General features: G+C 42.0%; 1 protein-coding gene across 2 annotated transcripts; it reads right to left on the minus strand.

Moving 5' to 3' along the window:
• Positions 1-28590: 28590 nt before the first annotated feature.
• LOC120516133 (nuclear receptor subfamily 1 group D member 2-like) lies at positions 28591-49348 on the minus strand. Of its 2 annotated transcripts, XM_039737593.1 has the most exons (8): positions 48894-49347; positions 42605-42817; positions 42317-42405; positions 40847-40991; positions 40016-40680; positions 35735-35920; positions 33345-33555; positions 28591-31441 (listed from the first exon to the last, which is right to left on the minus strand). In XM_039737593.1, exons 1-8 carry the CDS (start codon positions 48910-48912, stop codon positions 31245-31247), a joined length of 1725 nt encoding a protein of 574 aa, XP_039593527.1. In that variant the 5' UTR covers positions 48913-49347; the 3' UTR covers positions 28591-31244. The 2 variants fall into 2 exon arrangements, with proteins under 2 accessions (XP_039593527.1, XP_039593528.1); XM_039737594.1 differs by lacking the exon at positions 33345-33555 and having other exon boundaries at positions 31334-31441; positions 48894-49348.
• Positions 49349-72089: the final 22741 nt, after the last annotated feature.

Raw genomic sequence — 72089 nt, forward strand, 5'->3', positions numbered from 1 at the left:
TTAGCCATTATGGATGCAATGAGAAAGGAGGCAAAATGACCCGTTTTATTGGCTAACTGAAAAGATTACAATATACAAGCTTTTTGATAATGTCTTGCCTGAAGAAGGGGCCTGAGCTGCCTCGAAAGATTGCATATTGGAATCTTTTTAGTTAGCCAATAAAACGGGTCATTTTGCTTCCCTTCTCATTGCAGTACTCACTCAAAATGACTTCTGACATCAGTAATGCATACTTTATCACCCGGCATGAATTTGGAAAACATGGCTGATGTTCAATACAGAAATAAATTTAGCTGTAATTTACGACACTCAATTTAACTATTTTGCTTCATGGGGTGTAATGTGAAAATCCATCCATTCACTCCTCCTTCTTGTCCACAAGTAAAGCAAGGATTGTAGGGCAACCAGTGGAGTCCATGAGAAAGAGTGGTGGGAATTCAAATTCCTAGTAAGTATTACATCTCATAAATCAATTCATTTGTTTCTTTTTTTATTTACAGAAATGATAAAATGCAGGCATGGTCTACAGACAACTGCCAGATACCTCTGGTCACACGTAACAGTAACCATGTTGCTGCAATGCCCCCTAACTTTTGCTGTTATGGTCATTTTCACCTAAGCATTGACACTCCCATGTTGAAGTGAAAATGCCCACTTTTCACTGAAATAAATTCATTTGCAGTCATAGACCATCATGGAAAACAATAAAACCAGCATCCACTGGATCAAGAGGTTGCACGGCTTATGATGGCAGAGAAAAATCCAGAAACCAGCAGGAGTTGAAACACAAGGTGGGCATGCCACCACTGAGGCATCGAGTCTGCCTGGGACAAAATAAAAAGACAACCATAATTTAGGCATCTACAGGAGGTAGGGCAGCTCAATATCTACTAGCAATGCCAACTCCATGAGTGCTTCGTGGATTCAAGATCGCCCAGTGGTGCTTTGCTATATCATGCTGTCTGTGACTCTGTTGTATTTGTTCCATGTCTGTTTTCTGATATTGTGCTACTGTCACAAGTCTGTGGTAGACATGCAGGTGACAGTCTCACATTTCAGTGTGTAATCAACCTGAACTTGAAAACAAAAAGTAATATGTCTAGAAAGAATTAATAGCACCACCAATATACGCTCTCTGTTCTCCGCTTTCATCTCCCTTCTTAACCCTCCTCCTCCCCCAACCTTATCGTCTGCTGATGACTTTGCCAACTTGTTTCAGGATAAGGTGGCTGCCATCCAAAGTCAGTTCTCACCCTCACTACCATCTACAGTGTTATGCCTCCTCCCAAGCATCACCCAACATTCTCCATATTCTCTCCACTCAATGCCACTGATGTTTCCGATCTCCTCTCCAATCACCCTACAATGTTTCTACTTGACCCTGTCCCCTCACATCTCATTCAGACTATCTCCGCCTCACTCATTCCTGCATTTACACATATCATTAAAACCTCACTCAGCTCAGGCACATTTCCTATCATCGTCAAACATGCTCTGATAACCCCACTTATCAAAAAACAGCATTCGATCCATCCCAAGTTAACAATTATCCTTTCCTTTCTTTCCAAAACACTTGAGCATGCTGTATCTAACCAGGTCTCTTCCTTCCTTGTACAGAATAGATTGCGTGATACCAACCAATCCAGCTTTAAGAGGAACCACTCGACTGAGACGGCTCTACTGACTGTGGTCGACCTGACACAATTTGCTAGAGCTTCCAACATATCATCGGTCCTGATCCTTCTAGACCTCTGCTTTCTTCGACATGGTAAACCATGATATCCTTCTTGCCACCCCCACTGACCTTGGCATCATTGGGGCTGCTCTCGAGTGGTTTCAGTCGTATATATCTAGATCCTACAGTGTGTCATGGAGAGGAGAGTTTTCAAAAGCACAACAGACATACACAGGTGTACCCCAAGGATGGGTGCTGAATCCTCTACTTTACTTTCTCTGTACACCACCTCACTGGGCTCCATCATCCAATCTCATAGGTTTTCTTATCATTGCTATGCTGATGATACACAGATGTGCATGTTGTTCCCTCCTAAGGACAACACGGTATCAGCTAGAGACTCTGCATGTCTTACTGTTATCTTAACCTGGCAAAAACTGAGCTGCTTGTGATATCAGTCAACCAGTCTGTTCAACTCCCCAACTCTGTACATCTTGGCTCACTGTCAATAACACCTACAAAGTCAGTACGTAACCTTGTGATGGTGACTGATGAGCAGCTGTCTTATTTTGACCACGTTTCTACTGTTTCTCGTTCATGAATGTTCACGCTGTATAACATCTGCAAAATCAAACCTTATCTGACAGAGTATTCAGCACAACTTCTGTTCCAGGCTTTGGTCTTGTCACATCTGGACTACTGCAACTCACTTCTGGCAGGAGTACAGTGATCCCTCGCTATATCGCGCTTCGACTTTCGCGGCTTCACTCCATCGTGGATTTTAATGTAAGCATATCTAAATATATATCTGGAACGCAACCCCCGCGATCGAGGAGGGATTATTGTACACACATGTGCTATCAAGCTGCTGCAGATAGTCCAGAATACAATGGCCCACCTTGTATTTAACCAGCTGAAACAGGCACTTGTCACTCCTCTCTTCAGGTCACTACATTGGCTCCCTGCAGCAGCACACATTCATTTCAGATCCCTGATGCTTTCCTACAGAGTAGCTGATGGATCAGTACCTGAGTATATTTAGACAATGGTGAGGTGCTAATCCCCTCCTCATCCACTCAGGTCTGCCAGGGAACAGCAGCTGGTGATGCCGTCTCTGCGTGTTATCAGATCTCAATCCAGACTCTTTGTGTGTAGTTCCAAGTTGGTGGAACGAGCTGCCCACCTCCATCCATACTGCTAATTCCCTCGATGTATTTAAGAAGCACGTGAAGATGTGGCGGAATACTCCCTTTTAGTAAACTGCTTCCCAGGACATGGATAGAGAACACAAACGGTCTTCTGAGGTGCACCTCTTCACAAAGGGCATCAGTGGATTGGGGAAAAACAAACCCACCACCATCCCTAATTCTGGTGGCCATGCACAGTCCTTCTCCTCTACAAACGTCCAGTTGATAAAGGGGTTTAGGTGCGGCGAAAGATGAGGTCGGTTGAAAAATGGACAAATCAAAAAGTCCTGCCACATCCTTCTCTTCCAGCTTTAAGTGGGCTATGCCTGCAAGCCCCAACCTACAAATCCCATAATCCCCTCCAGATCTGTGCAAACCTGTTTAAAGACACAGGCAGGCTCCATATGCACAAACAATAATCTCAGTGACCAGTGTTCTTCTTAACATTTAACAATCACCAAGCAGGACATACCTATTAACAAATGAAACCCCCCTATGTGGCATCGCTGCCATGTTGACCTCTTGTAAGTCACTTTAGATAAAAGCATCTGGTGCCGACTGGTCTCCAAGACTTCCAAACCAACAATGTCTAGGTATTTCTTTAAATGATTTTTCAGCCAAAGTCCTTCAAGACAGAAAATGTTTGCATATAATCAAATCAACAAATGGCGACTGGCAACGGTCTACACAGCTTCACGCATACCGAAGCTGTCTGCCACAGTAAAACTACTTTTTGCACATTAACTTTTTTCCAAAAAAATTTTGAAATGTGAGCCACCTTGTTTTGGCATTTCCATAACATGACATTCCTAAACCTGTTTAATTCAGTTTAGGCTCATGGGGGTCAAGGCCTATACCAGCAGCATCGGTACAAAGCAGGAACCAACCCAAGACAGATCATCAGTCCATCACAGAAGAGTCCACAATCACACGCACTCACTGTCTACGCAGAAAGAAGGACATGGAGGCTCAACAGAGACCGGCCTGGGAGACACTGGAGCTATGAGGCAGCAGATCTGCTGTCTTTAGAATGTAGAAGAGAAACAATCATTAGAGAAACCTTGAGGGATCATGACAGGCCTTGCAAGCTCCACACAGACAAGGCAAGGCTCCAAGTAGCTCAGTGTCACGTCACTTACTGTATGTTCTTTAATGTGAGCAATGGAAGTGATGATGATGATGTGAGTTTACTTGAAGACCTCAGGATGGCTGTGGCTTACCCCATTTGTGTTTTCATCATTTAGAATGGTTGTCTTATTCCGTAAGGTTCACTGGTATGCCTTTTTCGTTTGTGACCCTCTGCTAATCGCAACTTTGGTCAAGAACAACCTGTTTGGGTTAACTGGTGGATGAAGCAATGCATCTGTGAACTTGAAATAATACTGAACAACTGCTGCAGGGCATACAGAGCCACATCAGAGACTGCAGTGAAGTTACAAGTGTGCCATAATCAAAAATAACGTCCTCCAGGGAACTGTAACAGGATCACAGGGACAAAAGGTGACGATCAAAAGGCAGTAGGCTTCATCTCAACGCAAATCACGTCAAGAATGCAATTAGTATCGGGAAGCAGCCGCTGAGCTACCAGTAAAACAGCGCGACAAGAATAATGATGAGCGCATGAATCTGAGCAACTGGGTCAAACAAGACAACACATTAGTAGCATTGTGATGGGAGCAAAGGGGCACATTGTCTGTCTATCTGTGGAAATAGCATTCAATTTATATAACTAAAAAAATAAAAAGCCTGGTCAACATCTCAAAGGTCATCTATTGCCGGGTGAAAGCGAATCATTTTGAAATGTTTTTAACTAGAAGTGACTTCAGCATTTGAAAATGAAGGCTAGGAAGGCAGAGCAGCCTTCACATTTCTAGTTGATGGAAGCAAAGCTGCCCTTCTGTGGGCTGCCACCCCGACCGTCCATGACTGGTGCCTGCCGTACACCTGATGGTGGCTCAAGTGACTCTGAACCAGATTAGGCAGGCTGGAGTACAGATGGTTGAGTTGAACCAAAGCTCACATTAACTCATTGATTGTGAATTTAAATTGGTCATCAGAAAGAGCTTAATGAATGCATCTCCTCATGCTTGGACTCTCCCAGGTGAAGGATTCCAAAATTGACCTAAATCAGTTGGTATGAACAGGCTGTAATTTAACCTTGAGATTTTTTTAAACAATTGACATCGTACAGGATATGTACGAGGGAAGTGTGACCGTGGTGAGGTCTGCGGTAGGAGTGACGGATGCATTCAAGTTGGATGTGGGATCACATCAGGGATCGGCTCTGAGCCCTTTCTTATTTGCAATGGTGATGGACAGGTTGACAGACGAGATTAGACAGGAGTCCCCGTGGACTATGATGTTTGCTGATGACATTGTGATCTGTAGCGATAGTAGGGAGCAGGTTGAGGAGACCCTGGAGAGGTGGAGATATGATCTAGACCAGGCATGTCAAACTCACTGCCATTGGTGGGCCGCTTCGACTGCCAAATGTGCGTCAGCGGGCCGCACTGTAACAAATACGATTATACAAAGTTACTGTAACTTTCTTTCCAATACTGAAAACTTTAAAAAAAATGTAACACTTAAAGTTTAAAGAAAAGCAATTTATTTCCATACACTCTCCGTACAACAGCGTACAATTAGAGTCTTAGCCTCTTAGATTATATTATTATATTATATTCATTATATTATATTCATTATATTATATTCATTGCTTATATAGGAGTCTTACAGTGTGAGATTTATTTCTTTTGTCCCAACACTTGGCATCTCTTGTTAGTAACCAGTTCATCAATATCAGGCTTGAAATTTTGTGCAGCTGCAACTTTTATGAGGGATGAAAGGTGCTTGACAGTAAGTCTTGAGTGATGTGGGGTTTTGTTAGCTTTCATTAACGAAAACAAATTGTCATAAAGGCAAGGGCTTCCAAACATAGACAGTACTCTCGATGCCAACTTGCGGATCTGCACATATGAGGGTGGCGGGTAAGCATACAAGCCTGGCACACCAACTTCTTTGTATTTTGCCTTCAGAACAGAATCTGACTGCAGTTCAATCAATTCCATTTGGATATTCTCAGGCGGATTCTCAACGTTGTAAGAGAAAAGCCAAAGTCCTGTTCATGTGAACTGAAATCACCAAAACGCTCACTGAATTCATTGCTCAGTAATTCAAGTTGGAAAACAAATACTCCAAAAATCTAATTTTACTTTACTAAGTTTACTTCAAAGTTAATATTGTAAAATAAGCCGATATGCAAAAAGCCCCCTGACCTACACTAATTATACAAACTCATAATCACAAAAATCTGTTAATAAACAACTCACCACATCCACTTCAGATCTTCAGCTGTAGTCTGCACTAACTGTTCGTTACAATACTAGCACAAAATTACATAAAACTAGAGCAAAAAAACGTGAAAATATGCGAGCTATTACTACTCGTGATGGTCAGTTGTGCCCAGTGGCCAGTCTCAGCAGCCCAGCCAGTAGTGTCGCCCAGTGGTCCGCAACCTGTTTGACACCAAGGACCGCTTTACTAGAAGTAAATTTTTCCAAGGACCGGTGGGTTGTTGGAGGTTGGTGATTATGGGAGGGTTCGTAGGGCAGTTTTATACACAATTTACATTACATTTCGATTATTATTAAATTATAATATAGTAATAGAAATTATACAGCTTACCATAATGCAGAATCAGTGAGAGCCCCGAGCTTGTTTTCCTGCAACAAGACGATCCCATCTGGGGAGGATGAAAGACGGTGACTCGCGAAGTGTGTTGCTTATCTTCAGTCTACTGTACTCCGTAATCTCGTTTTGGTTGCTGTCACTGCAGAAAACGTGCATCACAAAGATAGGATGTTGCAAATGGAAGCAGCTTCAATAGCTTCTTTCGCGTTAGTTTAATCTTCTCCTGTCTACAAGTTATGCTGACGAGAATTTTTCTCAGCATTTCCTTGCGATAATACACAATTCAGGGTGCGAATGATGCCCAAATCCAATGGCTGAAGCACTGCCGTGCAATTGGGTGGGAGGAATTCGACGTGAACATTATCTGAATGTGGAAGCATGTTGTGGTCAGCACTGTTATCCTTTTCTTCTTCTTCATATTGTGAGGTTTCTGAACTCTTATGGCATCCGGGATCACTACGCAAAGGGAACGACACGCTGAAGTGCGTCCAGAAGCGCTATTACCACGTGTGAGATTGTTTGTCCGGGTCCCAAGAGAGTTTAAAAACCTCATATACTCTTGAATGAGTGCCGCATTAATATGGATGTTTCTTGAACAAGCATCACTGCAACCACATAAAAATGGCTTTTTCGGCGTCTTTAAATGCAGCAGTTCGCATACGTTTGCAACCCGAGATTTTTCTTCTTTTTTGCATATAACAAGTATGCCGTTTCTATAGAAGGGTGATAATGAGTTAAATTCTAATGGAGGTTTTTCAAATGTTGACGAGCAATAAGGAAAAGGTATCACTTAAAACCACACGAAACAAAAACAGCAAAAAAAAAAACAGTATGAGGAAATTTCAAAGAAATAACTTTTTTTTTTTTTTTACAGTGTTTCTGTTTGGGGATCGTTGTGCAGATGTCCACAACTGAGCTGTGACCGCAGAACTAACTGCTCTGTGGATGATTCATTCAAGCATTTCACGGTCACTTCGTTGTAATGAAAGTATCTGCTGCTGAATGTTCTTCGTAGTAACGAGATTTCTGTGGACTCGTGTCATATGGGGAATACTTTGTTGTAACACTGTACTCTCTCACCGCGGTCTCCCCTCTCTCTCTGCGCCGCTGCAAAGCCCCGCCCACCTCACGTTCTGAATACTGTCCTCGTGACGGGGCCCGCGGCAGCCTTCTTGCTGTAGCCCTTCACTGAGTGAGTCTCCGTTGCTGACAGTTCTCTCGCGGACCGCAGCCTAGCACTTCAGTTGCGACTTCGCGGCTGCAACTATACCAGCAGATGACATTTCCGGTACCGTAATGCCATGGGAAAACGTGCTTTTGTCAGAAGGCTGAAGTAAGAAAAGTCAATAAGTAACGCCGAAGATGCAGAATGATTCAATCACAAACGGTAGTAATCATTTTGTACAAGTTTAGTGCTAACTAGGATCTGTCATGCGTCCCGGGGGCCACGTGTTTGACATGCCTGCTCTAGAGAGGAGAGGAATGAAGGTCAGTAGGAACAAGACAGAATACATGTGTGTGAATGAGAGGGAGGTCAGTGGAAAGGTGAGGATGAAAGGAGTAGAATTGGCGAAGGTGGATGAGTTTAAATACTTGAGATCAACAGTACAGAGTAATGGGGACTGTGGAAGAGAGGGAGGTGAAAAAGAGAGTGCAGGCAGGGTGGAATGGGTGGAGAAGAGTGTCAGGAGTAATTTGTGACAGACGGGTATCAGCAAGAGTGAAAGGGAAGGTCTACAGGACAGTAGAGAGACCAGTTATGTTATATGGGCTGGAGACGGTGGCACTGACCAGAAAGCAGGAGACAGAGCTGGAGGTGGCAGAGTTAAAGACGCTAAGATTTGCACTAGGTGTGACGTGGATGGACAGGATTAGAAATGACGACATTAGAGGGTCAACTCAGTTTGGAAGATTAGGAGACAAAGTTAGAGAGGCGAGATTGTGTTGGTTTGGACATGTGCAGAGGAGAGATGCTGGGGATATTGGGAGAAGGATGTTAAAGATACAACTGCCAGGGAAGAGGAAAAGAGGGAGGCCTAAGGTTAATGAATGTGGTGAGAGAGGACATGCAGGTGGTATCTGGCAAACCCTAACATGAGCAGCCGAAAGAGGAAGAAGAAGATATTACACAAAAAAACAGAAACATGTGGAACTGATGCCTACCTGGGAGGTCACCAAAGCTATATTCACAACACGACTGTCATTACTCAGTTCCGAGTTTTCACACAGATCAGATTTGCCTATCTTGATGGTTCACATTCATAAATGTCACTGTAATGTGAATGCATCTATCCTCGAAAAGGAACACATGCGCACATTGGTCTTTTTGTGTTTGAATCTTCAGCGTCACCAACAACAATAAAAGTCATATTTGTGAGACAACTCATGGTATTCAAACCAACAAAACGATTGTGCTAGTAGCTAATGTGTGCATCCCACCACTGTAGCTCTGCTCCACCCATGCGTATAGGCAAAAAAAAAACACATGAACTCTGATCTGGCCATTCTCATTCGTATCGTATGGCCACAAATCGGATGCGTATCTGATCTAGGACCACATATGACAAGGGTCGCAGATTTCTGTGTCCACATGACCCTGAAAACAACAGATTTATGTCACATTGAGGCAAAAAATCAGATTTGAGTCACTTCAAAGTGAACGCAGCCTGATACTTGACAAATGTCATCTCCATACTATCCTTTTGTTTTTAACTTTATAATCCTCTGGTCACAAACTGTTTCACTAAAATATAAACAAAAAGGTCTGTACCCGTATTTATCAAGTGTCTCAGAGTAGGAAAACGGCCCTAATTAGCTCAAAAATCTATAAGGAGGAGTAAAATCATTTAATCAATTTTCCTAATTTGGAAAGCTACCCTGAACCTCACCAGGATTTAAGAGAGCTTGTGAGCCATCCTGTCTCGCCAGGAGCCGCCAGAAGATGGTGTTTAGGCAGAGACTGCCATGCATATCCCAGTCGCTGTCTTGTAGTGTGACATCCCCCCGCAACTTCAATGCGCCCCTTTGTCTCAGGTTGTCAGGATGTGCTTGTGTGTGCTAACAAGCAATGATCGTTTACCCAGAAGGGCAATGCAGATACAGTCGGGTGAAGATGTACAGTAAGTGCACGTCATGGAAATGTTTGACTTTTTCAACATATTTGAACAGGCAAACATTCGATCTTTATGTAAACAGTACCACCGGTAAAGGTGATAAACCTAAATAAAAACACAAGGAATTACTTTCAATCATTTACTCAATAAAAAATATCAACAAATACAATGATCTATTGGGGAAACAGTAAACCCCCCCTTGGTTTCAGCGGCTGGTATTGCCCCCTTTAGCAGAAATGACTTCTTGTAAGCGTTTTACAGAACTGCCCACCAGTCTCTGTCATCCACTTTTGATTATTCCAACATGCACAATTCCTTCAATTGCAAGATGTTTGTGGGTTTTCTTGGATGTGCTACGCATTTCAAATTCCCCTCCACGTTCCAGTGAGACTTTACTGATCCAGTCCAAAGCCCTCCAAGACTCAGAAATCATAGTTGCCTCAATGACAGCAAGCTGTCCAGACCCCGAGGCAGCAAAGCACCCCCAAACCGTGACAAGTCCACCACCACGCTTCACGGTTGGTATGAGGTTCTTCTCCTGAAACGCTGCCAGACATGTCTGCTGTTACTTTGGCCAAACAACTCTATCTTCATTTTCATCTTCCCAGAGCACGTGGTACCAGATGGCCTGCTCTTTGTATAGATGTTCAATGCCAAGCTGTAGTCTTGCTTAGATGTGTGTTTTGGGCAGCCTCCTGGCACACCTCAATTACAGGTCAAGTTCGTGCAGTCTCCTTCTGAATATAGATGCTTACATAAACCAACTTTTGTAAGGGTTTCCTGCTGTAAATTATGGGGTGTCCTGTAGTCGTCTTTTAGTATCAAACAGTCTGCCGTTGATTTGAATTTGCTGGTCCGGATAGTCCTAGACACATGAGTAGAAATCTAAGCCACTTGTAGACGATTTTCCAGCAGTGGAATGATTGATTTCAAATAAGTTTTTATTTATTTTTTATCTTTTATTGAACTTATTAAAAGCATGTAACGTTCCATACAATCAAATCAAACTTAACAAAAGTAAATTCAATTCAACCCCCAGCCATGAGGTGATCCCTCATGGGATCAAAACCCTTGTCCAACTCGTAGGCCTCACAACCTTCTTTCTGAGCTATTTCAATCTCAACATGACGACATCGCACACGTCAATAGCTAAAGAGACCACCGGACCCTCGATGTCTGCAGTGTAAATCAGACACGTTCCACCTGTTACTCCCTACGGAGGTTCTCATCATTGATGCCTGATCTGGAACACCCAATTCTACTTTTATGGATTTCATGTACTGATAAATGTAGGAGTGGACTTTCTTTTTCCGTGTAATGGATTTTGTTCATTTAGATTGAGGATGAATGCACCATGTCAGTTTTATGTGTTAATTGTTTGAGCATATCACCTTTATCACCAGGCACTGTTTGCATGAAGATCAAATGTTTGCTGAAAAAGTCAATCATGTTAATGGGGGAATTTACTTTTTCACATAATCATAATACAGTGACGAGGAATAAGGAATTAGGGCATTTTGGACCTTGCAAACAGAACGGGGGCTTGTCTGTCTGATGTCTCATGTTTTATGTACCACGATAGAATGGGAATTTAAAAACAATGGCTGAGATTGCAGCTGAACTCGCTGTACCTGTGAATCGTTCACACAGCCACTGTGTAGCAGTACTACATGATTAAAGTGGTCTTACTTGAAGTTGATATAAAACAGATCATTGATACGGGTCTATCAGACCATTTCCTTCTACTTTTTAATATAGAAATAATGATAAAAAACACCCATGAGAAGCATATTGTTAAAAACACTTCTTTGACTCATCAGCAGCTTTAAAACTTACAAACATTCTAAGCAATCAGTCCGTTTATAGTGCCAGCTATAATAGCGAGGATAATGTAAATAATACGGTGGAAAGATTTAATTCTAAAGTGAGAGCTGCTGTTGACATAGTTGCACCTGAAAAGACAGTGAAAAAATCTTCTAGCATTGGTATACCATGGAAGACCCAAAGAGTGTCTGATTTAAAGAGAACATGCCGTAGAGCTGAGCGTCAATGGAGGAAGAGTAAACTTACTATCCACCACGAAATATTAAAAGTCAAAATAACAGAATACAATAACACTGTCCGTCTTGAGAGACGCTGCTATTTCTCCAAGATTATAAATAACAATGCTAGTAATCCTAGAGTCTTATTTTCAACAATTGATCGCCTACTAAACCCAGGTAGCTCAAAGGAATGCCTCCTAAGTGCTTCCAGTGAAACCTGTGAGGCTGTCGCTGTATTTTCAATCAAAAAATTAATAATATTAGAAATAACATAGTATATCTCCCAACACTAAGGATCCTCCTAAACCCCAGTACATCCTGTTATAAACAAATTAAACTCTTTCACTAGGATAGATTTACCTGATTTACAAAAAATCAATTAAAACCTCCACCTCGCCCTTGACCCGATACCAACAAGGTTTTTCAAAGAAGTATCAGGCGCTAATTGATAATGTTCTGACATAGTAAATTGTCATTAGATACGGGGTCTTCCCAGACTGTCTTAAGACTGCTGTAGTTAAACCCCTACTTAAGAAACATAATCTTGACCCTCAGCTCTTGAAAATTTTAGACCCATCTCTAACCTGCCCTTCTTAAGTAAAGTTCTAGAGAAGGCAGTCATTATGCAGTTAAATGACCACCTAAATAAACATGCTATTCTTGATAAATTTCAGTCGGTTTTAGAACAAATCACAGCACAGAAACTGCACTCGTTAAAGTAGTAAATGACTTTGGGTAAATGCAGACAGAGGCCATTTATCTGTTCTCATCCTCTTAGATCTGAGTGCTGCATTTGACACCATTGATCACAACATTCTTAGAAATCGCCTTAGTCAATGGGTGGGCCTCTCTGGCAGTGTCTTAAATTGGTTTGAATCCTACCTGACAGGGAGAAAATATTTTGTTAGTTGTGGAATTACAACTCAAGACACATGATATCCAATATGGTGTTCCACAAGGCTCTATCCTGGGTCCGCTGTTATTCTCAATCTACATGCTTCCGTTAGGTCAGATTATCTCAGGGCACAACGTGAGCTACCACAGCTATGCTGATGACACACAGCTGTACTTATCAATAGCACCTGATGACCCGATTCTATTGATTCACTAACACAATGTCTGACTAGTATCTCAGAATGGATGAATAGTAATTTTCTCAAGTTAAATAAAGAGAAAACTGAAATTTTAGTGATCAGCAATAATGGATACAATGAGGCTATTAGAAATAAACTGGATACATAAGGATTAAAAGTCAAGACGGAGGTAAAAAGCTTAGGGGTAATTGTTGACTGTAATCTGAATTTTAAATCACATATTAATCAGATCATTAGGACAGCATTTTTTCACTTAAGAAACATAAGTAAAGTTAGACCTCTTATATCACTGAAAGATGCTGAGAAATTAGTTCACGCGTTTGTTTTCAGTCGACTAGATTACTGTAACGCACTCCTCTCAGGAATACCCAAAAAAGACAAATCGCTTGCAACGAGTGCAGAATGCAGCTGCTAGAATCCTAACTAGGAAAAGAAAATCAGAACACATCACTCCAGTTTTGATGTCACTACACTGGTTACCTGTGTCATTCAGAATTGACTTTAAAATTCTGCTTATGGTTTATTAAGCCTTAAATAATCTCGCCCCATCTTATATATCGGAATGTCTGACACCTTATATTCCAAATCGTAACCTCAGATCCTCAAATGAGTGTCTCCTTAGAATTCCAAGAACAAAACTTAAAAGAAGTGGTGAGGCGGCCTTCTGCTGTTATGCACCTAAAATCTGGAATAGCCTGCCAATAGGAATTCGCCAGGCTGATACAGTAGAGCACTTTAAAACACTGCTGAAAACACATTACTTTAACATGGCCTTTTTATAACTTCACTTTAACTTTTCATTTTCTGTTAGGTAGAATGCCCAGAGGGGACTGGGCGGTCTCATGGTCTGGAATCCCTACAGATTTTATTTTGTTCTCCAGCCATCTGGAGTTTTTTGTTTTTTCTGTCCCCCCTGGCCATTGAACCTTACTCTTATTCTATGTTAATTAATGTTGACATTTTATTTTCTTACTGTGTCTTTTATTTTTCAATTCTTCATTATGTAAAGCACTTTGAGCTACTGTTTGTATGAAAATGTGCTATAGAAATAAATGTTGTTGTTACTTATATTCTGTGCTGAGTTCATCTTTCGTAGCGTTGTCCTGGTTAGATGGTCTGTGTAAATTGTCCCCTATTCATCACTATTCATTCTCCGTTTAATCTTCTGGACCTTTATGTGTGTTTCATATTACCATGTGTCTTATTTGTTTCATGTTCAGTGTGGGGGGCAAGGGAAGGTTTGTGTTCTATATTAGTTTTTTTTTTTTTTATTATAATCTGTCGGTCACTTTTGGGTTTGGGTGTGATGTGGGAGCTTTGGAGGGAGTGAAGTACTGTATATATTAATGAAGGAAATTCCACTGTAATTATGTTGTTGGACTTAAGTGCAGCATTTGACACCATTGACCATTCGATTTTACTGCACAGGCTAGAAAACGATGTTGGGCTTACAGGCCCCGTGCTCGCTTGGTTCAGTTCTTATTTATCAAATCGATTCCAATATGTACAGAAATGTGCTTACAGTACTCCATCATTATACACAGAAGTTCAATATGGTACCCGCAGGGCTCAGTACTGGGACCTTTACTGTTTTCACTTTACATGCTTCCACTGGGATCTCTCATTAGGAAGCATAATGTTAATTTTCACTCGTATGCAGATGACATCCAGTTATACCTTTCATTTAAATCAAATGAAGTTTCTCCAATGTTGTCTTTAATTAGTTGTGTTAGTGATTTAAAGGAATGGATGAATGAGAACTACTTGTCTTTAAACACAGATAAAACAGAGATGTTAATTGTTGGAGGGAATGACGCTGATCACAACAATATTTTGTCATCATTTAACTCAGTTGGAATCCCAATTAGTTTTACTGAATCAGCCCGCAATCTAGGAGTTATCTTTGATTCTAGCATGTCATTTAAAGCGCATATTACAAAGTCGTCCAAAACATGTTTCTTCAATCTTGAAAATGTTAGGAAATTAAGGCGCTTTCTAAATAAACAGGATTGTGAGAAATTAATTCATTCATTTCTAGTAGGATTGACTACTGCAATGTGGTGTTCACTGGATATTCAAACTGTTCTTTATACACCCTCCAGTTAATCAAAAATGCCGCTGCAAGAATTATTACAAGAACAAGAAAATATGAACACATAACTCCAGTTCTTAAATCCTTACACTGGCTGCTGGTTAAGTTCAGGGCAGATTTCAAAATCCTCCTTTTAACATATAAAGCATTAAATGGCCAAGGTCCGGCTTACTTGTCTGAACTTATCATGACTTACAAACCTGAGCGCACATTAAGATCTCAAGATGCCGGCCTGCTTAGGATTCCAAGGATTAATAAAATAACAGTGGAAGGTCGAGCTTTTAGTTACAGGGCCCCTAAACTGTGGAATGGTCTTCCTGCTTCCATAAGAGATGCCTCTTCAGTCTCAGCCTTTAAACCTGGCTGAAGACTCACTACTTTAGTTTAGCATACCCTGACTAGAGCTGCTGATTAACTGTACATACTGCATCTCTGTTGTTAGTCATTAGCACTAAAATGTAACATCCATCCATCCATCATCCATCCGTTTTCCAACCTGCTGAATCTGAACACAGGGTCACGGGGGTCTGCTGGAGCCAACCCCAGCCAACACAGGGCACAAGGCAGGAACCAATCCCGGGCAGGGTGCCAACCCAATGCAGAACAAACACACTCACACAACAAGCCAATTTAGAACCTGCATGTCTTTGGACTGTGGGAGGAAACCCACGCAGACACTCAGAGAACATGCAAACTCCACTCAGGGAGAACCTGGGAAGCGAACCCGGGTCTCCTAACTGCGAGGCAGCAGCGCTACCCACTGCACCACCGTGCCGCCCCATAAGTAACATGATTGTTATAGTTTGTTACTAACCCTCACCTATTCTGTTTCTCTTGTCGGTACTCAAATGTGGCACTTGGTGCCACGGCCCGCCTGCCAAGTTGTTTGCCTGCCTGTGGTAAAGTCATCTCTGATGGAGGATCGCAGGAATCGTGGGGAATAGGGGCCCTTTCATCGGTTTGGCTGGCCAAGCAATGTTTCAGCTGTGGAATTGCCAAATGGGGGAGGCAGCTTGATGGCTGAGGTCTCCAGGACTCTAAACAAATCCAAATCATATTATGGGATATCATCTACTGTTAAATTCTGCTCCATACTTGTAAAATTTTTATTTTTATACTGTATTGAGGATTTGTTCTGATCTGTGAATTGTATTGTATTGACCCCCTACTTTTTGACACCCACTGCACGTCCAACCTACCTGGAAAGGGGTCTCTCTTTGAACTGCCTTTCCAGGTTTCTTCCATTTTTTCCCTACAAGGGTTTTTTTTTTGGGAGTTTTTCCTTGTCTTCTTAGAAAGTCAAGGCTGGGGGGCTGTCAAGAGGCAGGACCTGTTAAAGCCCATTGTGACACTTCTTGTGTGATTTTGTGCCGTACATACTGTAAATAAACTGTATTGTATTGTTCTGTTTTGATTCTTATCACTATTAATATATATACACATTATTATTTTACAAACTGTTTGATCATTTCACCGTCGATCGGGGAAGTTTATTTGGAAGAAGTACGGCTTGTCGGGTCTAAAGTTCCTCAGCTTCCCAGGCCACGGGTCTTGGTGGTGTAGCTGCCATTCCAGGTGAGAGGGTGGGCACATTATTGGCTGTCACAATGATTGGTCGGCTTGCGATCCTTTGGAAATGTGCGACTCTGCTGGAAAGTCGTAATGGAGTTGTAATCTGACATCCCCCTGTAATTTTTGGTAGTGTAACCCAACATCCTCAGACAACGAGATAAACGGCTGCTGTCGTCAAGTTTCACATCCCCTGACTAGAAGTTATGTAATGTGACACCAGTGACCAGCACAGCGCTGTGTGAGGTGGGCCGCTGGTACTGTGGATTAGAGGTCTGGGAGCACAGAGGCTACTGATTGACATTCACCAGTCCACTGAGCCACTGGCTGAAATGGCCATCTGGTGAAAAGTCCAAATACTAGAACAGCATTCTCAGACCCACTCCAGTGTGCAGGGGGCCAAAGCCCACCCATGTAGCATCAGACAGAAGCCAAACCTGAAGAGAAACCACTCAGGCAGACAGCCACACAGAACAACGCCAGTCTTGCATCACCAGCTCTCACTCAGCTCATTTACGGTTAATGAAGAGCCTGCCTTCTTACTAATGTGGGCACACCAGCCGCGTTTCCAGGGGGTCCTTGCTCCACGCTGCCCCTCAGTTTCTGCAGTAAGGCAGGCAGCCCCTAAACCCCCCCTCTTAATCCAGTCCCAGGCTTCTTGTCTGATAATCTGCTGCCGTGGCTGACAGGCCATTTGTTTGTGGGACCTGAGCGCCCTCTAGTGGTGAGTTTGTGTCTTACAGGTCGCTTATAAGTGGAAGGTGGCTGAAAGTGAGGTAAGCGAGTTGAAAATGGTGGGCTGGATGGAGTTTGTTAAAGGTGCCAGCCTGGTTATGATAAATTGTAGGCATAAAATAAGTGTTGCTGAAGAGTTGCTTCTGAAGCATTAGAAACAGTGAAGTTTACCACTGCAGACCAGACAGCTCATTAACAGGCAGGGTGGTCTTGGGTTCAAATCCTGGCACAAACACGCTGTCCCTCTCTGCCCTCGGCCCATGCGCTCAGATCGCTGCCTTCACACCCATCTTGCCCCACGAGTTGGCACAAGTAGAATGAAAGGTGCCACATTGCGTAATGATGCCCTTTTTGGGTTCAAAAACATGCCCTGTCATTGGCATGTGCCCCCCTTGTCCATGTGAATTCCTCCCCATTTTGGATAGGTGTGTCCCAGTATGGAGCCCACCCCAGCAGCACTGGGCACGCCATCGGAAATAAAATGTAAACATAAAATGCCCGGAGTGCTGCCCAGCTGTGCCTGCTGCTGCCCGGCGACGTCACACTGCTTACCGGCCCAGACCTCGGGCCAGTACTGGGGGGCACTGCCAGTGTCGAGTGTCTACCTTAGGTAAACACTGCAGCCACCCGGGAGTGCTGAGCCCCCAACAACCTTTTTAACTTGTCAGTCGACAATCAGAGCGGCCTCACCGTACTCCATCTTGTGCCTACCGGAGGGGGGCAACTGAGCCCAGGGGGTCAGCAGGGCATCGTGGTGCCGACTGGTACTTTGAGTTCCAGAGAATGATTTTTTTTTTCTTTAATTCCTATTAATCTGGAAATAAAACGTTAAAAGACAAATCAATCAAATTTACATTTGCTTAGCTGAGGCTTTTATCGACAGCAACTTAGAAGTGCGGTCAACAGACTGGAGTCCACATCAGCCTGGGGGTCACAAGTGTGGTGGGACTGAGCCACAAAGCGCCCGAGCGGAGCTCCAAACCGCAACTCACAGAAGAGCGCAGCAGCGACCGAGGACAACCACAAAGTCGAGTGTTCAAGTTCACACCCGCGGGCTCATTCGGCTTGTGTCTGTCGTGATGCCCGAGAGTGGAGACGTGTTAATCAGCCATACAAGGGGGAAATTCACAGGACACTCTTCACCTGGTGGGCCGGCCTCCCTGCCCCACTGTGGCTTTCAAAGTCCCGTAATGGCATCCGTATGGGCTGTGATGGGGACTTGGCGGACTAGTAAGGCCTTGGGAGAGAGAAAGAGAAGCCGGGGCTGGCACTGGTGACGCCACTCTGGGAAGGACGACAACAGCCCGGGTGTCTCTACAGCCAGTGACGGCACTGGACACCACCGGAAGGTAAGGGAGCCTGGAAGAATTATAAAAGGCGCTATATGAAATGAGATAGGCAGATGGATAGATAGGAAAAGCACTGTAGGAGATTAGATAGACAACAAAGGCACAACACGAGATGGGCCAGTAGATAGGAAAGGCGCTATATAACAGATTAATGAGCAGATGTCTAGAAATGGCACAATAATGTAGCGGGGCTACACAGAATTAGTGTCGTCAATGTTTGTGCTGAGTGCGTTTTGTTTCCATCGTCCTGTTTGCTGTTGACCACGTGTGCGTCCCCATAAATACAGGAGGGAGACGGATGATGGGAAGAGACCGCAGCCCCAAGATGGAAAGTACCTGTTTTTCAATCACAATCAGTTACATTCGGCTCTCAACTCTTTAAAACAATCAGGAGGGAACAGAGAGAGGAAGGAGAGGAGAAAGACGGAGATTTCACTTTACAACTACGAACCAAGTTTACCTGCTGTTTTCCACATCGCGCTCTGGATCCAGTTGGTTTTCATTCTGCCGGACTTACTTCAATCCCCTCATCGCCAGAGACCCTGGGGTCGGATAAATCATCCACCACACGCCGAGGATTCACGGTGAGGCTGTTCAATTTGTTCCGGGAAATACAAACACATCACATATTAGTTGACCAGTCATCCGCATTCAGGACCGTTAAATACTCGGACTCAAGTTCACGAACATTCGTTGTGGTTATTCGTGTTGTTTGTTAGGGTGAGGGTTTGTTATTGTGTGTATATACTGTATAGAATTTATTGTTGTTGCTTTGGTGGAGGGATATACATATATTTTTTTTTTCTACCCTGGGAATCTGCAGTAGTGTTTTGCTTTTCATTTAATATATTCACATATTTGACATGCCTGTTTTTGCGTGCTTGTGTAAACCGTCGATTGAGGGGAAAATTAAATTTGTTAGAGGAAGTCTGATATAAGTTTCACCCCCAGGCCACGGGTCTTGAAGGTGTAGCTGCCGGCTGGGTAAGGGGTCGGCCGTTACAATAAAGTAAAGAGGATCGGCACCATATGAGATGGGAGAGCTTGACAGGAAAGAGATGAGATTGCACTAGATGATTCAAAGGAAAGGCGCTATATTATCAGAAAGGCACCCTGTAGATGAGAACAGTGTGATCAAATCGACACGAAAGGAGGCCAGAGAGACTGGAAAGGCAGTGGATGACAGATTAGACAGACGTCAAACGTAAAGGCACTCACTGTTTTATAGGAACGCTGCTACTTAACTGATTGTTAAAGAGGGAAGGTATTAGAAAATTAGGAAGGCCACCATTTCATAAGACAGGCACTGCAGTATATAAGTGCTTGGTAGGAACTGCACTAAGTATGGGAAAGGCACTCTGTTAAGATGCAGTTTGAGAAATGCTGCTATGTAATATAATCTAAGTACTGTAAATAAAAGGCAATTCTGGCACCGAAAAGAGAATTACAGCAACTCGACACAAATCGATGTGTTTTATGAGAGCCACATGCTGTCCTGGAACAAATGAATGAAGTGTGAATGAAGGTGCTTCAGTGTGAGCTGCCAAGGAGCGGACAGGTAGCGTTAGTCATAATGGCCTCTAATTTGGTCGTCCTGCCATTGCCCCCCCTACATACCCAGGCTCCGTCCTGCGGTGCCCCGGCCTTCTCTTCAGATTCTCCAGCCTGCCGCCATGCCCTGAGCTGCTGCTCTTCTGGTAGTTCTACGCTGTGGTCTGCAGGGAGAGATGGCGAGGTGTTCAACAGACTCGGTCAGGCCACAGGAGGGCAGGAATGCCTAACACTCACATGGGTGGGATGTGAATGAAGAAGACCCCTCCGAGATGGGTGCAGTGACCCTTTGAGGAGTGGCAATGCCGCACAGCCCACTGTTCATGGTACCCTTCGTAGATTTAAAGACCACAGCTTAGCTCTGTGGATCATCACCACGACCAATGGTGGTCTCTGCTTTTTCTGTAGATTTTTGTGAAATCTAAGCAGCGCGCCGTCACCTGATCTTTTTATTCCGATTTGAAAAGCACGAAATGAGCAGACTGGATTTTGCCACAGATGGACTCCAAATCGGGTTCTCGACACGTCTCATGGAGAGCTAAAGCAAACAGGACGGACGTGACCACAACTTGCAGTGCCAGAGCAAAGGGTCCGCATATCTCTGTGAATGACAGGTTAGGGTTTCTGATTTTGAATACTTTTACATGTTTTCACTTTGTCATTCCGGGTTATTGAGAGTCGATTTGTAACGGTGCTACCTGATGAATGTCGTCGTAAATTGTATTTTGTGCATCTTTCGTATCGTTGTCCTGTTTACGTGGTCTGTGTAAATGTGCTCCCCTGGAAACAATGGAGGGGGAAGGATAACACTGTGGGACCGTGGCCCCTCTTGATCATTGGTTCTGTCAATTCCATCACCTGCATCTGATCCTTTGCTATTTCAATGGAAGGAGACCAAAAATCAAAAGCTCTCGTTCTACTGGACCGCCATTCCGCTACCGAGGCAGGAGGAATCACCGATTCAGATCAGCCACCCCTTTGTCTACCTGCCACTTTCAACACCCGACAACAGCAGCTTTGCACTACGACGCCCCGGGGTGGTGGATCACGCGACGCAGCAAGGATAAGCGGGTGAGACGGGGTCTCGTTATCATCCGCGTACTTCCAGCTGGACCAGGTGCACAAACGTTATCCATTTTCCGTTAAATCTTCTGGACTTTTAGGTGCTTTCTGTGTGTCTTAGGGAGTTCGCGTTCAGTGAGGGTTGTATTGTCTAACTGTGCTGCACGTTTTCTTTTTATTGTTACTTTCCGTCTGACACTTTTGGAGTTGAGTGTTATGTCAGGGTGGGTTGGAGTGCGATATTTATATTGTTTGGACTTTGTTCATTTCTTTTATCAACATATGCAGTACAGTAATCCCTCCTCGATCGCGGGGGTTGCGTTCCAGATAGGTGAAAATCCGCGAAGTAGAAACCATATGTTTGTATGGTTATTTTTATATATTTTAAGCCCTTATAAACTCTCCCACACTGTTAACATTATTAGAGCCCTCTAGACATGAAATAACACCCTTTAGTCAAAAATTTAAACTGTGCTCCATGACAAGACAGAGATGACAGTTCTTTCTCACAGTTAAAAGAATGCAAACATATTTTCTCTTCAAAGGAGTCAGTGAGAGAGAGCGACAGAAAAGCAAACAATCAAAAAATCAATACGTGCTTTTATGTATGCCGAAGCACCGTGATAAAGCGGCATTTTGTAGAGGAGCGTCCGTATCCTCTGTGCAAACAGCCCCTCAGTCAGGCAGAGAGAGTGAGAGAGACAGAGAGAAGCAAACAATCAAACATCGTTCGGGAAGCACATCGTAAATCATTGTGAAGTTTTAGTTAATATGTAATACATGCTCTGATTGGGTAGCTTCTAAGCCATCCGCCAATAGTGTCCCTTGTGTGAAATCAACTGGGCAAACAAACTGAGGAAGCATGTACTATAAATTAAAAGACCCATTGTCTGCAGAAATCCGCGAACCAGCGAAAAATATATGATATATATTTAGATGTGCTTACATTTAAAATCCGCGATGGAGTGAAGCTGCGAAAGTCGAAGCGCAATATAGCGAGGGATCACTGTGTTGTACTCACTTTATTATTTTACATACTGTTTGTTTTTTGGCTTCTTTTTGATCGTTAATTTAGAAGTACGGCTTGTCGGGTCTAACGTCTTCAACCTGCCAGGCCATGGCGGCTACGGGTCTTGGTGGTGTAACTGCCGCTTTGAGCAAGCAAGGTGGCCTTTACAGATTAAAGGAGCCAAAGGGCAAAAATAAAGAGTGTAGGAACTGAAGAGAGCCGAATGCTTTCTTAATACGCTGCAACTGCAAACCGAAAAGCCCGATGAATGTGTCCTGGAAAATGGGGAGCAACGCGTTTCACTCGGGATTTCCTTTTCAGAAAGCTCAAGAGGTTTTGCTTTTTGTCCACCCGAATAATATGGCGGTGCATAGAAGATGGTGATGGAAGAGTCGAAAAGAAGGCCATTTGGTAAAAGAAGCACAAAAGGAAAAGTATACATTAATGGAGAACAAAACCACATTCAAGGATCGTCTCAGAAACACATGACGAGACATGAAAAGGAGGACGCGAGATGGACCGAAGGGAGATGTGAAAGTCTTACTCCACGAGACCACGCCGGGGTCCTAGAGGATGACCGATTGTGCAACGGCAGGGGTGTCACGCCCGGTCCTGGAGGGCCACAGTGGCTGCAGGTTTTCCTTCTAACCATCTTCTTCATTAGTGAGCCGTTTTTGCTGCTGATTAATTTGTTTTGCCTTCGTCTGAATTGACGTGACTTGGACCCCTTAGTTCAATATGAGGCACAAAACAAGCCGCCACATCACCAGCTAGCCTGAAAGCAAAGAAAGGTGAAGGTCTCGGTCATGTTGGTCTGCTCAGGTCACCAAAACATCTTGACGGTGGTCTTAGAAAAAACAGAAAATCCAACAGTCTGCTGTGACAGAATGCGAGCAGCAACAAGTCATGATATTCAATAACGGCTTTAATTAACAGCAAGAATTGGCTTCTCAGTAAGAAACTGGCTGGAGTTTGACGTTCCAATTTAGCTGGTCGTCTGTTGACTCATTTCACATCTCATTTCTGTTTGGCTGCCATTTAATGAAGAAACAAAGCAATTCAGAGGACCAAATCCTTAAAAACAGGGCTATTAAAATGAAGGGAAAAGGAGTTAATTAGCAGTGAAAACTGCTCGCTGATTAGGAAAAGGGTTAGAATGAAAACCTGCAGCCACTGCGGCCCACCAGGACCGCAGTTCGACACCCCGGTGGTACGGCCTCCAGACTCTTCAGCGCAGTTTCAGTTTTTTGACCTTGCTGTATTCTGACCGCCAATTGGCGTACCACCTGACATCGCCCGCACGCTCTCGGCGTTTCCACATACGGTGACTTCAGCCGCAGTGTTGACCATCGTGTTGGGGTGCGACAAACCCGAGACATTGGACAGACAGGCCTCTCTTCTTCTGTTGCCGTTTTTCTCCTTCTCGTTGGTGGTCAACTAGGACACTCACAGGAGCCCACGTCTATGACTAAAGACACAGTCAGTCCTCGCAGATTGTTCAGAGCGAGTTGCCGATGATGTCAACCTACAAGATCCACGGCTACGGGGCGCTGCAATTCACTAAGATGAAGTAAGTTAGGGTCTGAAAACCTGAGTGATGTTATGGGGGCTTTAGTAACAGTTTTGACTTTCGGCCTCCCTCACTGAGAACTTTGCCCTGCATTTTGGTTTGTTGAGTAACTGAAGGCCAACTTCTACTTCTGCACTGTGGCCAGTCTAGCGTGACACACGCCTCCTCAAAAACGTGACCGTGCACCATGTTGGTGAGGACCCTCCGCAGACCCCCACAGCGCTGATTGACCAGTGTATCCTGAAACGCATTTGCGTTTGTTTCCTGATATTCTTGAATTAACATGACGCAGATCGAAAAAAGTCTTGTCGAAAAAGTTGGAAAACTACACCAGTTTATCGGATGCCTCATCACAACGTTACAAAGCCAATCAGACGGTGGGAAATTCATGGCGTGAAATATCAGTGGACATCAGAATATATGAACAAGTGCAAAAACGGGAGGAACAAAGAAGTTGACGTGCAGAAGTGTTCACTTGCGTGTAGCCTGCTGTTTATCGGCTCATTTGCTGTGAACTCCACCAGCTAGTGTTTGGGCATCTGACTGGCGTGTGGCGCAGCGCGGAACTTTAAGCTGCTTTACGTGGAGTTGGCTCGACACAGAAGTATAAATCAGTGTTTTCTCTGCTGGTGTTTGTTACCACTCTCTCTTATTTATGTTTTGTCCTCTGTCTTCATCTCCCATTTCATGTTTTCTTACCGGGTGACGTGTATTTCTAAGCAGGCATAGTGACAGGATGGATATTTCGATTCCATGCAGAGAATGAGTAATAAAAAAGGAAAAGGAGAAACAACTGCTCAACTGAGTCCCCACCATCTAATTCATTGCTTACAGCATCAGAATGTCTGACCCCAAGTTAAATAAGTAAGTAAATACCAGGCTTGACGACCTTTTGCGTTACATCCACTTATTTGGCTGGCGTTTTTATCCAAGGTGACTTACGACATTTACGATGCAGTCAGTTACACTGCAGCGCGGGCAGGTCACGTGACTTGCTGAGAGTCCGTTGCACCACCGCACCACGCTGACAGTCTCCAAAGTATAATCTGCCCGTCACTCGTACAATAAAACGTAAACTGCACCCTGCACTCCCCTCTAAGCGAGAAAGGCGAGTTAAAAACAAACTGGCGGCCCTCATACGAGCGCACGTGTGAGTGTGCATCTGCTTTACTTAGATGGGAGAACGTGAAAGGCCGGAGAAGCCCTCAAAACCCTTGGCCGCCACAATAGTCTGCTGTGTGGGACTGAGTACTTAGTGAGTGTGTGAAGATGAAGGATGTGTTGACTGAACGAACGTGCGCCATGATGGAACTGGAAACATGTGGCGCTACAAGTCGATAAAACTTCTAGGATTCCGTCACACGGACCCTCAGCAGCTGGCACTACGCATGGGGTACGGCTGCACTCTCTTGACACATTTTATTTCTGTAATGTTAATAAAAAGTATTAAACAATGAAATGGTAGTAGTAATTACACGGTGGTCCAGATGTGATAATGCAGATCCAGATCGTCTGGATGACTTTGATTTATGCGGGGACGATTCCAGTTCAGCACGAAGACAATTCTTCATGTCATCAGTTTGCACACTTCTCGATGGTCCGGGATTTTTTGGGTGATTCTCTATGTAATAAACTTAAGTTACAGTGTAATGAAAATTGCATAATTAGCTCTGGACCACCCTATATTTTTATTTGAATACAAGATACAAGAGTCGATATTTTAGAAATCTAAAAATATTAGGTGAATATTAAAGAATAAAAAAGTTAAAAGAAAGATGAGCGGGTGGAAATGACAAACACACTCAAGCATCTGCTGTTAGATTTATGTTACATTAAAATATACAGAAGATTGTTACGTATTTTTGTTTAAATGATGCTTGCTATACAGAACGAGTAAATATTTGTAGTGAATCTGTTAAAATATAGTATTTCTTTTAAAAAATTGAAATTGCTACTGTTTTGTGGCGTCTCGTAAGGAAAGCCAAAGTGACTGCTTATCCTGTTGTGGTCTGAGGATTTGTGCCAAAAATGGAGACGTTTTTCGTTGGGTTTGGCCAAAGGCTAACTGGCGCCACCACTGGCAGTTGAAGTTCGTTTTCATTTGTGCTTCACGGTATTACAAGAAAGCAAGAGGATGGAGCCGTATTTGAGCGCACGTAGTCGGTACTCTCTAGAATCTTGGGGCAGTGAATTTACTGTCCTTACTAGGAAGGTAATGCGACGTAAAGTAACATGACACAGTCAAATACTAAGTTACAATAAAAACAAAACTACAGAGTGACTACACAGCAACCTAGAGCCAGTCACTCAGTCCCATAGGCGGCATTGAAAGTTAAGCGGCGCTATAAACCCAAAGGGCTACTGAAGGGACACGCGCCCCCAGGTCGTCAATGTTTGATAATACCACAATGAGGAGTGCCGTCTATTCACCCTGCCTAGAGCTCCAAATGGGCTCTGACCGGCACGGAGGCAGCCGTACGCTGCTGTTGACATAAATTTATTAACCATTTCCACTTTACATTAACTTGCTGAATTTTTACACACAGACTGCAGTAACACTACAACTCAGTAGTCCGTAGTCAAGTGTAAATGTCAACCAGTCTTAATGAAATGACGTCAAGCAGCTTAGCAAATTCATCCCCCTGCTGCTTCACTAGAAAATAAAACGTGCCAGGAATCTACCAGTGAAGTTCAGCTGGCAACCGCTTAACCACCAGACAACATGAGCAAGAGCCGGACAGCCATGTTACATATTAGTATAATTTCAGTGTTTGATGACGTCCCTTCCTGTTGTCTGGTGGAGAAGGAAAGGTTGCTTTTGTGATGCAGGGCTGTGCTTCAGATTCACCAGTTTATCGAAAGATCAGCTTCCACGGCCACGCCAAACCTTCTATTTGAGTTTGTAGCTATTTTGAAGTTTCTCTTATCCACAGTGCAGTGGTGCAGGGGTCATCAGGAGAGATGGGCCCAGCTGTAGACCTCCACAGCTCTGTGATTTAGTAGCTCTGCTGAACTGCCTATTGGCTTTTAGGTTTCTGTCATTTGGTTTTCATGACCTGAGTCAGATAACCCCACGCATTGTGTCAGCCGGTGTAATCACTGACTTACAGAATTAGAATATAAAGCAACGACCCCTCAATGGAGTGGCACGCTGGAGGTCCACAGCTAGGCTCTATTGTGCATCAGGAGCAATGTGTGCCACTGAAGCAGAGGGGGTGTGTCTTATGCAAATATACTAACATTATGCAAATTTCTGATTCTGTGCCCCTGAGACTTTACATGCACTGCTTCAATGGAAGTCTACGTCTATTTTTTATACAAAGTACTGTATGTACTCACATATAAGTCGGGTCTTGAAACTTGAAAATCGATCATAAAATCAGACCCCAACTTATACACCCATTCAAAAATGCATCCCTTTAATTTTTTTTTTTTTCATCTTCTTGCCTCCTTCAATCTCTCACCAGTTTCTAGGACGCATCAAATTTTGTCGTAGCCGCGCAGTTACCAATTTCGTTCACCGCCTCAATGACTTAATTTAAAACCAGTGTCGTATTTTCTTCTGATTGAACGCTTCATCGTTGATAAGGGATGCTCTTACGATAAACATGTATGAGTGTGTGCAAAACAGTGCAAACGTCACTTCAGAATAGTTCAGGTGTTACCGCGTGATCACGTAGGCACAATACACAGAAAAAAAAGGCCGTGTGTCCCGTGGTGACTCTCTAGGTGGGTGTTAGCAGATCATAAACTCTTAGATCAATAGCGTGAGGTTTACGCATTCGACTTATACGACCGACATTCTAAAATACTGGAAATTATACGATAAAATCAAGCCCGAGCTTATCCACGGGAGAACTTAAACGGTAATCATTTTAACCATTTATTGAATTAGTTTTTTGACTGTGAAAATATATAATGTCATATATTTTGATGGGAGGTTTTTTTAGTGTATTAAATGATTTTTCCTTAGCAGTTACACCAAGCTGGGTTTTGAAGGTTATTGAGCTTTCAGAATAGGAAAGGCAGAAAGCAATCAAACAACCTTCCCAGAGTCAAGCATTACGATTTTTCTCAGGCCCACTGTGGTGTAGCGGGTCCACGGCTCAGTTTTTAAATAGATAGGGGCATGGTAGTGTGGCCGGAGCAGTTCCTGGGCGGTCCTCACTTATGTGCACAGGTGAGGAATCGTCCACATCCGTAATTGATGCCGGGAACTGCTAATCGCCACACCTGAACCACGTCCCCATTATATACAGTAGGAATGTGAGTGTGGAGAGGAAAAGACGAGAAAACAAAACGAGCTCGAGGATGGCTCACCGCAGAAGGCAGCGGGAGTCGGAGACTTGGGAAGTGAAAGCCCCAGCGCGGGCGCCCAAGTCACGGTCTGGTGGAGCTCACTGGAGCCACAGACCAGCAGAAGGCAGAGAAGGTGACTCCCCTGGAGTCGGCAGTAGAAAGAAGGCACCAGGCTTTAAGGATTTATTTATTGAATTTTAACCTCCACGTTTTTCACTTGTTTTTAATGGATTATTTATTTATTTATTTATTTATTAACGTTTTGACAGCACTGCACTATTTATTTGAACACTGTTTTTGGTTTGGTCTTGCACTTTTTGCACCATCCCCTTGCCTCGTCATTGACGTCTTCACTGTTCAGCTCATCGGGTTACTTTACCGACAGTGTCGGGTTCAAGAGCCCCCTGAAGCCAGATGGGAGAATGGAGCAGATCCCGCATCGTCACACCCACAAGGCTAACTTTAAACTCTGTTTAACAATCCAACAAGAAATATTTTTCATTATTTAACCAGATCTTAATTAAAAAATAATAATAAACCAAACAGCCAGATGTGACCCACAAAACAGCCTTTATTATTCAGCATTTAGAATTTCTGCACAGTGCGAAACATTAATAGCAGCCAAACATTTTCATTAAAAAGGTTTACAAATGAGTTAACTACTTTTTTGCACAAAATTTTGTGAACACTGATATAACATTAAAAAAGGCTGTCAGAATGAAAAGAATGGCATACATAACATTTTTGCATATATAATATATATATTTTTTTATATATATAAAATCTACCTTTTTCACAGAATAAGGAACAGAAAAGACTCGGAACTGACCAGCAGGGTCAACTGCAGAAAGCGTAAATGAGTGCCGGACCAAGCAGAGACCACCAGGTACGGCCCAATCACGGGGTCATGTCAAGCTGTGCTCTCACTGCAGTGAACAAATCGCCCACATCAGTCTCACTAAGCGGCGGCCATCTTCTCGTAGTTTATGCAGTAAGTTAGGCTGTACTCTCGACGTTGGAGAAGCGCATGGCCGTCATTAAGACACGCTGTACGCGTCGCCCTAATTTCACGCCCGCTCATTCTGTAATACACAACAAGAGCACTTTCACCCACAACCCTGAGATGGGTTAGGCAGGTGTGACGGTGGAATGGCGGACGGATGCAAAGCAGATTTGGCCACAAACTTGAAACACTTCATAAACGGCAGTAAACACGGGTAGCCCTGCATTTCTGGGGTGACGTCCTCTCAGCCTACGCTTATTACCGTATGTAACACCGCATCAGAGTGCTGCCAAGACGATCAGAGCTCCATGCAAATGTAGTCCAACGTGGCAGGACGCGTATAAAGTAATCAAATGCCAACATGCAGAGTCAGAATTTACTGGAACAACTGCCGACTGAGCAGTAATGTCAAGTTCACAGTTAAACAAAAGTGCGCTGACGTTGTGTGTCTGTTAGAAATACAAAGTCTACACCAAGCGATGACTTGGCACCCAAGCTCTCAAAGTGAGCTTCACATGGCGTGCGTCTGTAAAGACCCCGCTGGCAATCGCTCTTAATGAAGGGAACGCCAACAGACAATCGCGCTGCAGTGGCAGGTGGTCCGGTCAAAGTCTTGAGCATGAGAAAGGTACTCTATGAATAAAATGTTTTGTTATTATGATTATTAAATTCGCTTCTGGTATTGCTGCCATGCTCAGTGCAAGTCGGGAAGTTGTTGCCTGCAATGCTGGATCTGGCCTTCAAAAATACAAAACTAGACAGAAGTACCCAAGTGACACACACGTGACAGAAAGGTGCTACTGTTTGAGATTTGTACAAGCAGACCCTAAGAACCGTTCATGTAGTCGAACCCACTGCTGCGACGCACCCTGCAAAGGGGCCTAAAACTATGAACACCGCGGAGATGATTGCTGAAGGGGCTTTCATTACGGCAGAGACATGGGGTCACCTCGAGATAACCTCGTGCAGAACGCCAGCTCCAGTTGACCCAGAGAGTTGAACTTGTAGGCGAGTCCTACAATGGTAAATAAAGGAGACTCTGCTCAGAGCTACAAACGAGTTAATAAAAGCTTTACAATACAATCTCTACACTGAAAGTAAGCAGCAGCGTCTATGGAAAGAAGAATTCCCAACTCTACAGCATGATAAACAAACATTCAAAGAGAAAGCCCAAACGGTTCCACGCTCCGGTCTGCTCACGTGTAAGCAGTTGACATTCACTTCGTTGTTGGTTAGCCCGTGATTTTGTAAATGGCCGCTTCATCGGGGGGTCTTTGGAAACGTCTGCAGATCCGTGATGAGATGACTCCGCCCACAGCTGCCTTGCACAAGCGTGCACGAGTTTTAAAGCTGTTAGTGTTCATTCTGCCACCAGCAGGCCTCACAGCACCAAACGAGGCTTCACAGAGGTCGGCTGTTGATATTCTTCCACATTTGGAAAAAAGTGTTTGTGACGTTCATCGAGTCCTTAATGACTGGAGAGGTTTACGCTTTTAGAAAGGAAGGAAAGTGGGAAACAGAAGGCTACAAATACAAAACGTCTTACATCTTCCTGTGTCGTAGAAAACTGACAGTCATAATGCAATACTTGTGGCTTATGAATGCACACGATCAAAAAAGACAGGAAGTCAATTTACACAATGCCCAGTCATACAGTATAGCCATGCATTAGCAGCAAAAACCACATTCTATAGAGAGACTTGTTGTTTGATATTTTTTTTTTGTAATGTAACCCAAGTTACCTGCCAGGCACCGTCAGAGGTTCACAGAGGCACAGCTGACTTTATGTCGATAATCATCTCGGCCTACGCTTAAACATAGAAACTTGAATAGCATATTATACAGTCTCTTCGTCCCCCACTGTGGGAATCCTATAAATCACTTTCAAATTAGAAAAAATATTGACAAAACAAGGACAAAAACGAGTCTTATATTGCACTCACATTATAGATTTTGTCTTCTTAACAAAAAGGTGCTTCAGAAAATGTGTACGTCAGAGTCGTGTGTCTGTCTGTTTTTTTTGCTACAGGCTAACAGCCATACAGTACAAAGATTCTCATTTTTAGAGGTTTTGCCTCTTTAAAATTCTACATTCACATATCCAAAGGATGTGAAAGAAAAGGTTAAAAAAAAATGCCAAATATACAACCAAGATAATTAACTAAAAGAAGAGTCCACTGAATTACAAAAAACAAAGCTGAGGTCTAGGGGTGAACTTTAAAGGCTAACAGTTCCTCTGAGTGCAAGTTGTTGAGCGAGCGAAGGTCAGGCAACTTCAGAAGAAGTTTGGTAAAAATGGAAGTTTCGTTGGGGTGGTTCTTCATAATTAGGCTCCTCAGCGCTCTGATCAGAGTTTCTTGTAACGCCTCCACGGAGTTCACATTTTCTATTCCTGAGCGATCTGAAATGGTAACACAGAGACAAGAGGATGTATGCCATTCCTGGTGTTGAGTTTAAGTGCAACAAATAAAACACGTACACACTCTCAATAATAGTGACCTTCACACTGAGGGTGGACAAACCTGACCGTGAATCCCAGCTGGCACAGCTACTCTGCCTTTAATCACCAAATTACTCCGATTGCAAATGGTGAGCTTTGTGTCAAATAACTCATTAGTATTTTCTTTCAAAGCCCTGCCTCAAAAAGAGAGGGGGATGTTTGGGAGCCAGCATTACATCGAGCGCATTGCTGCACCCACCACGTGACGAAACGCCTCAGGATCCCAAATTAGGACCCCGTGCAACTGGGACACCTCAGCACCACACTGGTTTGAATGGAGTGAAACAGTGTGATGTTGTTTACAGGGGCTGGAGTGCCAACCCTGCCACCAGCCCCTTAGTTTTCCTCGCAGGCGCACGTAAATATAGGAAAGGCAGGGATGGGGACCCTCAGACCTCGGCGCCTCACACAAGTGCCATCAGGTGCTGCACTCCTTTTAGATGATAACATTTCCAAGTGCCTTTCCCATCTCTCTGATATTCCACTACTTTGTCACACCATTCCTATTGCACTCAATATGGTAGGCCTCGGTCACAGGGCTGTGAGGTGAACAGCAGCAAAACTCACCGGACAGAGGATCTATGAAGCCGTACGGTCACAGGTGTCCCTACAATTAATAATTAGAAAGTGAGTGCAGGGTGCTATTCATGTGACGACCTAACGGCAGGCGATCACAAGCTGTGAGCTGGAAAACAAAACAGTAAATCTGTGCAGGTACCGATCCCAGTACGTCACACGCTGCCACGTCCAGACAAGTGCGGCAACGTATGGCTGACTGTCTGTATGTGATGAAACCTCAAAATATAAAACTAAACGCAACGACGACAAGATAAACACACGTGTCAACATAAGCATTCTCTTGGCACATTCCAAATGCAGAGGTTTACCAAAGATTCAACGTACGCAAGTCACTTATCCTGCTTATGTTACAACTGTAAAAAATATCTGTAAATAATTGTAACATGTCCTGATCGTCTAAGTCACCTTGAATATAAAAAAGAATAATTCATAGCAAGCTCATTTTAAAACAAGATAATCCACCCCTTTATTCATGTAACTATGTATCAGAAATGTCTAAAACCACTCCAGGCCCCTGGTACAATAAGTGCCATGCTGAGAGAGCAATGGAAAACGAGACAACTGCCTGGCACAAAACTAGAAACTGAGGTTTATATTCATACAAAAAACATTTGCATTTGGTCAAAATAACGCATTTTTGTTGTAGCGTCATTAATGTGTCTCGGGGAACAGTTTTAACATTTTAAAGAAAAGTTAAGATTATAGCTACAGCTGCCTACTTTGCTCAAGATGTCCACCTTCATATACAGGAACCCACTTTGTTTTATTGTGGCCTGCCGTCCTGTCGGTGTGACCCTTTAATCTCAGCCTCTGGATGTGCAACTAACAACAGTGCAGATCTAGCAGAATGACAAGCGTGCCAGCTGAGAACCTAACTTTGGTTCATTTTCCCACCCTGGGTGTGTCCTTGACCTTTCTGACCTGGTCGACAACAGCATTATCAGTATGACTACAGTAAGTGGCCACACGTTCACCTGCTTCAACACAACCTCCAGTGTCTAGGCCTGTTTTTGGGGTTCTGGTAGCGTTATAAACTACCACCGTGTTTGTCTCCCATCAATATCACTGACAACACACGCTCTGTATTTTTTTTTTGTTTGTTTTTAGTTTTATTTCACAGTAGTTCAATCTGTAGTCTTCATGATGCAGAATAATGATTGTTGCTTAGAAAGTGAAGCACTGAACTGACGCACTTAAATGTCGCCAAGAGGGTCAATTTACTTACCAGCTGAAACGAGTACGACTGCCGTAAACAGACTCATCTCCTCTTCGCTAAGCTGCAGAGCAATTAACTTCTCACTGAACTCAAACATTGAATTCAGCAAGTCTCCTGCACCCATTGATCGCAGAGTATCCACACTGTACTTTTTTCCACTCAGGAAAGTGACAGTACGTTCCTTAGCATCAAACAAGGATGCAAAGCGAACCATTAAAACCTGTTAAAATTAATTTACAAAAATGTCAGAGTAGAAAAATGTTTGCATATTTTTTAAAAGATTATTCTTTTCATTAACTTAGATTTTCTTATAAAATCATTATTTCAAATCAGATTTTGTTTTCCATTGTGAGGAACATTTCTGGTAAATACTTGGCCTGCACTTTGTGTTTTAATGTACAGACAACAGTTCAGTCTTTGGAACAGTAATCAGAACAGATGTACCATTTTACTGAACTGTGTGTGTGTGTGTGTGTGAACAGAGGACACTGCCTTAATATTCTCAAACCGGCTTAGTCCTACTAAGGGTTTGGAGGGTCAGGGCCTGTCCCAGGAAACCTGCACAGCCACCAGTTAGTTGTGAGGCCCATTCATGCACACATCTATAGTCCCATAGTGCCAATTAAACAAACATGCATTTTTGGGGAATTGAAACAAAAACTGAAAGAACTGAACTGAATAACAGAAGAAAATCCAGAAAGACACTGGGAAGAAGTGCAAACGTGTCATACAGAACAGCAGGAACACAATTTAAATCCAGAATGCCAAAGCAACGACACAAACACTAAAGTCACACAAGTGAGTATGAGCAGCAAGACTTCCCAGGTACTGTACATGCTGACATAATGGTAACACTATCAATGCTCAAAGAGCATATTCATGTCATAAAATAAGTTAAAATAGGAGTTTGTAATCTTTTCTGTCAGGACAGGGTCTGGGTGCCTGCCAAACTTTACTGGAAAAACACAGCTTCAGGAAGCAAATGGAAGACTGGATCATATGTTTATAATGCATCTTCCTGAAGTAACTGTAAGCTGTTGCACTCATATGAGTGAAAATGAAGTAACACTGCAATCTTGATTTCTGAAGACACAGCACTTCTCGTCTGTATTTGTTAATTCATTTTAGAAGTGACAGTCTGAAAGCAAGCTGTGCTGTGTTCAAGAGGATAATAAACTGTAGGTCAGTTCAAGAAAATTCAATGAAAGCACATCTTTATTAATGTGATGCTTATAATTACAAATGTTGGAAATTTACAAGTGAAAAAACACTGCGTCTTTTACTTCCATGCCATGCCATTTTCTTAGCCTGCTTAATCCTGAGCAGGGTCACATGGGCCGGAACCTACCGCAGCATTTGTAGGGTGCAAGGCAGGGATATTTTCCTGCAGAGGGCGCCAGTCCATGGCAGGGGAACCCACACACCCCACTGGGGCCAAGTTAGCGTCTCCAATCCGCCCAATCTGCACGTCCTTCTAATGGGTCTCTTTTAATTACGGTATTAGCTGCCAATTCATTTCCTTAAAAGTTTTCATTTGTATTCAGTCCTTACCTGAACATTATATCTTTATTTTAGCGGCAGTAATGTTAATGTGTTTGGTGAAGACATTACTATAGCCTGCTATGGAAGTTACAACTGTCGTCAAAAATGTTTTTTGAGGATTCAAACTAATTTATATAATTCACAATGCTGACTCAAAGACACACCTTCTGGTACATCAGTTGAACATTAGAACACTCTAGACGAGAACAGGCCATTCAGCCCAGCAAATCTCGCCAGTCCTATCCACTTATTTCTTCCAAAAAATATCTTGAAAAGTCCCTAATGTCTTACTGTCTACCACACTACTTGGTATCTTATTCCAAGTGTCTATCGTTCTTTGTGTAAAGAAAAACTTCCCAATGTTTGTGCGAAATTTAATCTTAACAAGTTTCCAACTGTGTCCCCGTGTTTTGATGAACTCATTTTAAAATACAAGTCTCGATCCACTGTACTAATTCCCTTCATAATTTTAAACACTTCAATCATGTCACCTCTTGATCTTCTTTTGCTTAAACTGTAAAGGCTCAGCTCTTTTAATCTTTCCTTATAATTCAACCCCTGTAGCCCTGGAATCAGCCTAGTCGCTCTTCTCTGGACCTTTTCTAGCGCTACTATGTCCTTTTTGTAGCCTGGAGACCAAAACTGCACACGGTACTCAAGATGAAGCCTCACCAGTGCATTATAAAGGTTGAGCATAACATGGAATGTGGAACTATAAATAAACTAAAACTATAAACTAAAAAAAATAAACTAAATAAACAGTCATGTATATGAAAAAAACACATCTGAGCTTTAGTCCCAACTAAAATCTATAAATCCCAAGCAAATTAAAATGAACTAAATGGATCTCTGCGTACCTCAAAAGTGCCAGCTTTCAAAAGGCTGACTTGGTCATGCTGGGAGAGATCTCTGAAGCCAGGAATGCGTTTCGCAAACTCCACAACCTCTCTTACTGCTGGAGTAAAACTCATCGAGAATTCCTCCCAAATGCCATGTCCAGATTTACAGGGGTCAACATACGGAGTCAAGCTCATTGGACACACCTGGATGGAAAAAAAAAAGAATCGCACCATGATCAGTTCTGGACAACGTCACAAGCATCTGCACAAACGTTTTAGGTGGCTGTTGGGCAATGGCATCTTTATTAGGGTGGAGCCGTTTAACAAGAGCCATCAAATATTCATGGAACTCCTGAAAATTTAGTTAGCTTTAAATGTTATAAGTTACTGTGGTGGGCTAGCGCCCTGCCCAGGGTTTGTTTCCTGCATTGCACCCTGTTTTGGCTGGGATTGGCTCCAGCAGACCCCCGTGACCCTGTAGTTAAGATATAGCGGGTCGGATAATGGATGGATGGATGTTATGAGTTATGATCACTTTTTATCATGAAGTAGTGAACAATTCTTTTAGAATAAAACTAATTCCTCTAGAGAGATTTTCATTTCTTCCCATAACGTTTTTCTATTTGCTTTTTTACAAGCAAGGGTGTACGTTCCCACACCTTGGACCTGCCTAAATAGCTGCTTTAATGGCTCATTTATAACTTGAATACAAAAACCTACATGCAGATTGTTTTTGTACCAATACAACATATGACACTGTATTTTTAATAAAGATAATAAACTGTGTATATAAAGTGAGACAGTGCACCCTCACCAGGAACAGGAAGTGGGTACATATTTTGCATGAGCACATTGGAAAAGGGAACAAAATTCAAAAAGCCTTGTGGAGAAGAGCAAAAGTGAGAATTCCGGGAGATCTCGGCGATAACAATGACAAAACTGAATGGCTTCTGCATATTTTAAGCAGTATCTTCCCTGGCTGTTAATCCGTCATCTGTGTTTAGAAAGGAAATGTTAACATGAGTATAGAATTTAAATGGTGAACACTTGTTAAAATAACAAAAATATTCTGAAAACCACTGTAAAACTTTCAAATTATAGATTTGTTTTTTCCTTAAATTTGTTGAGGAATGAGAAAATGCTTTACCTCTTTAATAACACTGCTAATGCACTGGACTTTGGGACGGCACAAAGAGAACTTATTTAGCCATAAAACCAATTACAGTTTTCAGCTGCATTTTACTTGGGGATTGGGTCATGCAGTTTAGGAAAACCGCAGTTATTTATAACAAAGCTGTGTGCACCAGTGACGCTATTATTATGCATGTGTATTTATTTTTACTCTGTCTGCATCTGTTATTTCTATTAGTATTACTGTACTACACTACACTCACTCTCAGGCTGCAGATGGCCACTGTTGTTGAAAAAGCTAAATAGGAAATGCTGTATAAACCCGCCTAGCAAGAGCATGGGCTTCGTTCCTTTTTCGCCCGGAGTAGTTAGCTGCTACAATTTAGCCAGTTTGAACTGTTTCCATTGGGCACCACGTGGCGGTATGTAGCTAAGCTGGCCCACGTGATTTAAACATGCTAGGGGAGGGGCAGGCCGATTGCCTGGCCGCCGTCGATTGGGGGCCACCCGGACGCCGGGACCCTAGGTGGTTGCCTACTTCGCCTATGCCTAAGGCCGGGCCTGGCTGGAGTCACTGCCCTCCTACATACTAACTTGAGTTCCATATTTATTGGGGGCCTGGTTAATGTGTGGCCAAAGCATATTTACAAGCACAGATGAACTAGCTCAGACAAGGGCAAAGGGTTAATTAGGGTTGTATCTGGGGTGGCATGTACTGTTATTGTTATTATATGTATTTACTTGTACAGTAATTGACATTTTTGCATAAGATGTTGTATATGCTGCTCATTTCAAATCAAAAGACGTCTAGCATTATGTAATGCTAATACTGTGAATGGGTAGTGATTACTACTGTGAGTTATCATGTCCACTGACTCACAATCTGGCACACAAACACACACATAAACAGGCATCACTCCGAAAGGGGAAAAATAACGTTCAGAGAGGCCTAAAACTTGAATGTCTAAAATGTTCAGGTAGTGTGACAGAATCCTGGTCAAAAACCCAAGCATCCTGAGGACAACAGCAGGCGGTCAACATACCAATGTTAACAGCAACCACAACAGTGAAAGGAGCATATTATCTTTAGGTGCATTTTGAATTGTTATGGCTTGTGATGAGGAAGACATGTCTCAATCATCATAGAAAACATTTAACTTCAGTGGCAGATCTGTGCCATGTAAGTGGCGAGGCTCAGATATGCCCTTCTGAAACGAGCGTCTCCATTCAGGAGTACACAGTATGTTCAGCTTGTAAAAGAATGAATACAACAGTTTGGAGACTTAAAAAAATAAAAGAGAAGTGGGTTCAACATGTCGTGTGTTTTGCAGATAACCTGCGACTGACCATTCAATTGTGTGAGTATCAACAGGAGTAAAAGGAATATGGCACTTACTTTTTTTTTTTTTGAAAATTGTTTGGTAAAAAAAATACTGTAGTAACATATGGATGCAAAGTATGTAGTAAAGAAATACATGATGCCATCAGGCATTAAAAATGAAAAATGGCTATGAAAAAAATCAATAATTTTTCCAGACGTGTCTTAAATTCTTGAACCAAATTTTCCCCCTCAAGGTCCCTTTGCTCCGACAGCATAATATAAAGAAGTACAAGAGATAAACTGTTGTTGTGCCTGCTTATGGTAAAGACATCCCTGATGGAGGATCGCTGGAATCATGGGAAAGTGGGGTCCTTTTATCGGATTGGCGGGCCCAGCACTGTTTCAGCTGTGGAATGGCCAAATGGGGAGGCAGCTTGATGGATGAGGTCTCCAGCACTTTAAACAAAACCAAATCATATTATGTGATGTTATCCATTGTTAAATTCTGCTACGTACTTGTAAAATTTTTATTTTTATACTGTATTGAGGATTTGTTCTGTTCTGTTTATTGTATTGACACTCTTCTTTTTGACACCCACTGCGCCCCCCCATCCAACCTGGAAAGGGGTCTCTCTTTGAACTGCCTTTCCCAAAGTTTTTTCAATTCTTCCCTACAAGGGTTTTTTTGTGAGTTTTTCCTTGTCTTCTTAGAGAGTCAAGGCTGGGGGGCTGTCAAGAGGCAGGGCCTGTTAAAGCCCATTGCGACACTTCTTGTGTGATTTTGGGCTATACATAAATAAATTGTATTGTACGTACCTCAAACAAAGCTCATTTGCAGTATGGAGCCTAAAAATGCCCCGGTGCAATTTAAAAACAAAACACAAACAATTGAGCACGTCCTTTACGTACCACCCACATGAATAAACAGCCAGCTGAGCACTTAAATGGACAGACAGAAGGTGCTCTTGTGTCTGTTAATGGCAGTAGCTCATAATGTTCCCTGAAATTTATAAATGTTAGCATAGCGATGGGCTCTGGCAAACGCTAAACAATAATTCCCCATCATTTTAATTTTGCTTAAGGCACAGAGCTCTGGGGACCAACAGTTTCTTTTCCTGCAGGAGATGTTTAAATCTAAAATTGTTTTCCTTTAATTAAAAAAAATGGTGTCCTGGAGAAAAACCTTCTTACTTTTTTTTTACTGACAACATCTAAAATTCAAAGTCTAAAAAGTTGGGGTAGCATGTTTCAATAGTTAGCGCTGCAGCCTCAGAGCTCTAGGTCCCGAGTGTGAGTCATGGCCCAGGCACTGCCCGTACGGAGTTTTCACATTGGGGTTTTACTCACATGCCGAAGACATACCAGACAGCTGAACCAGTGATTCTAATTGGACTAATAAGTGAGTCTGGGTGTGGGTTTGTGGGTAAATGTGATCAGCCTACGGTCAGTTCTGCCAGGAAAGGTTACACTTGTCATGACCCTGAGCTACAAAAGCTGGTTATGAAATGGATGGGTGGAATGAGGAGCACAAGGCCCTTTTGGGGAGAGTGAAAATAAAATGTGCAAGGACCTCAGAACTTTGAAAGATGCCTGTTTAAGAAAAAGTACTCAACAAGAAATGAATAAAGTGTAATTCATGATGCCTGCATCTGCTCAGCACCAGTTTTTCCTGTGCATAGGTAAGATGAGATATAAGCTGGGTATTTACCCTGATGGAAATGTGTTTAAAAAAAGAAACATTACAAATACTGCAATGTAATAATATACATGAAGCTTAATAATTAAATTTTCCTCCAAACAGTAAACAATTCTATTCATACATGTATATTAAAAAAAAATAAACTCACCAAATGCATTCTGTTTCCTCCTCTCCACCCTGGGCCACTGAAGTTTCTATTATTTGACACCTCGGCATCTGCACAGTTTAAGCCTTTGTGTGAAAACCCATTTGAATAGTTTGGGCAGTGGCCATTCGACAGCCTGTTGTTGTTGTAATTGGGGCAGAAAGCTGAAGTATCACTTGGCATGTACAATGTTTGCTGGACTGAATACTGGCAGCCACTGTAGCTGTTCCTATTGTGTGGAGATCTCATTTCCCCTTCTGTGCTCTTACCAAGATCCTGGTTTGCATGCTGCGATTGAAGGTCTTCATCTGTATTGCTCAGCTGTTCCTGGTTATACATAAAAGTCTCTTTATGAGCTCTTGTGACGGTGCCTATAACTTCATCCTCGCTATTATCAGACCCAAATGGGCTTTCAGTTGTCTCCATCTTCTCCAGACTGGAATCCAAAGTCTCTGTCTCTACCTGATACTCCTGTGGGGGTGCAGGTGAAGAAGAGCTGGACGCTGAGGAGGATGAAGATCTAAAATCTGCTGAACCTTCAGGAGATGATTCTCCTGGTAGAGTCTGTCTATTTAGCTGATTATTATTCATCATATTGTTCATGGCACTCTGCATTTCTAGTAACATTCTTTGTTTTTCTCGTTTTGGGATGCGTCCAAAGCGAACAGCTGAAAAAAGAAAAGGTTTACGAACATATTTAGATGAAGAATTTATCCTTAGTCTTACTTTCAAATAACAAAACTTTACGTTTAGGTTTTTAGTATACCAAACCCCGCCACATTTACAAAGCCAATGAAAAGAAACAGTACATTATAAAGCGCTGCAGACACTTACCATCTCTAGACATTCCAACCAATAAACATTTTTTGAAACGACACTGCTGACAGCGGTTTCTGTTTATCCTCATTATAGGACAGTTTTCATTTTTAAGGCACTTTTTGTACTGAATGTTTTGTTGAATGCTTCTTCTAAAAAAACCCTGCAAGATGAACAAGACAAAAAACACTATCTGGTTTAGTGGGTACATTAAGTTGGTCGGCACTGTAAAATAACACCACATATAACGTTACGCCCAAAATGCTGTTATACTATTTCCCCACATAATGAAATGCTGCATTCTTCTTAATAACCCTTAAGAGCCCTTAACCTAAAAATTGCTCCGGGGCTGCTGCACAATGGCTGGCCCTGTGTCCTGACCGCCAAAGTTCATGCAAAAAGATTATTAACCCTTGGAAATTAAGAAGATATATCTAATCAAAACAAAATATTGTATATATAAAGCACATCAATTCTTTTTGTACTGCAAAGAAAATTTCTAAGGAAGGTTTGTTATCTATTAACGTTTCTAGACAAACCTCACTGATCTAGACATCTTATTATTCAAAAAAAGTACAAATGGTGTGCCTTTGATTTAGAGCAGAAAGAAACTGTCGACTGTAGTACAGTGCTACTGCTCTGTCGTCCACGTCCGAGAGCTCGGTCTTATCAGAAAGTCAAAGGCAGATGCAGGCTACCACACAAATATTTACTTTGCACTTCACATCATTGCAAAAATATGTGTTTATTATTAACTTTGAGAGTATGTAACTCATTGGTACTGAATTTTCACAGCTCCTTTTGTAGCTAGCGCTATCATAAGTCACCTTACACATCAATTATCAGCATTACAAGACACCAGTGCAATATATATAACTACAGTATGTTACATACACTGTAATATATTCAGCATTGAAGGAAAATATGGCAAATATAAACAAATACACAAACTTCAGAAAGAATACAACACAAAAATAAAAACTATTGTCCAAAAATGCAAAGTTTGATTTGAAGTTAATATTGTACAAGTGACTATCTACCACTTTCAGTGTTTTTATTTGAATGATGTTCTTCAGTGCTTTCAAAAACATGTCATGTCATTTTCTAACCCGCTTAGTCCTGAACAGGGCCTATCCTAACTAGCACAGGGCACAAGGCAGAAACAAATCCTGGACAGGGCGCCAGTCCAACGCAGGTTGAGCTCACACACACACACATACATAAGGGCCAGTTTAACGTTGCCAACTCACCTAATCTGCAAGTCTTTGGACCGTAGGAAACTGAAGCACCAGGAAGAAACCCACAAAGATATGGGGAGAACATGCAAACTCCACACAGGGAGGACCTGAGAGGCAATCCCTAGTCTCCCTACTGTGAAGCAGTAGCATTGTCACTGTGCCACTGTGCAGCAGACCTTGCAAAAACATACCTCACATAAAAGCAAAGTGACAATGACATTACGGCCAAAAATGACTGCAATTAACTCACCTTACAGCCTTCACAGGCATGGACACCGTAGTGAAATCCAGATGCCACATCTCCACATACTTTACATAGAAGCACCATTCCATTAATTTCTAGAAAAATAAAATAGAATTTAAGTATATATACTACTTAACATGTTTTATAATTTGTCACTGTTATTATTGAATCCTGAAGAAAAAATGTGATAACTGGGTAGTTTTATCCTCAAATCGCCAGTCTTATAATTTGAAAACAGGCACCATCTGTTTACTTTACCCACAGACGGACTCAAACAGTGCCAGTGCCACTTACTGGTAATGCCACACTTGCCGGCTGTGGAGTGGCCAATCTTGGCTGTGGAATGGGAGCGGCCATGGCTGTGATTTCCTCGGTTTTCTCCCGCTGCGCTCACTCTTCTGCTGGGAGACGGGGGCAGGGAGTGGTAACTGCTGTTAGAGCTGTCACTGTGGCAGGACTCGGGGCTCGACGCAGAGCTTGAAGAGCTGATATAAGCTATTACGCCACCTAAAATAAAGGACATGGTCACAGTTAGTTTCTTTAAATGAACAGCCATCAGTAAGGATTTCCTAAGAATGATTGAACTGCTGCATTATAGAAGTTATTATGCATTTTCATCCATCCATCCATTTTCCAACCCGCTGAATCTGAACACAGGGTCACGGGGGTCTGCTGGAGCCAATCCCAGCCAACACAGGGCACAAGGCAGGAACCAATCCTGGGCAGGGTGCCAACCCACCGCAGGACACACACAAACACACCCGGGCCAATTTAGGATCGCCAATCCACCTAACCGGCATGTCTTTGGACTGTGGGAGGAAACACACGCAGACACGGGGAGAACATGCAGACTCCACGCAGGGAGGACCCGGGAAGTGAACCCAAGTCTCCTAACTGCGAGGCAGCAGCGCTACCTACTGCACCACCCATTATGCAATTTAATAACCATTTTAACCTAATAGTAAACTTTGTTTGATGTGCTTCAGTTTGCTCTATATTCACAAACAACACTCAAACAAGTTAAAAGCAGCAATTGTTTAATTACCAAAAAACAACCGCATACTTTAAAATTAAATGTTCTGAGAAAAGTATTACATATTTCTTTTTTTAAACCATAAAAAAACGTTAATTTAAAACAATTATTACATAATTATTGTTGACAATGGTAGAGCTTGTAGCAACTGTTGGATAATCAAATATTAATTCAGGTAGAATATAACTTAGTTTTTCACTTGTAAAAACATTTGTGTGTTTGAAGTATTTTAGAATATGACTCTATACCTGAAAGGAAACTGAAAAAAAAAAAACAGTGGAGAAAAATGGCAGGAAGTTTTTCCAAAGTATTACAAACACTCTACAGAAGGATAATGTACAAGTAAGTCATCTCTTCGGTGTTGATGGGAGTCACTTGCCTGTTGTGGTTCACAAAGGGACAGCCCTTAGGCTTTATTTTTTAACCCTTCTTTTTATGGTGAACACCATCCTAAAGTGCTTTAAATACAATAACGTTTTTTTTGAGGTGAACTGGCATGATCATGGTCACACTGAGTCAGCCGGAGGTTTAAAGTCTGCAATCTTGTGTTTTCCAGTACTGGGCTGCTAAAGTTATATTAAAAAAAAAAAAAAGAAAAACAGTAACACATTAATAGATCTTTAAAAAGCACCACTAACTTCTAAGCCTTATTTACAACAATCAACAAGCAAAAATGGAATCCTCATCTGGAAAAGCCGTTTGAGACAACAACATATTTTCTGTAAGAATTTCGAAAGGAGCAATATTTTCATTTGCTTTGAGAAACGGTCATTGCTATCTTTATTACTAATTGTATTTCCAATGCTTTAATTATATTTTCCACTGTAATATTTTCTTGGAGTTCTCAGGATAATAATATTCCTGCAGTGGTGTAAGTAGTATAAGAATCTGTAGAAACTAATGACAACAGTGTAGTGAGGGACACAGAGCAGACTGCGTGTCTGGCCTCCAATATGGTAAAATAATATTCTCAAAATGTAATTCATATGTCTAGTGCAGTTAAATAAGAAACCTCACGAACATTCAACACAAATAAAAAATGAACATTACATATGTGCCAACTGTCCCAAGGTGACACTTCAAAGAGTGATCATCACTAGCTAACCCCCCGTCACTAATACGATCCGCCTCATCTTGCATTTCTCATTATACCTTTTGGTCTCACCCGAGCCTCCCTGCTCATTTTGCCCACCTTAGGACCCTCCAGTACCTTTTGGCAAAACACCCGTGTTCATAAATACAAGCTAAGCTTCACATTAAATGTCTAGGCCAGTGATGCCAGCCTGCACATTCTTCACATTTTAATTGCTACCAAAGATAACCCATAGGGGATTAATCCTCAGCTGTTTGACCCTGATGAATGCCTCTCTATGACAGTTTCTATTACCTGTATTCATCATACAGGCCTTACTCTGCTAACAGCTGCTCCTTCATCTATCTATCTATCTATCTATCTATCTATCAGTCAGGTGTGTTCCAACAGCCTGGTCCAAAAGCTAATCAATCCACGGTTTTCTATCCTATCTGTTCTTAAACATAACAGAATAATCAGGAACCTATCAAGAAAAGGAGGATATGAAGTGTGTGATTTTGATAACTGCAAAGCTCTCGAAAAGATCATAATTGCAAAGATTTTAAAATATAGTTAATTCAGAAGAGCAATTACTGGTGCAAACAGCAACACACCTTGCAAGTAATGCTATTCTCACCTTCATCTGCCTATTATAAAATGTCATGATAGAAACCACACATTAGAAGAATCTTAACAAGTTGAGTACAAAGCAATCACACTCCTGGGGGCTAAATACAAAACAAAACTGTGGGCACTTTTGTAACACACTACTTCATTTTTAATAGTGTGGGTCTCGTGTATCTGCATGAGTGCTTTAGGAACATCACTCCATCAGGTCTTTTATATTTTTTATTAAGAACTGGCCTCCAGCAAATATACAACTACTCAGTGGCAGCCCTTGGGTCAGAAACAGGCTGCTGATCAACTTGTGCCGAGCAACAGACAGGCTACAGTTAGTCAACTAACAACTGAGTTCTGTCAAAACTACAATACCAGAATGCAAAACCCCTCATGGACCGAGAGTTTCGTTTTATTTCAATTCCAAGAGTTTCATTTCTGCCAATGAATAACAAGATGGTAAGAATTTAATGGGCTAAGGAGCACAATCACTGGTCTGATGAATCTCAATATCTCCTAAATCATGGCAGGGTCAGCATGCAATGAAAAATCACTTTTAATGTATAATGTTAGCAAGCAGTGTTATCATGATGTGAGGTTTGAGAGTGGTTTGTGCCCTTGAAGTTCAATGTCTGAGGGGACAGTGGCTTAAAGTGGAAAAGCTGAAGTACCTTGGGCTCTTTATCACGTGTGAAATGGAGACAGGATTGTCACGTTGACCAGTTAGCTGGTGCCTCCGCTGCAGATGATGTTCTGGGCAGTCTCTCCAGATCAGCCAGCTTCCTCATGCTGAAGAATGGTGTGGCAGTTACTGGTGTCAGATATGATGCTGCATTTTTGGTAGGTGGATATTTGAGGAGCTAATGACCTCAGCATTCCAGAAGAAAATTAGCCTACAGCTATGGATAGTCTGGATCAAGAGCAGCCACTTGGGGTGATTTGGATATCAGGTGAAATTGTCATTTGGGTTACTTCCATGGAAGATGTACTGTGTGTAGTCAAGGGCAAGACCAAAGAAATGTCCAAATGCATGCTAAAGGAATTCTACTTCTAAATAAGCTGGAGGCCATCACTGAGGAAAGGAAGTCCTGGTCTGACCCTCTTCAACTTTCATTAAGACAAAGTAGTACTAAAGATGAGTCAAGTTAGTTCTAACTTGAACTACAGCACAATACTAATTTTGGAGAAGAACATATTTAAATAATACTGTCTGATTTAACAGAATACTAATATTAATTGTAGTTCCTATATATACTGTAATTGGGTATTACAATTAACTGAGAGATGCACTTCATTCTGTTGCTGAACCGGCCGTGTTTATGAAAATTTAAAATAAATACCACAAATCTACTGGATGTCATTTAGCTCATACCAAAGTCGTGCTACTGAGGCCACAGCACTTGCACCCTAAAAATAAAATGCAGGATTAATTACAAACCCCCAAATGTCCAATTCCAGAAGCCTCTTACTCCTACTCTGACTTCTTTACTGCAGTTGGGGTTCACAGCCTGTCACAACACAAGGCAGGGACCAAACCCGCTCATGACACCAGTCTGTTCTGACACCAGCAGGCCAATTCACTTTGGGCAGTTTGAGATTTGAATCCAGTCTCCTGGAGTGGTGTGGCTGGCAGCAGTGTTAATTAACCACAGTGCCATTGTGCAACTCTCTTGGTAAGATCTCTCCATCCATTTTTAAAGCTGCCCTATCCAGACACTAATACTGCATTTAACAAAATCACTTTATTAAGTTCTAGTTAGGCATGTGCTGAAAAATGAAAGATCTAAATTCCTCTCTGAACAGTCTGGCAAGTTCTTTCATTCTTTGCTGCTTTAAGTGACCTAATTTGAATATTATCCAGTATGAAAAGTTGGATAATACTGTTACATAACTGAGTTTGACCCACGTGGAGATGGATTCAGAAACAGTTCAACTAGAAACTCATCAGACAGAGATATTAGCGACTCAGTTAGCCCTTAAAGAAGCCTTTGCTAATATACTTTTTTGGATATCACACAACTGATTTCCATTTTAGTAAAACAGAAAACACAAGACATGTCACCTGTTTTAAAAACTAATTCAAGAAATCAAACAATTGCCAAAATACCCAAAATAAGCTTTTATTAAAATCATAAATAACCTGGTCATTTACTGTATTTGGTACTGTATCTGAGCCAGAATTGTAGCATTATCACCTTCTAGAACACAGCATCAATATACACTAGACAGACCCATCGAACACACTTCTAGCTCCTTTCCATACCATCTAGCAATACGTGCATAAAGGACACAGCACACATTCACAAAAATAACACGACAAATTACCCATCTGGCACAGTGCTGTGAGATAATATACTCTATATATTTCTAAATAGGTGAGGTCCATTACAATCGCTTAAATCAAAGTTCTGCCAGTGGTCACTGCTTTGCACAGTGTACATTATACCCTGATCATCTTGATCTTGTATTACTTACTGCAACAGGTTCAACCCCTTGGCTGTCCAGGATGAATTCTGTGCTTCTCCCCCATTTTTCAGACTTGCTCCTGGTAGGTTATTTACAGGGAGTGCATTTGTTACTGCTGTTTTATTATTATTCATTTATGTATTTATATCTCTTCCACTTATTACTATCTGTTCATTACATATCATTTCTCCATACAGTTTAATATAGTTCTTCACTTGACTTGTACTTGTCATATGTTTATGTTGCATCGTGGTCTTGGGGAACATTATTTCGTACCAGTGTATGCTGCAACAGTGTCTATGAATGGCATTATAATAAAGCCATTTGGCTTGGCACTCTTAAAATCTTCTTAACAAACTGTCGCAGGGAGACAACCTTGGTTGGGTTGCCAGTCTATCGCAGGGCACAACCACACACTCACTAATCCGGTTCAATTCACCAGTCCCATGATAAAATAGTAATGACAGATTTTTCTAAAATATGCCACTATGAAGCCTATATGTAGCTCGTTCTATGTTTTCAATTTAGCACGTCCCCAGGATATCTTTATTAAATTTCGTGATTGTACCTATCCGTTCACCTTACTACAGAAGCCTAGAAAAACAATATATCAGTTGCACTCCTCATGCAGGCAGAAAAAGCAAACCGCGATTAATGTAATACTTTAATAGTTAATAATATAAATCTGTAAGAAATGAAGGAGTGCTACCGCAGGCGGTGGAACTGTTTTCTCTAAATAAAGCCACATATGGTTCTCCGCAATAGCACGGTTTCACTTGTGTTCTCGAAAGCCCAATTTCACGTTCCCGTATACCACTGACTGAATTTTCAGCACAGGAGGCTCCGACTGACTCGAGGTTGCCTTCGCCGTCCCCACGTGACCCACCCTCTAGCTCCGCCCATTTCCATCCCCGTCAAGCCCCCGCCTCATGAAAAACTGGGTCATTGCAAGCAGGCTGCGCCTCCGCCTCACGTGTCTCCGCCAGTGGTCACCCTCACGAGTCCACGGCGTAGAATTATGCAATGCCTACGTCATCAAGGCTCTCAGTCAATCAGAAGGGACGCAGGGCGAGCGTAAACACAGCTGCACATGGCTAGGGAAGCCGGTCCATGTGAGTACAGGAACTGCACCGCTGCTGTTGCCCGCCGAGCTGACAATTACAAGCGCGAATCCTCGTAACCCATTTATTTGACAGTCGCATTTGACAAGACTTATTTCAATTTTATTTATATCCTGAAAAGCAGCACATTTTATGCATTTAACCCAAACGTATGTTTTTGAGAAACTGACTGTCAACCTTTAAACATCACTTTAAAGGGTCTCAAAGCTTATTTCCGCGTTAAGGGCTGCGCTTTCCAAGCATATGTAAATAAAATTCCCCTCGAATACTCACTGACTTTAGCGGAATCCATTTTTCGTGGAATTGTCTCAAAGGACAGGAGCTCTGTTCCTGCGATCTCGACGATAAGCGACAATCCTATGCAGTGCAGCAGGACGACTCGGTCGCGCTTGTTTTCACTGCAAAGAAACGACAGCCGCGTTTTCCATTGTTTCTTCCCGGAAGATACAGTTCTCGATTTTTGTGTCCTGTCAAAGTCTGCTCCTGGTAGAAATATTCACCACAACAGCCAGATGAATCCTATTGCTGGCATTCACAAACCTGGGTAGCGACGGAGCGCTTTCTCTTTCTAATAAAAAATGCTTGAAAATATTCCAGTCTTCCCTATCTGTCGCAATTTTGTTTTAAAATATGAAATGCAATATAAAATGTAAAAAAGGAAAAAAAAACAAGCGGGCGGGAACCGAGTACAACCTCTTCCCGCAGCCTGTACAGTACAAAATGTACTCATACACTCAAACCATGTGACCTAAATCTGTCTTCTGCGCGAAGCTCCGCCCCCCGCGCGCTCCGCGGCTGCTTTAACCCAGTGACACAGTTTTAAAGGGCAAAGGTCACGTGGAAGAGGGGCAGGCGAACCTGCTGCAGAAATTTTATCTTTCACTGTGACCACAAATGGACACGAAGTGCTTGTAAAGAAGACGCTTTGGATATACCATCACCGGGGCAGTTTTTGAACGTCTTTATATGATTTGGCACCTTTCGGTGATTTTTTTAGAAGGAAGAGTGTGTTGCAAGTAATGCAAACTGTAAGACGTTTTGCAAGATCAGAGAACTGTTATCATGTTCCTCTTTCTTAAGCTGTTATGGGTGTTATGGAGAAAATTATCTGACTTTCAAACAGCCTTCAATATGGTCCAATACCAAAAAATTCATTCTGAAACTAGAAGATGTAGGCTTCAGAGGTAAACCTACAAAACAGGCAAAAGTCGCTTAGTGGGAAGGTGACAAAGAGTAGAGATAAGAGCAGAATGCTCCGTGTAGAGTCCATTAGGAGTCTGTCCTGGGACTGTTACTTATTCTTATTTATATAAATAATATTAGATCCTCTCATTTGTCAGATTTACTATGTTTTGTATTTTTATGTTAATGAAAGAAAGAAAGAAAGGTCATCTGGTGAACACATTTGCAGTGTAGCGCTTAATCCATTATTAGACCACTGGAGTTGACGTCTACCCTGAAGGCTCTGGACTGTAAACCAGGATCCAACTTTGGTTCATTGGATGACATGCTTGCTCACACATACTCTGCTTCAAAAAGGACATTCAGAAAATACATAAGTGGATACTGCTGTGCTGAAAACCTGATTTTCTGATGCATGAACTGCCAGTATTCTTTGCTAGCACTGTATTTTTGTACAGTCTGCAAGAAAGGTCAAGGAATTAAGACCCCACAGCTGGTGGAAGTCTTGTAAATCTGGCAGCTGGGACACATGAATGTCAGAGTAATAAATCACTTTCACCCTTCTATCACTTTTCATAGTCTTCTCAAGTCTTTTCAGAATTGTGCTTTGCCAAAGCCTGACCCCTGTTCAGGACAGGACACAAGTCAGTCAGTCACACAGGAGACCATTTTAGAATAGCCACTTTTTGGTCTTTGTGAATGCAGGAAGAACATCCAAACTACACATAAGACACTCCAGACAGTAATTGAACGGAGGTCCAAGCACTTAATGTGAGTCATATTAAACAGAATGCTGAGCTACAAAACTTCAAGCATCTATATATATATACACTGTGTATATATATATATATATATATATATATATATATATATATATATATATATATATATATATATATATATATATATATATATTGTGGCACCCGGCCGGGCTCGCCCAGGAGGACCAGAGGAGGGCTTGTACCTCATCCAGACCGTGAGGGGGCATTCATCCTGGTTACGCTGGTGGCCTCGGGTAGAGGGCATGGAAGCCCAGCCCTGTAGGGGCCCGTGGCCACCGCTAGGCAGCGCCCCGCTGCCTAAATATCCTGAGAGCCCAGCACTTCCGCCACACCAGGAAGTGCTGGGGGGAAGACTTTGGGAGACACCCGGAGAGCTGCCGGGAGGACAGCCGGCACTTCCGCCACACTGGGGCATGGCCAAGGGAGGAATGCCGGGGACACCTGGTGCTCATCCGGAAGCTGTATATAAGGGGCCGCCTCCTTCCAGTCATTGGCGAGAGTGGTGAGGAAAGACGACGGAGCTGGAGTGAGGACTGGAGGCGGCCAGGAGAAAGAGAGGCACAGGACTGTGTGGCCTGGACATTGGGGGATCGGTGCAAGAGGCACTGGGGTTTGTGAGCATGGTAGACTTTGTAAATATTGTAAATAAACGGTGTGTTGGGTGGAACTATGTTGTCCCTCTGTCTGTGTCCGGGCCAGCATTCACAATATATATATATGTATATATATATATATATATATTCATGGCAATCATAGTCTGAATCACAATCTGATTGTATGGGTGGTTACCTACCAGGTAACGCTTGTGGTTGGTCTGCAAGTCAGCAAACATCCGCCACGGTGCCCTCTTTCATTTGCGAGAAGCAGATCATAGATTGTTGTATAGTTTACTGTCTAATAATACAGAGTATGTGACACGTGTTTCGCCCTAATTCTGGGCTCATCAGGCATACACACTCACTGTACCTCCTCTCGGGGATTGAACCATGGACGTCAGCGGTGAAGCCTCTTATGTTGCACCATGGCGTGCGGTTCGTTTATTTGACAGCATGTAGATCAGGGTAATTACATTCATGGCATTCGTAGTCTGAATCACAGTCACAGTCTGATTGTATTGAACAACACGCCGTAAACTATGCAACATATATATATATGTAATGCTAAGGGCTTTGTCCATCTGTCATATGATTACTCATGGACCACTGGGGCTAGGACATTGATCTTGGTTTTAATTGAAAGTTTGTGTGACTGATGTGTTATGCACTGGTAAAGCAAAACATGTGAGTAATGGCAACCGTAAAGTATTTGGGGCTCATGTCTGCCTTATGGCAAACAGTACTTGAGGCTGACATGGCAGAAATGAAAAGAACAGTGGCAACATCTGCTGAGTGTCAAGCGCATTGCTAAGGCAGTTCATATGTATAGTAAGATGAATAGCAACACCATCTACTGAGCATCAGGTATGAAATACAGCATGCCTGTCCGACAAAGACAGGTGTATGACTGCACAAACTGACCTGTGCTCAGAGCACCACAAAGTTTGAGACAATTGGCGTCACAGGTGTTTGTGATTCCTCAGGTGTGTTTCATTACTTTATTAGAACTGCCATAAAATACCTCAGCTTGCTTCTACCCTTTTGGAATGTGTAGTTGCCATTGTTCTACTGAGGATAAGAGCTGTGCCATTGAAAGTCCAAGAAGCCATTATGAGGCAAACCATTAGAGATGTCGATAAATCCTTCTGATCTACTCAATCAACTATCTGGAATATCTCTCTATTATAAAAAAAAAAATCTTGGAACGAGACAAGACTTTTTATCCTGTAATGAGACACTTTCACATCCAGCGAGACAGTCAAGTCACACCCTACTTACAACCATTTTCAAACAAGAAAAGCAGTGTTTCTTCTCAATGGAGAATGGAGAATTGTATCTGGGAGAATTAAAAGATTTGTTGTTTAGTGAAAGTGAAATCCACATAAGCTGTCACGCTTGGGTCACAGAGTTGCACAGATACACAGGAGATTATAGAGACAGAAACGTTATTCAGACACTTCAAACAAAAACATAAGTCTCTTTCAGGAGTGAATCAAGCTCTGTATGTAGTCGGAGGGGACAGTTCCATTAAAAGAATAGAAAATCTTCCTCTTCATAGGGGCACGCCTCGGGAGCGGGACCCCCAACAGGAGCAGAGGATGTATGGGGGAGAAGAGAGACAAGGCAGTGAGACAAAAGGACAGCTGCTGTACAGGCTTTTAAACGTTTGAAGCGCCACACGAGATGCAGACCACGCAGCACAGCAACAGCAGCAGCAGCTGATCGAGCAAAGAAGAGGTGATAAAAAAATTATTTGTTTCCCATTGTATCACCGTTTAAGAGGGGGTTTCGGAGGAGCGATCACATCTCCTTGGGGTGCGTTCAGCCCACCTCTTCACAACACAACCGGCAGAGACACAAAGTGGCTGGCATGTAACACAGGCTATTTGGCGAGCGAAGTGAGCAGGGGGTAAAGCCCCCTTGTCATTAAGAAGAAAGAAGGCACTGTAATCACAAAGGGACCGGTAGGCCAAGGAAGATCTCCACTGCTGATGACTGAAGAATCCTCCCTCTGATAAAGATAAAGCCCCAACTGCCTGTGCAACAGATCAGAAACAGCCTTCAGAAGGCAGATGTGTGTGTTTCAGAGACGACTATCAGCAGAAGACTTCATGAACAGAAATCCAGAGGCCACACTGCAAGATGCAGACCACTTGTTAGCCACGAAAACAGGATGACCACATTACAGCCTGCAGAATTCTGGAAAAAGGTCTTATGGACTGATGAGACAAAGAAGAACCTGATCAGAGTGATGGCAGGAGCAAAGTGTGGACACAGAAAGGAACTGCCCAAGACTGGAAGTAGACCACTTCATCTGTTAAGACATGGCGGTGGGGGTTTTATGGCTCACTTCACTTCATTGATGATGTAACTGCTGATGGCAGCAGCACATTTAATTCTGAGGTGTATAGAAACATCTGATCTGCTCAAGTTCCAGTAAATGCCTCCAAACTCACTGCACTGCACTTCATTTTACGACAACATAATGATCCAAACATACTGCTGAGGCAACACAGCTTTTCAAAGCTACAAAATGGAAAATTCTTGAATGGCCAAGCCAGTCACCTGATTTAAATCCAATTGAGTAGGCCTTACATATGCTGAAGAGAAAACTGAAGGGGGCAAGCCCCCCGACACAAGCAGGAGCTGAAAATGGCTGCATTAGAGGCTTGGCAGAGCATCACCAGAGAAGATACTCAGCACTTGGTGATGTCCATGAATTGCACACTTCAAGCAGTCATTACAATATACGACAAAGAACTAAATATGACTATTTTCATATACCTGCCATTGCTGTAATCCAAACATTATGGGGGTAGTGAAATGTGGGGTCCATGTAGAAAAAGCATTGTAATCCCTACATGTGTGACCAAAATGAATGCAAATACCCTTAAATGAAAATCTGCAATTATTTAATTTGTGATTTTAAACTGTGGGGGTAAATCGATGAAGTGTCTTTGTCCCAAACATTATGGAGGGCAATGCATATCGTTTGTCACTATTTATAATCTTGTTTTTCTGTTTCACCCAGACAGCTTCAGGTATTCCCAGTTAAGAAGCGCAGGAGAGGACAGAACTCAGGAAATGGACAGACGATTGCAGATAAAGATGGCTGGGTGAGCGGTGACCCTAACTATTCAGAAGTGTTAAATAGAAGAAGAGAGGACAAGTAAGGAGACACCAGCATGTGCAAAAAGGTCAGTGGCTGAGGAGCACATAACTGGATATCTGGGTCAAGAAGTCCTCTGCTGAAATGATGACATGCGTTTTACTTATTTACTTATTTATTTATTTTAATCATTGAGCCGTGGGGTTGCAGAAAGCACACTGAGGACACCTGCTAGTCCAAGACAGATCAGATAGCTCTCACTCCCCCGGACTCTGGCAAGTCCACCTCCCTGTCTCCATCTGTAACCGGCTATTTAAAGAATCCTCTGCGAGTGCCGCGGAAATGAGCCGCATGGCTGCTTTAGTGCCTGCACCGACTGCACAAAGCCGAGGAGATCACAAGAGACGGCAGACAGCAGTGGCCTCTTCAAGGTGTCTGTGACAGCGTTTTTTGTTCATTTTAATTTGCTTTTTGTGATCATTTCCCTTTCCCTGAATGTTTATTTTTCAGATTCATCCCTCTCTTGTAGTGCATAAGGATGAGATGTTAACCATGAATAGAACAGAATGTATTATTATTATTAATTTAACAGAATATAACCAAATGTCAGAGTTAATAATATTTTAATTGATGTTCTGCCCTGCAGTAGCTTTACCTATAGTACCAGGTACACAAGTTTCTTGCCAACCTCAGAGATGAGCTTGCACAAATGAAGAAGGCTTTGACACATTAAGGTCACCTGCATTATGGCGTTCTGGAGCAGAATCTCTCTATGGAGACAAGGAAACAAGTATTTTAGTAAATGGTTACAGCATCCCCGAATATGAGGGGCTGCAGTCAACACTGCAAACCCTAAACATGGCAATGTCAAGCTGGAAGAGGATTGATTTACTTTTGATAATTTTAATAAAGTCTAATCTAATCCAAAATAATCAGATCTCTATTCAAAAACAGTAAAACCTCGGCTTATGGCCCCTTTTAACAGAACAGCAGATTCACTTACACAGTTAACAAGAGGACATCGGCTCCTCACCCACCGGGCAATCAAAGAAACTGGCCTCCCAAAATGGCTGGGCAGCAAATCTAATGCATGATCAGAGAATTGCTCTGCTTTGCAGACTGGTGGGGATTTGTCTGCTCTCGTGTAGATTTAATGTCCATTTGTGGTGAAGTGAGTAAGGGGTCCATAGAAGTGCAGGTTTTGTTATTAAAATAAAACCAATGAGGCAGTGCAGACCCTGTGATGTGGGTTTGTGGAAGAAACATTTCTTTGAGTCTTGATGCAGACATGTGTTAATTGTGTTTAACATGCCCACAGGTAGATAATGCAGCGGTCCCTCACAAGGTTGTTTGGCACACTCACACTCACTGTAGATAAAAGGGGTCTCCAAGATTCCAATCGAAAAGAGGACAGCAGAAGGAAGAGAAACTGAGAGAGAGCAGATTCAGGGGGTGGGATCACCGCTGTGGTGTGGAGGCAGAGCAAGGAGAATGGTGCTCCCAGGGTGAACAACCATGCTGAGCTTTTGCAGCCTAGGAGATCACGGCTTCCTGGGGTTCCTGTGGACGCCGTTGTGAGGCATAATGAAGACAGAGTCAGGAATGGTGTTGGTCTTGATGGATGCTGAATGATGGTGATCAAGACAGGAATCAGATAAAGGATGACTGCAGCTGGCGATAGCTTCAATCCCATTGAGCAGAGGGTGAACAGGGCGAGACAAGTGAAATTCCTGAAATCAACCTAGACCTCAGTGTTAACCTTTGCAGAGCACCATCTATTGGAATGTATTTTGTAATACAGTAATAAAATGCATGCATTTGTCATTCCAACAGATGGCGCATCACAAACATGTGTAGTAAGAAAATGCATTGCTATAAATATGTGCTTGGTGGCAGCACTGCTGTCTAGTTGTAAGGAGATCAGGCTTCGCATCCTGGGTACTATCTGCATGGAGTTCGCATGTTCTTCCCATGCCTGCAGGGTTGCCTCCAAAGATATGTAGGTTAGATGGATTAGCAATGCTAAATTGACCCTAGTGTACCTATGGTGTGCACCTGCAATGGACTAGCACCCTGTCCAGGGGATTGTTTCTGCCTTGGACCCAATATTTGTTGGGATTGGGAGCCACCAACCCTGCTCAGAAATACGCAGGTTTAGAAAATGGTATTATATGTTACTACAAATGTTTGTGATGGTGCCATCTATTGGAATGACAAATGCACTGTGATGCATAGGTCTCTGTTATTTGTCATTTGGAATGGGATTTGTAAAATTAAAGTTAATGTTTGTGATGCACCATCTGTTGGAATGACAAATGAAATGCATTTTATTATTACAAATGTTTGCGATGTGCCATGTGTTCAAATGACACATACTCAACATCCAGACAGACACACAGATATACACACACTTCTTCTCTTATTAAGGTCGACTTTCCAATAGAAATGATATCTTTTTTATGGAAAGAACCACAAAAACATGGAACAAATTACTAAGAAGTGTGAAAGAGAATAGGTCTTTAGGGACATTCAAAACTTAACCTGATATCATTTTGAGCAATAACAATTCAGCATACAGAGCCGTCTGAAAGAAATAAGACCCTTCACTTTTTTTCGAATTTTGTTGGGTTGCAGCCTTGTGCTAAAATCATTTTAATTCATTTCCTTCCTCATCAGACAGCAGGCTATTCCTACGGAAGCATATTAGGGCCACAGTGAAGGAAAAAAAAAATATGAACACAGTGAAGAAAAAAAACAACTAAATGCAGAGAATAAAGTCAACATTTCCACGTTATTCTTGCCATTTCTACTTTATTCTCTTAGATTATTTTGTCATTATAGAATGTCATAAATTAAACTTTATCCTAAAATTATTGTTTAATTTACCAGATTTTCTCAAACCCCATCGTAAGTTAATGTAGCACATTAAATGCTTTGTGTTGTGTTCCCCGACTGAGTTGTTAATCGCTATGCGCTTCTTAAACTGACTTCCTCTGCACTGAGGAGGCGCTGGCAGCGATCACCACACAGAATCCATTCACTTCATGATATTCCTGCTCTCTGAACATTTAGAATGCTAAGATAAATACTTGATATCATTTTCATGATGAAATGCATTAAAGCAGATACTAAACATGCACAGTAGTGTGGTGGTAGTGCTGCTCCCTCGCAGTAAGGGGTCCCCATGTGTACGTTCAGTGTAGAGAACTTTATGGCAGATGTGACAAGGCTCCAAAAAAGCCTGTATGTATGAATGGATATCGCACAGGTTTAACTTAAATATTGTGTAAATGTTGGGTTTGTGATCTGGTGGTCGGAGACACGAACACAGAATTCAATGGATGTTCTTCTGAGCGGGCTTTCTTTATTGCATGCACGCTGTCTGTCTGACGTACCAAACGCCCAGTTCCTATCCTTCCTTTTTCTTTCTCTACATAACCAATCACCACACGATACACGTCTTTGTGAAATTAAAACTAGTTATAAACTTAGACCATGGAGTGTTCAGGACTTTAAAAAAATCTTCGTTATACATTTTTAATTATGCCATCCATTCAGGGTTGTGCCCATCCCAGCAAACATTGTGTGCGAGGCAGGAACAAATCCAGAATGGGGCGCCAGCACATCGCAGGGTGAATACGAGCAACACATACACTAGCGGGGTCGATTTAGCATCACAAAACCCCACATCCTACATGACTTTGAAAGGAAACTGAAGCACGCCGAGTAAAACCAACAGAAAAAACATGCAAATTCAAGGCAGAGACCCCCTTGCTGACAGGCAGCACTGCAACCTCCATGCCACCGTGCCCCCACATGATTCGGACATGTTTTAATGCATTTTATCATGAAAATGACATCAAGTATTTATTATAGTATTCTCAATGTTCACGGAGCAGGAATATCATGAAATTAATGTATTTAGTGTGCTGCCTGCGCCTCCTCTTAGTGCAAGAGAAAGTCAGTTTAAGAAGCACGTAGCGATTAACATGGCGCCAGGAACACTTAACACAAAGCATTTCATACGCTACATAATTTATGGCGGGGTTTGAGAAAATCTAGTAAATTAAATATTCATTTTAAGATGAAGTTTAGTTCACAATGTTCTACTTTAATTCCAAACTACAAGAATAAAGTCAACATGTCGACTTTACTCTCAGCATTTAGTTTTTGTTTTCTTCACCTTGGCCCTAATATGCTTCTGTAAATTCCCCCAAAATGACAAAGTGAAAACAGGATCTTGGGAATTTTTTGCAAATTTATTAAAACTGAAAAATGGAAATATCACAATGATACCAGTCTTCAGACCCTTAGCTATTACACCTAAAATCTGGCTCAGGTGAATTTCCTTCAATTGGTCATCATGAAGATGTTTCTCCACCTTTTTTTGGAGTCCACCTGTGGTTGGTTCGATTGACTGGACATGATTACAAAAGGCACACAGCTGTCAGTATTGGGTGCCATAGCTGAGCAAGAACCAAGCCATGAGGGTGAAGGAATGGCCCGCAGAGCTCAGAGGAGGAGAAAGGCCTTGGTGTAAGGGGTGACCAAGAACCCGATGGTCACTATGGATGAGCTTCAGAAAACCTCTGTGGAGATGGAAGAAACTTCCAGAATAGGCAATCACTGCTGCAATATTCCACTCATCTTGATTTTATAGCATAGTGGCCAGACAACACTTGGAAGTCCACCTGGTGTTTGCAACAAGACACCCAAAGGACTCTCAGACTATAAGAAACCAGATTCTCTGGTCTGATAAAACCAAGACTGAACTGTCTGGCCTTCAATTGCAAACATCACATCCGAAGTAAACCAAACACCACTCATCACCTATGCCAGGGTGATCAACGTCAGTCCTGGTTGTTTTTATTCCAGCCCAGTTACTTAATTAGAAACCAATCACTACCAGTAACAGCTCTTATTTAATTTTTTGCACTCTGGAGATGGAAAGCGTTGAGTGCATAAAGCTGCCATGATGACCTTTCATTGTAGTTCACTTGAAGGTCTTTTCAGCTACAGGAGAGTCTTCTGTTGAATAAGTTGTGGTGCAATTGTAAAATATTAATGAAAATCTAAACAGGAATGTAAGATTGCTATTTCCACCTACAAAAGCAACATTAAGCTGTCAATTAGTAGCAATCTGGTAGACTTAAATGTCATTCATCCTACCATTAACATGTCATAGACAGTGACAGCCACTCATTAGAGCACCCATGGGATAAAACTACAAGGGTTAATGGAGCTGCTGCACTGTGGCTTGACCACAAACAGGTTCTGCTTTATTTATTTGACAATTAGAAAGTCATATTGTCCTTTAGTATTACCAACGCTTTGAACAGACCCTTTGGCTTCCTTGTGCTGTTCTTTATTTTCTAAGCTGGTATCTAGCTGGCTTTATAAAGCAGGACCTCCATTAGTCTTATTGTTACTTGATGTCTGCAAGGCATAGTTGTGCTGGCCACATATCTAGTTAGAGTTTGATATAAGAAACCTTAACAGAGTCTTTGAACCTTTCATCACCATCAAATGTAGAAATTGCACTTTCGATCTGTGATAAACGTATTGCAAATCTTTTCAAACCGTGGCGGTGTTTTGAAACACGATAGTGTTGGGTCGATTTCATTATCCGATGATAACTGGAAGTCAGCTCCAGGTCATAGTACCTGTGAAGTTAATCGAACTCTGTCACATTTATACAGCATCCATAAAAAGTGTTTACCCCTTGACATTTTCACATTTTATTGTTCTGCAGCATTGAATCACAGTGGATTTAATTCGGCTTTGTTCTCACTGATCAAGAAAAAAAGATGTTAAATGTCAAACTGAAAACAGATCACCACAAAGAAGTCTAAATTAATTACAAATATAAAACACAAAGTAATTGATCGTGTCAGTATTTAGTAGACGCTCCTTGGGTGGCCATGATGCTCTCAAGTCTGTGCCCACAGATCTCAGCTTTGCACATCTGCAGGTTTGTTTTCTTATTTACTGTATCCTTATAAACTGCTCAAGTTCTGTCAGGCTGCATGGAGATCATGAGTGACCTGCCCCTATCAAGTCCAACCACATACTGTATTTTTAACAGGATTGAGATCTGGACAGTGATTTGGTGATTTACATTGTTGTTTTCAAAGCCATTCCTGTATACCTTTGACTTTATTCTTGGTCATCATGCTACAAAACAAATCTCCCAAGGTGCAGGTTACTTGCAGACTAAATCAGGTTTTCCTCCAGGATTTTCATTTACTTTTCTGCATTCATTTTGCCCTCAGAAGCCTTCCTGGGCCTGCTGCAGAGAAGTATCCCCATAGCCAGATGCTGCCTCTACCATGCTTCACAGTGGAGATGGTGTGTTTTTGACAACCTGCCACCAAACATGGTGTTTGGTCTGATGCTTCAAGAGAATAATTTAGAGCAGGGGTGTCGAACTCCAAGCCTGGAGGGTCGCAGTGGCTGCAGGTTTTCATTCTAACCCATTTCCTAATCAGTGACCAGTTTTCACTGCTAATTAACTCCTGTTCCCTTCATTTTAAAGCCCTGTTCTTAAGGATTCAGCCCTCTGAATTGATTCATTTCTTCATTAAATGGCAGCCAAACAGAAATGAGGCATGAAACGAGTCAACAAATGACCAGCTAAATCGGGGCTTCAGACTCCAACCAGTATCACAATGAGAAGCAGATTCTTGCTGTTAATTAAACTTGTTATTTAATTCCATGGCTTGTTGGTGTTCTCATTCTGCCACAGCAAACATTTCCAGAACTGTTTTTTCTAAGACCGCCCTCACAATGTTTTGGTGAGCTGAGAGATCAGCCTTACTGAGACCTCCACCTTTCTTTATTTTTACATACTTTGTGATGGGCACAGGTGAGCTGGTCATATGGATTCTTGTTTTTTGACTCATTATTGTTTGGCTGCTAATTAAGAAAAAGGAAGCAACTAAGGGGTCTGAGTCAAGGTAATTAAAATGAAGGCAAAAGAAGATAATTAACAGCAAAAAGTGGTCACAAATTCAGAAGATGGTTAGAATGAAAACCTGCGGCCTTCCAGGACCGGAGTTCAACACTCATGATTTAGAGGTAACAGTAATTAGGTATTTTAGTTTGCAGTGCACATTGAAACATATAAGCATTTATTTGAAAATGTCATGAAGGAAGCTACTAAAGGTTGACGTAATGCACAAAATGTACTAAAAAGATGACAAAGAGATCAGCAGATATCCTGTAAACAACAAGACTGGACAAGGGTGGTGGCCCGACTCGAAGGATATGAGAAGAACAAGAATATTATAAAATAGACTCTTAACCAGTCATTTAGGTGTAGACAACAAAGCAACCAGAGTAAATGCAGTTAGGTCCATAAATATTTGGATTGAGACAACTTTTTTTCTAATTTTGATTCTGTACATTACCACAATGAATTTTAAATGAAACAACTCAGATGCAGTTGAAGTGCAGACCTTGAGCTTTAATTCAGTGGGTTGAACAAAAAGATTGCATAAAAATGTGAGGCAACTAAAGCATTTTTTTAACACAATCCCTTCAATTCAGGGGCTCAAAAGTAATTGGACAAATTAAATAACTGGAAATAAAATGTTAATTTCTAATACTTGGTTGAAAACCCTTTGCTGGCAATGACAGCCTGAAGTCTTGAACTCATGGACATCACCAGATGCTGGGTTTCCTCCTTTTTAATGCTCTGCCAGGCCTTTACTACAGCGGCTTTCAGTTGCTGTTTGTTTGTGGGCCTTTCTGTCCAAAGTTTAGTCTTCAACAAATGAAATGCATGCTCAATTGGGTTAAGATCAGGTGACTGACTTGGCCATTCAAGAATGTTCCACTTCTTTGCTTTAATAAACTTCTGGGTTGCTTTGGCTGTATGTTTTGGGTCATTGTCCATCTGTATCATGAAACGCTGCACGATCAATTTGACTGCATTTGGCTGGATTTGAGCAGACAATATGTCTCTGAACACCTCAGAATTCATTCGGCTGCTTCTGTCCTGTGTCACATCATCAATAAACACTAGCATCCCAGTGCCACTGGCAGCCATGCACGCCATCCCACTGCCTCCACCATGTTTTACAGATGATGTGGTATGCTTTGGATAATGAGTTGTTCCACGCCTTCTCCATATTTTCTTCTTGCCATCATTCTGGTAGAGGTTGATCTTGGTTTCATCTGTCCAAAGAATGATTTTCCAGAACTGTGCTGGCTTTTTTAGATGTTCTTTAGTGAAGTCCAATCTAGCATTTCTATTCTTGAGGCTTATGAGTGGCTTGTACCTTGCAGTGCACCCTCTGTATTGACTTTCATGCAGTCTTCTCTTTATGGTAGACTTGGATATCGATATTCCTAACCCCTGGAGAGTTTTGTTCACTAGGTTGGCTGCTGTGAAGGGGTTTCTCTTCACCATGGAAATGATTCTGCGATCATCCACCACTGTTGTCTTCCATGGACGTCCAGGTCTTTTTGCGTTTCTGAGTTCACCAGCGCTTGCTTTCTTACTCAGGATGTACCAAAGTGTAGATTTTGTCACTCGTAATATTGTAGTAATTTCTCAGATGGGTTTTTTCTGTTTTCACAGCTTAAGGATGGCTTCTTTCACCTGCATGGAGAGCTCCTTTGACCGCATGTTGTCTGTTCACAGCAAAATCTTTCACATGCAAGCACCACACCTCAAATCGACTCCAAGCTTTTTATCTGCTTAATTTATAATGACATAACGACGGACTTGAACACACCTGCCCATGAAATAGCCTTTGAGTCAATTGTCCAATTACTTTTGAGCCCCTGAAATAAAGGGATTGTGTTAAAAAAATGCTTTAGTTGCCTCACATTTTTATGCAATCCTTTTGTTCAACCCACTGAATTAAAGCTGAAAGTCTGCACTTCAACAGCATCTGAGTTGTTTCATTTAAAATTCATTGTGGTAATGTACAGAACCAAAATTAGAAAAACGTCTCTGTCCAAATATTTATGGACCTGACTGTATATGCTTTGATTGACACTGTTCTGTAAATTCAGCTGCTTATAAAATAGACCTACACCCTTAATATTTTGATCATTCTGGTTATGCTGTAACAGACGGCTGTGAAGAATGCTCCCGGTTCAAGCATATGCTGACAAGTAATTAAAGACACAATGAAGTTTTTGTCCCGCCTGATAACTGACTCAAAGAGGTTTTGTCAGACTTGTCCTATTAGAGGATAAGTTTCTTTCTTAATTAATGTTTGATTTTTATGACAAAGGCCAACAGGATCCATTTTAGTCCTACATGTCCATAAAACCTTCTTCTGGTTGACTTCAGAGTCTCTCTTGGGCCTATTTTTTTTTTTAACAGTAGCTTTCTCTTTGCCACTCTCCCATAAAACTGCGGCTGATGAAGCACCCAAGCATCAGTTGTGGTCTGCAGTTTCTCCAATCTGAGCAACTGTAGCTTGTGACTCCTTCTGAGTTCTCAGCAGTCTCTTGATGGCCTCCTTCTTAAACAATCACTCAGTTTTCTTGTGGAAGTCATGCTGTAGCCATTTCCCTTTCCATTTCTTAATACCTGATTTAACTGGACTCCAGGGAATATTCAGTGACCTGAACATTTTCTTGTCTCCATCACCCAACTTGTGCTTTTCTGTCACCATTTCAAAGAGCTGCTTGTAGTTTTGTTGATGTTTTTTTGTCTTCATTGTGGCCACCATGCTGACCCCCCAAATAAAGCTCATTTATACTACAATTAATTGAACCTTCAGACAGGTGGTCTTCATTGAGCTAATTATGCGATTTCAATACCAGTTGGCTACAGCAGTGATGATTCAGGTGTGTTTGATTAAAGGAGTGAGGACTTACACGATCGATTACTTTGTGCTTTATATGTGTAATCAGTTTGGATCACTCTGCAGGATCCGTTTTCACTTTGACATTAAATAATCTTTCTTTGGTATTTAGCAGCAAAGGATCCAATGAAATCCACTGAGGTCCAATGCTGTATAATAATAAAATGTGAAAACTTCCATGGGAGTGAATACTTTTTACAAACATGGTATACTGTACACATCTGTCCAACGCTGGCTCTTCAAGACACATCCAGGTGAAGAGTTTACTTGGGAGACATGTCACCAGGAGGCCCAAGTGGAATAAAGTCTTAGCATACTTGTCAGACAGTCCTGGGATCTGAATAACATCTGCTAAGACATTAAATCTCAATGGATAATCCTTTGTGGTAACTTACGTCCTATAAGCACACAATGTTCACCAGGAGGAGAAGGCTTCATATTTGGACCTTGACAGTTTTATATGGGGTGGCACAGTGGTAGCATTATTCCCTTACAACAAGGAGGCCAGTGTTCACGTTCTGGGTCATCCCTGTGTGGGGTCTCCATGCTCTCCCCATGCCCACTTGGGTTTCCTCCCACAGGTTGGGTGGATTAGTGATGTCAAATTGGCCATAGCAAGTATGTCTGTGTGTTCACTCTGTAATGGACTGGTGCCCAGTTCCTGCTTGCACCCAATGCTTGATAGGATAGATTCCAGCGTCCCTGTGACCCTACTCAGGATAAAGTGGGATTGGAAAATGGATGGTTGAGATCTGTAGACTGACCATACATTTGCACCCTTTGAAGTAGGCCTCAGATTTAGCCTTACACTACGCCACTTGTATGCTATCATGTCCTGCTCCTAATCCACCTAGAACACAAAAGGAAACGGATTTCAAATTGGACAAAAATGTGCTTAGCTCTATAAGAAAAGATTCAAAAGGGAGGTAAAATATGGCGCTTCCTAAGCAGAATGTGCTGAGCCATCAGGGACCTTTCACATATTTCTTAGGCTCATTACTAAGCATTAAATCATTTTCTTTCTCTGCTCTGTGGACAGTCAGGTGAGGCTTATCTGAATAAAATGTTGTACCATACGTCTTACTGATCTGAAACGTACTCTATGTGGAGGAACTTTGAAAGAAATAACAGGCAATATGCCAGAAGAAATGAAAAATCCCCAAATCAATTATTCATGTTGTAATGAGAGATAACACTAGATTGTGTGAAAGGACAGCAATGCTATGGGATTCCTGACTTGCCCACCTTTACAGGTGCAGCACATTTTGTTCTGCGTGAGGCTTACTTCTCATAGTCTGTGAGGACACAGACATTGGCAGAATGACTGGAGGCCACTTAATTCATACACATTGGTATTTTAATGCCTGGAGGACATTCAAGAAGACCTCAAAATCTCTCAGAAAAAAAAATTCAAAACATGATGTTCACACTAGGCAGAACACCGTGTACTTTACAGGCTCCAAAACATCTTGGAACAGCAGACTATTCTATCATGAACTTCTTGTAGACCACTGGGGATCAGTGTGGCCCTCCAAAAAGTCTTCTTGGTAGATCAGGCCACTTCCAGTCCTGAAGTTACAGGAAAGTGTACAAAAACTCAATGAAAAGGCACCAGAACCCACTGATCACATTCTGGACCCAAGATGGAAAGAATTACGATACATTGAAGCTAAATTACTTATAAAGAAAGGTAATTTTCTATCCTGGAGATTTTAATGTATTCACCTACTGTATGATGTACATCTAGCATGAAGGGCCTCACCTAACCCCTAAGGTTCTTTTGTATGGTATGTAGGAGGAAATGTCTAAACCAGCAACACACCAGTTAGCTGTGACCTCTGACCGGTGCCACTGCCCATATTGTACCCTGTGTGTTGAAGTGGAGGGGCCGCTGTGGCACTGGGACCGTCTTCACTTTCGCTCCTTCACTTCAACGCAGCTTTACCACCAATAAAGGGCGTCGTCACAAGAGTGTCCTCTTGTGCCATTGAAGGATGAGTTTGGTATTTTTCAAATCGAAGTTATTTCTTCAAAGTCACGCTATATATGCATTTACCATGCAAAACTGTGTTTTAAAGTTAACAGCTTTCTAGAAGTTAAAAAAATCATCTCACCAGAACCGATGTGTTACATTGCAGTCTATGGGGCACGCAGGAAAAGATTACAAACTTACCAAAAACATTCACTTTCAAGCAAAGACAGCCATCAAGTACAGAGCTACGTCTTGCGATTATACACACACACTCACTCATTGTAAAATAAAAGTAATTTTTGAACAAAAAAACACCCACAATATGAGATTCGCCATTTTAAAAGAAAACCAGCAGTGATGACAGCTCAGCACTTCAAAATTAAAACAAGATCTCCTTAATATCTCTTTCTACTAGACAAAAATGAGATCAGAAAGAAATAAAATGGAGACACACTCTTTGGTCTCATGCCTCTCCGATTTTCCTCAGAGACAAAATACCCCAGGATTCTCACAAGTGTCTCCTCTTGAGATTCAGCACAGATCTCAGTAACTTCACACAAGGAGCTCAGATTTTCCAAGCAGTTTCTTGACATTTTTTTTTTTTTTTACAATTTGAACGTATTAGCATTATGTGCTCAGTAACATATGGTGACAAGTATGGACAGCTGTTTCTGTCAATAAAACATTTTACTCTGATTATAAAACTGTAGTCCTTGTATCTGAAAAATACGATTAGTTGCTCTAACTTATACGGCTGTGTTCCAATTAAAGCAAACTCATTCTAGAGGCGTACGGCGTAGTGGTTAAGACTTTGGACTTCAAATCCCACTTCGCACACCATGTGGCCACAAGAAAGTCACTTCATCTGCCTGGACTCCAACTGGAAAAACAAAACAAAAGTAACCGATCATATATTAAATGTTGTAAGTCACCTTGGATAAAGGCATCAGGCCAAAAATAAGTAAACGATAAGGAGTGTTGGAATGAGACTAGAGAGAGATCTCCCAAAATCTAACATGCTTTTCAAACCAGATTTTGACATATTTTACCTCAGTTGTATCTCATGTCTCTTATCTATCTAAAGCAGGGGTGCCCAATGTGTCGATTGTGATCGACTGGTACATCACAAAGGTAGTGCAGGTAGATCATGTTGCATTCAAACATTTTTTTTTTAAAAGTTCGTCTATCATATATCCTCCCTATGGCATTTGCTACTTGATTGACATACAGGGCGGCCAGTCTGAGATCTCCTTTCTTCTAACACACTGGTCATCCCGCACGCTTAATCAAACGCGCGAGCTACTGCAAAACTCCGGCTGTGATCTAGATAGCCTTCCAATTTATATCAACTAAAGAAGCGATTTAAAAAAAAAAATTGTTTGGGGAGGGTATGGGCTGGATGTGGAATTAGAAGAGGATTTTTTTTCTCACAATGTCACAATTGAAGTGCGTTTGTCTGATCTGTCAATCTATCATTGCTATTCCAAAGAAGGAAAATGTGGAAAGGCACTTTTAAACTGTTCATAAAAACTACGAAACTGACTTCCTTCTGAAAAGCGATCGGAGAAAGAGAAAGGAGAGGGAACTAAAATCGCAGTTAAATCGGACAGCCGTCATTTTTCACTCGGCTGAATTCAAAATGAAAGGCAGACACACCGAAGCATCGTTCCGGGTGAGTCACTCAATAATTAAGCATAAGAAGTCCTTCCAAGATGGAGAGATGATAAAAGATGCCTTTGTTGAGGCAGATGGCTAGGGAGAAATTCCTGCTGAGATTTCAAGACCCCTGGCCAGAAAAAAAGGAGTTTCTCCTTGTCATTAAACATGCAAAATACAAGCAACTTAACGATCAATGGCCGCTAGACTTGGCATTTTGTTTTCGATCTAACCGACATGTTGAATGAGCTTAATTTACAGCTGCAAAGAAAAGAGAAAACCATGGTCAATATGATTAGCTCAGTTAATGCTTTCATACGAAAAATGCAACATCTGTCCTCAAAGCTGCAGCACTTTGATTTGGAGAACATCCAAAACCTCGCGTTAGAGCTGGAGACACAAATGGAAGGCGTGTGCACAACTTGACAGCATACGCTACAGAGAGCAGATTGAAAACTGTCTGTCAGACTTTGACAGACGGTTTCAAGACTCAGCTTTGCTTGAGCCAATTTCTACATTTAAGTGCTATCCATTTAGGGACGATGTTGAGGTTGATTCACTCGCATTAGAAATTGCAACATTGTTTCACCTAAAACTCCTCTACAGTGGAGGATGAGATTTTGACTCTACAGGATGACATTCAGTTGAAGTCTGGGGCTCATGGCCAGTTTTGGAACTTACTCACAGAGGAAAAGTACCCAAACATGAGGAGATGTGCTGCCTCCTTGACTGCATTATTGGGCTCCACTTATTTATGCGAGTCAGCCTTTTCCCAAATGAAGATTATTAAATTCAAATACTGTAGTGACCATAAATGTATTGAATTGTTATTGTGCCATAAAAGTTATTCAGTTATGTAAGGTACGACAACATATATTTTATGTATAAAGTATACTCAGTATAAATAAATATATATATATATGGCATTTTTAATGTAGGTAGATCATTTCGACCTGGTCATTTTAAAATTAGCTTGCAAGCCGAAAAAGTGTGGGGACGCCTGATCTAAAGCTATGTGTCCGAAGGAATTGTAGGGGAAACATCTGTGACAAAGCGGAGTCTTAAAGGCAACATAAATGAAAATCTTTTGTAAGCCTCCTGAGCCATCAAAGATCAACCTCTGACCAGTAATATTTTTCCTTTGAGGAGGTCCAAGTTTGGAATCCCATTCTCCTCCTTTTTACGTTCTCGTATAAGAAGTGTAGGCAAAGTATTGTAATTGTCCACGAATCTCGATGTTTTAGACTTCCCCGAGTCAATTATGTTTGTGTGTGTGTGCGTGAACACGATAACTTCAGCACTCTTTCAGTTAGGTCAACCAAATTTTGCACACAGGTATTAGGTACAAAATGTAACTTTCGGGCTATTTTCGTTAACTAGAAGTGGTACTTTACCTTTTATTTATGCAGCTGCAGAGACCGATTTATTCAACTTTACTTTTACAATTGTTCAATATATTATTAATACATAATATAAAAATATAATTATTTTCCTGCGATTTACTCCCCAATCTTTAGAACATTCAGTTTAGGACTGTCCATGGCACTTATTCTATTTAAGGTAACTGTTTTGCCATTGGGTGGTCCAGTGATCCCTACTCTCCCTTCTGTGTGGTCTTCCTGTACAATGACCTTTCACCTCCCTATGTGGAAGGTTTCCTCTTGTTGGACAAGTGACATTAAATGTTTCGTTTCACATGGTTGGTTTTGCTTTACTTTATTTCCGTGTTTCCAAGAGTACTATACACATGCAAATACAAAACATATCTTTTACAACGGGAAAAATACTACCAGATATATGCAATAAAATCAGCATTTCCAGATCCCTTTTGTTGTCACAAACATCAGTCGAAAGTTTTTTTTAGCTTTGCCTCTGTGCCCAATACCTTCATTGTAAAGCACCAGAATGGGAAAGATTTTGTTTTAATTAATAGAAATTGCTTAACTTTAGAATAAGATTTCGCGTGGCAAAATCACATATAGCATATAGTCTGTAAAAAAATAACTTCGATTTGAAAAGTACCCAACTTACCCTTTAAGCCAGAGGCCGCAGTTAGACATGGAATGGCCAATCTAAGACTCTCAGCTCGCTAGCGGCACTGGCTTTAAAATTTCAAATACAAGTTTTATTACAGTCGGGTCTCCGTACAGTATACGACGCTGATTGATTTCAGGACCACCGTAGACACCAACATCATTACATAAAATGACTTAGTATTTCCACACAACCTTCGTACGTCCCCTCGTATACATTAAAATATCTCTTGATTACTTATCCTAATACAATCTAAATGCTACGCAAATACTTTTTTTATCCTGTATCGCAAATTGAATAACGATTTCAGCACGCGCCATGCTACTGTTCAAAAAGTCTAAGATTTTTATTTTCTCGTTGAGAGAGGGCACGTTAGCTCTTAGCCTTGGAGGAATAACTCTGACCACTTAATTTCCTTTAACTTACTGTTTTGATTTTTTTTTCCTCCATTGAAACAGACACGCAAAGTGACTCCAACGTGCTCACAAGGGCCGAGATTGTCGACTGGACGGATTGGTTGCCACTGTGCGCTTGTGTGTCCCCGTCAATAACAACGGTTTTATCGGTTGAAACTTTAGTACCTCATTCACAGTGTGCTCATTACCTGCAGGCAGTCTGAGCGTGTCTCAGCCGATTGTAACCTGCACAGCTCTCTGGACGCGGCTCGAGTTAACTTACTGAAAGTGTAGAGCGGCGCCCCGGCAGGTGTCTGTGGGCTGATGAACGGTCTCAATGTTTTGGGGGAGACACACGTTAATCAAGTCCCATTCCAGTTTAACTTTTTGGTCAGTAATAGTTTAGTCGTCATTGTTTACATTTTTCTTTTCTATATAATACAAGTATGTGTTTTTTTGCTGTGTTTAATAGCTGCAGTACTGCAGATTGTATAACAATGCAAACCCTTTCCCCCTTAGCGATTGGTAGCGCTCAGAAGCTGTAGGCTTGGTGAGAGCTAAATGGCTTTCCTTTTCGGTCGACAGAATAAAGCGAGGGTGGTTAGTGAGAGCGGAGGCAGCCAACTGAGGAGCAATATGGTGGCGCAGCAATTGGCTGTCATATAGTGCCTGTGTTTTTACTCCTAAAAAACATTTCATTCAACTCCAGTGGCGGGAGCTAAAGAAGGGTGCGCCCAGAGATCAGTTCATTCGAGTGGACTCAGTGGAGTTCCTAGTGCATGGCAAGTTTAAGTTTGCTTATTTTTGGCACTTTCTAAATGGTTTTTTTCCAGTATTTTCAATCAGCTGTTAGTTAAATCCCTGTGGTGGGCTGGTGCCCTGGCCGGGGTTTGTTTCCTGCCTTGCGCGCTGTGTTGGCTGGGATTGGCTCCAGCAAACCCCCCGTGACCATGTAGTTAGGATATAGCAGGTTGGATAATGGATGGAAGGATGTTAGTTAAATCTCTAGATGCGGAACCCTTGAAGGTGTGGGACTGGCTGTACTTGCGTCAGGCGGCCTTTGGGGTGTGCGGGGCCTAGGGCTGACAAACCCCACGGGGGGCCGGTTACGTCAAACGCTGTTACCGGTATGTGTGGACTGTATAAACTTGCACACGAGTTTAATAAAAATAATGTTAACATACACCAAATTTTCTCTTTACAGTATTCGGCTAAATTTTTGCAAGATAACACGCGGACTTTATCAAAATATAACCGGAGAGTATAACTTGACAAATCCGTTTGAACAGGAGACGCTGACCCCAAAAGTGGGGCCCCCTTAGGCGCGGGGCCTGAGGCAGGTTGCCCCACTTGCCACTCCTACCTACACACAGCTCTTGTATGTATGTATGTATGTATATACAGTATATATATATATACGTATATATGTATATATATATATATATAGATATAGATATATATATATATATATATATATATATAGATATATATAGATAGATAGATAGATATATAGATAGATACACTAGCTGAAATACCCAGCGTTGCCCGGGAGGAAAATAAAGTGTTTTTTATTGTTTGAGAAAAATATCATTAAAAAAAACAGAACTTTAAAAATTAAAATAAATTAGCAAATGAAGACTCACTAATGTGCTTGTCTTACGGTCTTCTATGTATGTTATCATCCAGGTGACGCTCAGAACTGGCCAACTCTGTTTAATTTCAATGGCAACAGGAGCGCGGTGATGATCAAACATAAAGAATGCTGGCAGTCACCTCCAGTTCGCCCTCTGGTGGTCAACTAAATGATAACATATATGACCACAAGCTCGCCCCCTACCCCGAAGTGGGTGGGCTAGGGCTGATTTCACCCTGCAGTATTTTTAGTCTATCAATGAGAAACATGTGTACCAAGTTTC

Source organism: Polypterus senegalus, chromosome 15 (genome assembly GCF_016835505.1).
Source record: "Polypterus senegalus isolate Bchr_013 chromosome 15, ASM1683550v1, whole genome shotgun sequence".
NCBI lineage: Eukaryota > Metazoa > Chordata > Cladistia > Polypteriformes > Polypteridae > Polypterus > Polypterus senegalus.

Bases quoted from the DNA above. Each gene is read 5' to 3' on its own strand.
- LOC120516133 (XM_039737593.1), bottom strand. The intron at 42,406-42,604 runs GTAAGTGGCACT...TTATTTTTCTAG, and splicing joins CGGCAAGTGTGGCATTACCA to AAATTAATGGAATGGTGCTT. The intron at 33,556-35,734 runs GTACGCAGAGAT...TAATTTTAACAG, and splicing joins TGAAAGCTGGCACTTTTGAG to GTTTTAATGGTTCGCTTTGC.